The sequence below is a fragment of the Lactuca sativa genome, chromosome 5, assembly GCF_002870075.4.
Source record: "Lactuca sativa cultivar Salinas chromosome 5, Lsat_Salinas_v11, whole genome shotgun sequence".
Taxonomy (NCBI): domain Eukaryota; kingdom Viridiplantae; phylum Streptophyta; class Magnoliopsida; order Asterales; family Asteraceae; genus Lactuca; species Lactuca sativa.
In genome coordinates, this window is record NC_056627.2 from 64,636,601 (window position 1) to 64,708,689 (window position 72,089).

At 38.7% G+C, this 72,089-nt stretch overlaps 1 protein-coding gene across 10 annotated transcripts; it reads right to left on the reverse strand.

Annotated features, from left to right (window-relative positions):
- Positions 1-13,174: 13,174 nt before the first annotated feature.
- Positions 13,175-32,833, reverse strand: LOC111881985 (cell division control protein 2 homolog D). 10 transcript variants are annotated; one of them, XR_008224263.1, is made up of 7 exons: positions 32,321-32,833; positions 29,727-31,940; positions 28,813-28,942; positions 28,588-28,730; positions 27,890-27,951; positions 27,706-27,817; positions 13,175-14,145 (listed from the first exon to the last, which is right to left on the reverse strand). XR_008224263.1 is itself a non-coding variant. In XM_042902433.2 (4 exons), exons 1-4 carry the CDS (start codon positions 32,327-32,329, stop codon positions 14,023-14,025), a joined length of 306 nt encoding a protein of 101 aa, XP_042758367.1. In that variant the 5' UTR covers positions 32,330-32,824; the 3' UTR covers positions 13,175-14,022. The 10 variants fall into 10 exon arrangements, 1 of the variants encoding a protein (XP_042758367.1); XR_008224262.1 differs by having other exon boundaries at positions 29,727-32,200; XR_006192225.2 differs by having other exon boundaries at positions 28,856-28,942; positions 29,727-32,831.
- Positions 32,834-72,089: the final 39,256 nt, after the last annotated feature.

A 72,089-nucleotide genomic window follows, 5' to 3' on the forward strand; every position in this document is an offset into this window, starting at 1 on the left:
TTTCGGGACGAAATTCCCTATAACGGGGGAATAATGTAACAACCTGTTATTTCAAGTCCATGTAAGTTAAACTTGTTCAAATAAAAGTTTAAGCTACAACCGTGTACTTATCTAAGTACCAACCAAGTCCTGAAATTATGACCAGAGTCTCCTAGAGGGAGAGCGTGACACTAATGTATAGATCTATACGGGACTGACAATCCCGCACCTTAACCGTTCGCTACAGTTAGGCGGACAGGCCTGGGGTGACAAATGTCGTACTGACTACGATGCCCGAAGAACGTCATGTTCATGCCATCTTAGGTCATCAAGCATGGTTATGATAACTCATTATTTGGTATTGAATAAAACGATTAGTGTATGAATAAGTAAACAACTTCACATAGGTTTATTAAATAATAAAACTATAATACAGTATTTTACAAGTACAACTGGTGAATCCAGGCACTTACAATTACACAGTTTTTATACAAGTACAAATGCAGAATACTATTCCAGTATAAAGAAAACATACTTTTCATGGTTTTATGTGAATTACAACTACATTATACTAATTAAGAGTATAATAACATTTACACGTTTTGGTCTTAGGGTATTAAGACTACAACACATTACAACAACAAATATAGGATATTCTAGGAAAACATACTTACATTTTCAAGGAACAAATAACAAATTTCAGTTACAAACATGCTTATCAACTCACCAACTTAATTGTTGACACTCTTTTCAAAACTACTTGTATTCTAAGGAAATCAGTAAACATGTATCCATAGGTTTTGAGAAGACGGAGCTTCATAGACTCATGTCTTCCAAGCAACAGTAACAGCTGTCGTGGTTGCTGCTATGACGCAAATTAATGCTAGTGGTACTAGTGGATCCAGTAGTGGTGCTCACATCTCTAATCACGGGGAAAGTCTTGGACACCCAATGGAGTGTTCTTATAAAGACTTCACGAACGCCAAACCCAAATTCTTTGATGGAACTGGAGGTGTCGTTACTCTAACACACTGGTTTGAGATAACCGAATCGGTGTTTGGAATCTGTGCGTGCCCTGAAGCTAGAAAAATGAATTTTGTAACATGAAATTTCTTGGATAGAGCCCTCTCTTGGTGGAACAACTATGTCTAGTCGTTATCTCTCCCAGTAGCCAATGCTATGAGCTGGGAAGACTTAAAAGTTCTGATGCTGGCAGAATATTGTCCCAAAGGTGAGACACTAAAGTTAGAGCAGGAAATATATAGTCTCATGATGAAGGACTCTGATATTGCTGCTTATACTGCCAGATTCAGTGACTTGGTTCTTTTGTGTCCCGGGATGGTCACCCCGGAGAGTATGACAGTAGAAAGATACATATGGGGGGTTAACTCCCCCGACTCAAGGAAACGTTATAGCTGCCAATCCCCTTACTTTCAATAGTGCCAAGCGTCTGGCACATACACTCGTAGATCATGGAGTTCGTTAAGGCTCCATGCCAGCCATTTCTGAAAAACCCAAATAAGGAGGCAGCAAAAAGAAGGTCTAGAACAAACGAAAATGGGCAATCATCGCAAGAGACTTCTAAAAAGCAAGAAACTGTGGCAGTACACACTACTATTGTTCCCATTGTTGTTCCTGCTTTTATTCCTACCACTGTCTCTATTACTCCAGTACCCCCAAGTCGATATGATGGAACTTTTCCAAAGTGTAATAAGTGCAACTTCCATCACATGGGAGTTTGCACGGAAATGCACTACAGAAACTGAAACAGGAAGGGCCTTGAAGAGTTGGTCTATGATGTTTTTCAGTTGAATTTGATGCATATGTGAATTGTCCAAAAGAAGAGGGAACATATTCGTCAATCTGTTTTTCAGACTCGACAAGTTCCTCATGGGACTCGAAGAGTTGGTCTAACTCAACGAGTTCACTGCCCATAACTCGACGAGTTGACTCGTCAGATCTCTGATTTTTCGATTTTCATATCTTGATTTGATTAGGATAACTGCCTTAATTCGTTTTTATTGCTTAAAATGGAATTTTCTAGAAAAGGTGATGGTATATCCTTATCAAGATAAATGATTTGGTCAAATTTTTAGATAAAGACAAAATTAATTTATTAACTTAATCATTTAAAATTTGATCTTGTATTTTTGAATACTTTTAAAAATACACCATATGGTTTTACAATTTAAAATTTAATTAAATAGTTTAATTTTGAAATTTTAAATTTAAGAACCTCGGTATTTTAAAAGGTTTAAAGTACATCCTTATGGATGTTATTAATAATTTACTTAAGTGTTTAATTAAAAGACAATTAATAAATCCATAAAGGGTTTAATTTTAATCAAATTAAAAGTTTAATATATATATATATATATATATATATATATATATATATATATATATACAGAGAGAGAGAGAGAGCTAGGTTCAAATGTGGATTGACATCTATTGTGCGGACGTGTGGACAGTGTTATTCTGTGAGAATGAAAAATAAAATATGTTGTTTGATAATATCAATACGTTCAATCTTACATAACTATTGTCATTATCACATATTCTCACTAATTAAATCATCTATGAGGTTATTATAGACTTTTTATTATTATTCTCATTCTGTCAGAATGTTGTCAGAATGTTTATTGAGTCATATTCTGTAAGAATGAAAATGAGTGAAAAACGATGTGAGAGAACAAAAATGAATAAAAATTAGTGAGAATGCATGAAAATGACGATATTTATGTGAGATTGAACGTATTCGCATTACTAAACAACTTATTCTATTAGTAATTCTCATAGAATAGCATTGTCCACACGTCCGCACAATAGTTGTCCATCCACATTATAACCTAGCCCTATATATACATACATACATACATACATACATACATACACACACACACATATAATATATATATATATATATAATATGTAAGAAAAGTCAGTCTTGTCGTTAGTAGGCCTCGTTCACAAAGCTGGTCTATAAGGGGTATTTAAGGAAGCGGCCTGTAAAATGACCGCCATTAGGTATCCATTCTTACCCACCGCACCCTTGACTAGTGGAGGATCATTAGCCGAACGGGTAGGTTAGGACACTAAACTCTCATTAAAAGTATAATGACATAAAGTAAATAAATGTTTTCTAAAATCCCATTCTTAGTTACTTTAGGAAAAAAAAAGTGAATTTGATGCTAACCCATTAAATTGCACATTGCATCTTATTGGTCGTTAGTGGAGCGTGTGTGGTTAACTGGCACACTAATATAGGACCAATATTTTTGGCAATAGGTGTCTCGTAATTTATCATTGATCAATGGAGCGTGTGTGGTTAATCGACACATTGATTAGGTGATAAATGACATTGAGAATACCAATCTAATTTGTATGGTTATTCACATCTCGTTTGTGATCCTCGACATCCCAGTCACAAAGTGAGAGCATAATCGAGATTAAACATGCCATTGAATAGTTCAATGAATATCAAAAGATCTAGAAGTTTCATTTTATTGAAACTGGTAATTGGTTGCCTACCTAAAATAGATATGAATTTGATTACGACATCACTCTTCAGAATTCGAATCGAAAATATGGGTCCTAGCCTTAATTTAAATTTTGGGTTAATAATTAAGGATTAAATAAATCAAATAACTTGAATTCTTTTCTCCCTTTATAGATGTCAAGTTCAGACAACTATGGTCTTCTTGGAAATGGTTTTCCTTCTCTATCTGAAGACGATTTTCCACAAGTTGATCAGGGTGAAAGAATGTTCCCTTCTTCAAATGGTGGAACTGGAAATCATGCTTCTCTAACTCTTCCTCCACCACCTCCAGTGATTCTCCCCAACCCATGTTTCCATCAAATTGAAAAGTTCAAGGTCACTCAAGCCTTGTTGGCATGCAAACACCTAGATGGAAATTCTCTGTGTGTGCATATTCTAAACATGAAGTCGTATATTGACAGATTGGGAATGTTGGGTGTCGTTTTCCCAAAGGAGCTGGCTATTGACTTGGTTCTTCACTTGCTTCTTGAGTCATATAGTCTGTTTGTTAAAAACTACTATATGACTGACAACGACGTGACCCTCATTGATCTGACATATTTGCTAATTGCTGGTGAAGCAGAAATGCTAAACTGCACTGGTCAAGCAAATGTGTTTGAAGGATCAATCTCCCAAATTTCCATGGATCTTAGCAATGGCAACATTGGCAGTCCAGAAAAGGTTTCTCTTCCCAATGGAAAGGGATCGACCAAGGTCAAACTGTTTGACCATATGGTAAAAAGAAAAGCCAGTTCTGAGATAGTTCCATGTGCTATTCCTGAAGAGTCCATATGTTTCTATTACCAATTGAAGGGGCATTGGATGCGAAGCTACCCTGACTACCTGAAGGATCGCAGAGATACTAAATTCAAGTTGTATAACTCTACTTTAGGTGCATCCATTATTTAACTCTATTAAGTTCCTACTCATAGATTCTTATTACATGATGTGATAGTTACATTTTGATGTTTTGCAGGATCTAAGAGAAAGAAGAAAGCTTAAGAAGAAGAGAAAGCTAATTCTGATCGTAAGAGATGGGTTTCGGTCACATGGTTTGAGGATCAGATTTTTGAGCTGCTGATTAGGAGTTATGATAGATTAATAGATTGCTTAGGAAATATGTCTAGAAACATAGTTTTCATATGTTTGCATTGTAAGGATAAATTTTTCCGTATTTTATCAATAAAGTAAATTTTTTTTATCTTATTTACTTTATATATCCTCGCAATGGCATTTTTGAAAATTGGTGGTTATATTTCTATTATTAAGCAATAATAAATATGGATCTGATTCTTTGTTATTTGTGGTAATGTCATAATTAGCCAAGTCAAAATGAATTCTTATCGCCCAAGTTTCAGTTAGATAGAAACTTGGAGTCATACAATTTGAATTGTGTGGTGTATGAGAACCTTGATCGTTGGAAGATTAAGACTAATTTGTTGATTAAATGTTTGTGTGAGTCAAAGTGAAGGACTAAAGGATCTAGTACACATTGACGTGGAATATTCAGATCCACAACAAATGATGATAAATCTATTCGTCATGATTTACTGATGGTTCAGTAAATATGGTTATACTTATAAGATTAAGTGTAATTCTGATTCGTTGAAAAGTTTCAAAGAATGGCAGAACGAATAGGAAGAATCTATTAGGCAGAAGGATAAAGGTTTCTCCAATCTGAAAGGAAAGGAGAGTACTTTAGTATCATATTTTATGATCATCTTAATGATTATGGAACTGTGTCACAATTTATCCTCTAAGGACATCTTAGTGAAATTGTCTCAACTAAGAAGATGAATCAGATATTGTTGAAATAGTTTAATCAAGAGATGAATCATACTTCGTTTCCAAATCAAGTTTTAGAGTCACACTCTAGTAACTACAAATCATACCTTGAAGCTCATCTCAAACTAAGTAGGTTTATACCACCTCATGAAATGTGGAGTAAAAATGTTTTCTTGCTCTAGCACATTTGAAATTAGTAAGTTGTGATGTTGTGGTTAAAAGACAGATAAACTAAGACCAATTCCATGAGATATTTTATTGTCGAGAGTTCACACTAACTTTTGAATATTCGTTTTTTGCTTGTCAAGGAATGTTCCTTAAAAGAAAAACTTATATGTCAAGGAGTCAGTGGGAGTCTTAATGATCTTGAATAGTTTAAGGAATCAATCAAGAATAAACCTTCTAGTTACCACTAGGACACGACCTGAGGTTCACAACCAATCGTGTTGACACATTCTTGTTTCTGTGCACCTTCCAGTTAAGTTGACCATGCATGTGAGTTCTATGTTTCTCATTTGACTGCGAAAGGCAGAGCACATTAGCTAATGATAGTACATTGGTCAATGGATGTGAACTGCTTAAACATCATGGAAGACATCGTAAGCCTTTGCGCTACCAGAAGGCAAGAAACTAAGAATAAGCAAAGTTCAGTCCATGAAAGAAAAACTAAATTTGATTTTGTTTTTGTCATCAACCTTATCTTATGATTGTAGGTTGGAAATGAAAATTTCGCATGGATAGGAACACATACACCATAAAATCTAAGTGGAAAATGGTTTTACTCTAATTCAAGAAAATGATTATGAGGAAACAATTTTGATGGTAGATTTTAAATCTGAATTGATATCATTATGGTTAGTAGATGTAATAATTGTGTTCTCAAATTCGTATATGATTACGACATCCCTTTTCATAGTTCGAATTGTGAGAAATGGGAAAGGACTGTTTGAACGTTCAAGACTTATTGTTGTAAGTTCTGAAAGGGTTTAAACACACACGTATGCTATCTAATGAATGTGTATGAGCTTGAGAAGTATAGATGAAGACTTATCAAAGCATCACGTATTAGAAATCTAAAATTTAATAAGAAAGTCAAGAGCATTGATTTTCTGGAAGTCCGGTTGATTTCTGGATACATTTCAAAGCTAGTGGGAGCATAATTGTTATGCTAGCTAGAGTATAATTGTTATGATAGTGGTAGCATTATTGTTATGCTAAGTATGGCAAGTTGGCAATGCTATTTATAGGAAACAAAGTTTTAATTTGCAAATTGCTATATTTGAGAATTGATTTTCTATAAAAAGGATTTTGTAGAAAAGGTACTTATACTTCATTAAAAATCTAAAAGTTTAGATTTAATGGAACTTAGTCAAGAACATAGATGAATATTGTGTTGAAATGATTCAACATACGAAATTCTATATATGGAAATATTATAACAAAAGACTGATAAAGTATCATGTCTTTATGTAAGACATTATGTATCGAATCCCATATGCTTTGGATATAGGACTGATCACATATGCTATAGTATTCACTTGTTCTGATTTTTCCAAATTCCTAGGGCATTAAGAAGGGAAAAGGACTGGAGATGGATATGACTAGAGTTGTTGAACAACTGTAAAAGGACAATTTGAAGTTCGCTGAAGATTGGTTGCTTATGAATGGTTAGAAGTATAGCATTTGGATGGACCACACTAACATCTTTCAGATTGGGATAGTTCTTGATCAAAATTGATTGTCATATGGAAATATGGAAATGTTTCCATAATGGGAGTTGGTGATTGGAATATGAATGTGAGTTAGAAACCTTAATGCACAGAAGGTGTTCAAGGAGTTACCTTGAATTTGATACTTCATTACGATGAACTTGTTTTAAGTAACAAAGTTTCATTAGAGCATTTTGGGACATCGTGGCAAAGTGTTTGTGACTTCTAGGCCACATCATCACAAAAGGATGATTGCATGAAAGGTTAGATTCTGACACATTTAGTTGTGACAAGAATTTTGGAAATTCTTACACTAGTAATAAGGATTTGGAATTGTGATATGAGTATCATTGGAATTATGTCCAATTGATCTATTCACAAAGGAAGGACCATAGAAAGACATAGTATGCATGTGTATAACATGGCATGACTGATGTTTAATTCAAGTGTTTGGTTGATTAATCGAAACATTATACAATTAATAAAGTCTGATTGATATGGTGATTAAAAAATAAGTGTTTTATTTATATTCAATAGTTGTGAGACCATATTTAATTAGGTTATTATAGTGTTTCACTTCGCATGTTTTACTTCCTGAATAATTGGATTATTCAAAACATCCACAGTCGGTCATACTTTGGAAGTATGTAGTGAATTAAGACTGTCGTGAATTAGATTGTAGATTGTCTAAGGGTTTAGACATAACAATGGTTTGCTGCAACATTCATGAGTACTTTTGAAATGAGGATTTGAGTATTGGATTAACCCACGCTCAGAGAATTACTTCATGGGTTTTATCACGAGTAATTTTGAGACGGTAATATCTTATATTCTTGAAACGGAGACATATGAGTTGTTGTTTACGAGTCAGTTGTGCATTGATAATATGTAAACGCATCAGTAACTTGATGTTCTAAAATGTATTGTTGTGTATGATTTGATGAGTGAATTGTACAAGCATATGACTCGAAGTTTATCCATTCCTTTTGCCCTAACGGGGAAAAGCGTTATATGTGGGCCCCTCGACGATTTGATGGTAATATCTAAAGTGCTTAGCCAAGTCTGGACCAATTTGATGTGTTCAATTAGTAGTCTGATATTAGTCATCATAAATTAGAAATCGGGAAACAAACTTTGGACAGAGAGATTGATTATAATCCACGTCTCATGTCCATACGATATCTTGTAGAATGGAGGAATATTTGATCTCTTATCTTAAGGACACTCAACTAACTAGAGTTCAACAACGACTTTTGAAAGCTACGATTGTTTGTCAAATTTTGAGGTCATACTTGCAATCATAGTTATTAGACTTACCCAAGTGGGAGACTATTGGATTAGGTGTCTAATCCCATAACCATAATTGGTATGTACTTGATTTGATAGTAGCATGGTCATTTTGGGTTGCCTTCACTCTAGCAACTTAACAGGATGACTTTTGGAGAGAGAAGTTGAATTTATTATTTGGAATAATAAATTGATTTATTAATGTATTATGAAAATAATATATTAATTGAAAATCATGTTATTTAATTAGTATTTAATCAGAAATTAATTTGGAATTAATTTTGGGATTAAAGGAATTGGTTAAAGGGACATGGGTTGTTTTGCAAATCACTGATAGTTGTGAAATAGGGCTATTGGACTCCTTAGATGGGAGTGAATGAAAACTATAGGGAGGCCCTATAGGTTTCGTCGAATGCCTCTAAATGAGGAGTCAATGGGCTGCTTAAGCCTTAAGCAGGAAATTCGGGTTTCATCCAGAAAACCCTAGCATCCCACAACTATATAAAGACCCCACCACCTTTGGATTTTCGGCCAATGCTTCAATCTTGAGAACCCTAGCCGAAATTCTAAAGTATTCCCTCCTCTCTCCTCTCATCCTTTCGCTAGTGGTGGATGTAAGCCATTAGAGGTGTCATATTTGAGGCACTAAGCTTTCAAGAGTCAAGGATCTACAAGGTGTTCTTTTTATTGCTACATAACAAGTAAGGTAAACACCAAAACCCTTTTATTGTGTAATTTTCAAAAATTATATGCTAGATCTAGGTTTTGCTTTGGTATTCAATTTGGATGTTCAACTAGTGAAAAACTTAGTGTAACAACGTAAATTTTCAAAATTATTTTTTTCATTTTTAAAACATTCATTCATTCATAAAATAATGTTAAACACATTGTATCAAATGTTATTGTCACAAAACGTCTCCCCAGAATCTCTACAAAAACTCCAATGTGTGTGTACGAATCATGTTGGCGCCTTCTCGCGCTCATCATTAGTAACTGAAACACATAACACAACAATTGTAAGCATAAATGCTTAGTGAGTTCCCCCAAAATACCACATACAGCACATACGCCACTCGAGGCTATAATACGACCCTCCGGTCAATGTGTCTCAGCGGGACCCTCCAGTCCCGTAGCTCGTTGGACCCTCTAGTCTGGTCATAGCTCGTTGGACCCTCCGGTCTATATCATCATACAACATACAAATTTCACATAGCACATAATCTCACATATAACACATAAGACCCTCTGGTCATCGTATAGTACCACTCTAGGTAACGTATAGTGAGAAGACTTACCTCGATGTCTCGGTAAATATCTGACTCGGAAGAAGTGTGATCTAGCTTCCGCCTAATCACATAAAGTAATACTCTCATAAATACAACTGTACTCAACCCTAAAAGTCAACAAGGTCAACGGTCAAACTTTGACCCGACTTGTCGAGTGCACAAGGACGACTCGGCGAGTCTACACGTGTCCACTGACTCTCTTAGATCCTCTCCTGACACGTCGAGTACTCCCCTTGACTTGACGAGTTCCACCTGGCATGAATCGCGGGGCCAACCCGACTCAACTCGCCGAGTTCTAACTTGAACTCAGACCCCCGACTCTTCCTGACTCACCGAGTCATTCGCCCAACTCAACAAGTCCACTCACTGAGTGATTAACGGGTAACCTTCATACTACTCGCCGATTCTGTTCTTCGGACTCGTTCATGCCATGCACAAACTCAAAACAACTTCTGAGGCCAGATCTGTTCCATACAATCATAGATCTAGCCTCCCCAAGCATGATAATCACGTAAAGTTCGGACCTTGACACACATATAACATCTAAATGGTCCAAAATGATGATTTAGCCCTAAAAATAACATTCCAAGCTCATGGCTCCCAAAATGACTCATAAAGCTCCAAGGGTTAAGGTCTCTGGACCTCTTTGGGTCCAGATCCAGAACACAAACTCGAGAAGGGACCAAATATTCCACTTAATCATCCTCTAAAAGGGTTAGAAAACGCTAACAATAAGAATCAACACCAAAACTGAAGAAGGTCCGAGAATAATACCTCAATACAATCTCTAAGAGCTCAAAAACCACCAAGATTGCACCTCCTTCAGCCTCCTCTTTCCTTGAACACTTCCTTCTTGCAAAAACACCCACAAAAGTTCAAGATTGGCCTCTCCTTCCTCACAAACACTCTAGATCTCTTTAGGGTTTCTCTCTGGGGTTGGTGGCCGCAAATGACGGCCATAAGGCCCTTTAAATAGGTCTCAAACCCCAGAAATTAGGGTTTCATTAAACAGCGTGGACTCGCCGAGTCCACTCATGAACTCGCCGAGTCCAGCTGTGAACTCGCGTACAAATCCGAGACCATACTCGGCAAGTCTAGACGCCAACTCGCCGAGTCTCCCCCCAACACCCAAAAATAAAGAACAAAACATCATACCTGGGAATCCGGATGTTACACTTAGATCCAAATCAATTAGGGTTTCATGAACAAATAGGTTGTAGTTATGCTCATATCCCATCAAACAACAAGTAATGGGTGTAGAACTTTACATACTGGATTACCCCTGAGCCCAAAACATAAGTCTGGCTTGCCCCACGGGCCTACAGATCATGTTTGGCTTGCTCCCCAGCCTGATCAATCAATAGAATGAATACCGCTAAGCCCTTAGTACGAGTCTGGCATGCCCTGCCCGACCCTCAGTTCATATCTGGAATGTTCATGAGTCCTCAGTATGAGTCTGGCATGCCCTCCCTGGCCCTCAGCTCATATCTGGCATACTCCAGGGTTTGTTGGCTACAACACAAAGCAGTACTACTACTACCTCAACCCATCCACACAATATATCGACATATAATAGATAATATCATATATAGATAAACATGCAGTATCACAGGTAGCCTTATAGATCTACCAGACTAGCATATCAATTCTAGCAAGCATAACTATTCCATACTCAACATCTCAACAAATATCTGGTTATCAAACCAATAGGCTGCCTTGGTGCCTTCGACTCAAAAGTACAATGAAGAAAAACTCACCTCATAAGTAGCTAAACTGATAAGATGTAACTCCATATCTCAGCTCCTGACTCAAATGCCTACAACCACCATGTGACCAATTCCACTAAAACTCTGAAATACCCAAATGCCCTCAAAGGTCAGGTTGGTCAACCATGGTCAAAGTCAAAGTCAAAGGTCAAGGTCAACCGTCCATGTTGACCCAACTCGTCGAGTGCACCCACAAATTCGTCAAGTTTCTACAGTACTCAGAAAGTCGGGGAAAACCCAAGCCAACTCGCCGAGTTAGCTGGAAAACTCACCGAGTTTTCCCCAACTTAACACATTCAGATGATTCTTTGATTCCAGGGACTCTAAGGCTCCGATTTGAACTCCAAATGTGTCAAAAAGGATAAAGTTTCCAATTTTATCCTTTGGGGCTACTCCAAATGCTCAAAAACCCTTCCACAAGGCTTGAGAACTCATAGGCTTAACCATTAAGAACAAAATCCTTAAGATCTGGAACCCAACTTTTCCAGAAGAAATTCTAGCCTCAAAAGCATCCCAAAGGTTGGTGCTTTATAGACATGCATGTCCAATGCATGTCTTGAACCCAAAATGGGTCAAAAAGGGAAAATATTACCTAAACTCCATGCATGGCATCAAAGCTTGGCTAAAGACCATATCTAAACCACTATAAGGTCACCTTGACCTGGAGATTCATAAAGTTGCAAACTTTATGAAGTCCATCCATGCAACATCCAAGAATAAGGAGAAAAGGGGTCAAATCTCAAGATCTAGCTACATAGATAGATAAAAATCGGATCTTGAGTACTTACAACGGTCCAAAAGAGTGCCAAATTAAAGATGAGAGCTTAACTTGCTAGATCCTTGCTTCCTTCTTCCAACTTCTTCTCCTTTTGCCTCAAAAGAACCACACTAAAACACAAAATGAGAGGGAAGGGTGATTAGGGTTCACTAGGGCTAAAAAAGGGGTTTGGAGGCTGATAAAGGATCAACCCTAGGGACTTAAGGAGATTAAATAGGGTGCAAAACTCTAAAATTTAGGGTTTCTCACCTAGTCGCCAACTCGTCGAGTTGGTCCAAAAAGATATGCCGCCCATAGTCCTTTCAACATGTGGAGTTGAGGCCATCAACTAGCCGAGTTCCAAGGGAAACTTGTCTTTCAAAGAATAAATCTCATACCTGGAAATCGGGATGTTACAAAACATGATTATTTGATATTGTTCGTTAATCAATTGCATAGTTAAAAAAAAAGATCATTGGTTACAAAAATGGGTATCGAGTCGATTGAATAATATTATGTCGTTGTTTGATTAATGAAGTTAACAGTATCAAACAATTTGAATCGAAATTGACATCACAAGAATTTTTTTCCTAGACTTATTTTACGTTAATATTTATATTAAATAATATAATTTATCATTTTTGTCTATTTATTAACGTGTTTTTACATTTTGAATATATATATATATATATATATATATATATATATATATATATATATATATATATATATATATTATCGAAAGCTTTAAGAAATGACGTTGATGGCTTCAAGTTTTTAAAGATTAAATTTGTTTTAATTCTAATTAAATTGGTTTAATATTAACTAGATGAGGAACCCCGCTTCGCGAGGTATGGATTTGTTAATGTTTTTGGTACGCTTTCACATTTTTTGAATAAGAATCGTAGGGAATGAAGGGTGATTGAAATTTTTGGACCTAAGATGTGTCGTAGTGATGTATTGGACTAAATGTTGTTTATAATAGAATTATTAATTTGGAATAATGATCAAATACATATGACAATGATCGGTCATTTGTTAGAAAGAAAAAAGGGCATAACATATGATAAGTAACACACTAAGACAACTTACTTCTTAGTATTGTTATTACTTCTTAGAACAAATTATTAAAAATGTAGTTTTCAAGTGTAAGAATATACATTTTTCTAGGAAATGTTGCTTCAATCATCAAACATTTTCCCATTGCATAATTACCTCCCACGTGTGAAAATGCATCCAATGTATTGATCTCTATCTTGAAGAATGTCACCTATTCAACAACTGAAACTGATAACCAAAATCTTTACATTTTGTCTATTAACAATTCCAACAAAACAAACCTGTTCTTAGAATGTAGACGACCAGTCTGAAAGAAAAAAAAAACTTGAAATGAACAACTTATTAGAACCACTAATCCTGAAACACTACAAAATTGCAGAATATGAGTAAATTATTACCTCTACGGATCTTTTTGTATTGAATCTTACAATCCCAAATGCGGCAGTTTTAGGTCATGAATTGGTCCAATAGTTATTCTTACTTCTTGAATCGCTGTTACAAAAGACAAAGTGGACAATTTCGTTGTCTTCAAGTTTTCTCCCTTTTGTAGTTAAGAGACCATTTGGGTTGACAACACATAATTTACGAAGCATTTCACTGCTCTGACTATGTACATTTAGAAATTAAGATCCTATAATACACTAATATGAAAGAATATTGCTATTAATTACCCTTAGAACTGAGACTTGATCTACAGTAACACACTCATTAGTCTAGAAGCAACATTAACACCTTCCTTACCTTTTGGTTGGTTCTAGTTGTCGCTGTAATTAAACATAATAGTAATAATGATAAGTAATTCTAAATTTTAAATCATTAAAATAAAATCAAAGAAATGGAAATTTTATAGTTTAAATCAATAAGACAAACATAAAATATCAGCAAGTACAATTAATCCTAATCCTTTTGCAACTGAGGTATCTTCCTTTTCTTGAACAAAATAACCATGACTTTGTTCTCCCAACCACACATGCATATCCTGATAAAAAATCAAAAAAACTAATTAATATGAAAATAAACTGGCCTTTTTTGCATTTATCCTAATCAACTAAATGAAAGAAGCAGCAATGTACTTTCATTTTACAGTTTACATGAAAGCAAGTTGCTATATTAGATATTAAATTAATTTAAAAAAAGAACAAAAAAAAATATAAATGATAGTAAGATACTTTATTAAAAAAAGACCATCTTATCATAATCTATATGTGTTATGGAAACCTGTAAGTTAAATCCAAGGAATACTAAAACTGGATTTAATTAATTCAGAAAGAATGAGTACCGAATATGCAACCAACAAACCGCATTTCGATAGCTATCGAATAATGAGTAGCACCCAAAGGGACTTTAGGATCTGTATACCAAAGGTTCTGTTGGGTCGTATTTTGTGTTGCGTCTATTGGGCTCGTTAGCTAGTCCAACATAGATCTCCGGTATGGGCCTGTCCATCCGTGAGTTTTGTAGGGTTTAGTATATATAGATGCATGCATGCATTCTAGAACGAGAGGACGATTAGTAACGATTAGAGTATTATTGTTCAAGCATATTTATCGTTCTTGTTTTTGTAACCCTAGAATCCTCTACAGTGGAAGTTCTTAGTCGAGCTCTGCTGAGGATCGAGTAATCTAATCATTCGACACATCTTGATTCATACTTGTGTTTTGTTCATTGTTTTTACGTTCATCGCATACCTGTTACAAAGATCTAATCGATCAAAGAGTTAATTAATAACTCATCAATTGGTATCAGAGCAGGAGGCTGTGTAATTCATACACATCTTTTTTGTGAAAGAGTTTGCTATTAGGGTTATTCCGCATTAACTAATATTTATTGAGCTGTCACTCCATTATTGACGTAACTCAGCATTTATTTGTTTGCCCTAATATTAAATATTACAAGTCTGATCTTTCAAACAGGTTAAAAACGATCAAGCATGGACGAGTCACAATCTAATCCCATCAACATCTCTAACAGCATTGGATCGACGACGAAGATTCCTATTCTTTACACCCAGGATTACAAAGTCTGGGCACATCACTTTGAAGATTATGTCATCGGATCGGAAGACAATGGATACCTTATTTGGGAAGCAATCGTTTTTGGACCATTTTCTCACTCTGGAACGTCAAAAATCATTAAAACTCAGAAGGAGTACAATGATCTGTTAAAGGACATAAAGGATATTGCTCAAGACGAAAAGGAAAAGTTTCAATGCAACATTAAAGCATTGAGACTGACTCGATTCGCTCTGCAATCAGATACATTCAGGCTAGTGAGTTCATGCAGCACTGCTAAAGAAATATGGGATAGGCTACGAGAGCTATATTCTATAGATGAAGATTTGGAGCATTCTATTCAGACCTTGCTTTTGTCTGAGTTTGGTGAATTTAAGCAGAATTCAGATGAAACTGTTACTCAGACGTTCGATCGCTTCAATCATCTTCTTAGCAAGATGATCAAACACGATATAGAAAGGAAGTTGATTGAGCAAAAAGTAACCTTTTTGAATGGCCTTAGATCCGAGTGGAGAGCGGTTGTGTCCACTGTTAAAGCTCATGAGCAATTTAAATCCTATTCGTTGGCAAAGCTGGTGGGGATTTTGAAATCCCAAGAAAATATTGTTTTACAAGAGAAAAATGTTGTCTCCAGTTTAGGGTGCTTGGCACTCTTGTCCAAAAGCAAAAGTATGGTAGAAGATGAAGATCTCAATTTAGAAGACTATGATCTTACTTCTGAAGACTATGCAATGATGGTATCGAATCCAAAGAGGTTCATTAAGAAAAGGTTCCCTACCAATAAGAACCGAAATTGGCAGGGAAGCTACAGTTCTGAAAAGGTCAGGGAGGAACCGAAGACAGACGAACCAAAGAAAGAGGCAAAAGTTGAAGGAGATTCAGGTGTGAACTGCTACTACTGTGGAGGAAAGAACCACTATGCAAAAGACTGCGTTCTAAAGAAAATGGCAGAGAAGGATGAGGAAAAAGATGAAGAGGCCTTGTTGATGAAAAAGCTGGAAGAGATCAAGAGAAAGAAAGCTACTGCTAACCCTTCAATGAATGCTTTAATTGTGCAGGGTTCGGCAGCAGATGATGAGTTCGGTGGCGTGCAGGTCTGGTCAACCGACTCAGAGGATGATGAGGTCAGGAAGCCATCTCATGGAAAGACATACGTTGCAAGAGGTGAAGAAAGTGGCGGGAAGTGCTTGATGGTGACAGATGTATCTCAAATGAGGGGATACAATACGGATGGTGGGAATGAGGACACCAAGGAGCGAGAGGACCTATGCTTCACAGCAAAACCTCTCAGCGTGCAGTTCAATAAGCTTGATGAATTAATCAAGAAGGTACAATCCGTTTTTGTTTCATTTAAAGTCCCACAAAATTCGTATGAAAAAGAATTAAAAAGCTTAAATTCAAGAATCTCAAATCTAGATAGCAGTTTAACTCAAACACGGGTCACCAATTCTAACCTAACTGACCAAATAAGCAGGGTTTCTTCCAAGAGTGAGGAACGGAGGATGTGGATAGAGCTGAAGGAGTCGGAGCTGATTAAAACCAAAGATGAAAACATTTATTTTCAAAGAGACAATTTAAAACTTTTGAAACAAAGAAATGTCTTTTGTTTAATTGCTAAACGTCTTTATGCTAACATCACTCAACTTCACTTTGAACTGTGAAATAGGGCAGAAAATTCATCGCATGATTTTACCCTTCCTTGAATTTAAGGAAGATGAAATCGACGCTAAAGCATATAATTGTGAAATTGTAGTTTCGTCTGATGATGTGAATCCGACGTATATGTATGGTCTGGACAAAATGAATCTTTTATAAAGTCCAAGGACCATAAGGACATGTTGAAAAACCTTTTGGATGAAAACGATAAACTGAAACTAAAGACCAAAACCATACAAAAGTTTGACTCATTGAATGCCAACTTAAGCTCAGAAAATAAAATTGATGTTGAAAATGCATCTGAGCTCAATGAGGATGATGATATGAGTGAAATTTATGTAGAGGATGAAGTCGACTGTTATGAGTTTGTCAAGAGCGAACCCGAAAACCACAAAAATCTTATTTCTGAAAATTCTGTGGAGTTTGCTCATTTGTCCCAAAATAACTCCCCGATTCTAGAAGAAAAGGCAGTTGTGTACCAAAAGGTGAGAACAATACCAAATCAGGTGTATAAGGTCATAGGAGTAACCGAACATCAGACAGCCGAACTCACCGGCATTGTAAACGAAGATAATGCAGATGGCTGTGATGAATTTTTCTGGTCTGCTCCTATAGATAATGCTGACGAAACTGTTGGTCTATCAGAGCGAACGTCCTGGAAAACCAAAGGCAGATATGTGCCAGAGCCACTAAACAAGCCTGGCAATTTCGATGTGCCAAGTACCAGTGGTACAAAAGAAGTTCCTATAGAAGAAGTCACTCCTTCAAGCGAAACACCATCAGTTCAAAGTGAACCGGCTGACAGGAAGCAAAAGCAAAAAGCCAACATCCACAGACAGCCGAAGCAAGTGAAGGATCAAAAGAAGCAAAGGAATCTGAGATACAAAAAGAATCTCTCAGAGCGGAAACAGATCTGGCGATCTCAAAACGCCCATTTTTTTATCATGACAGAAATTTAGAGAAAAGAGAAGACAGACCGCAAGAAATAAATAACAACCGAAGGGAAAGGTTCGGTTCAGAGAACACCAGCTACCGAAAGCATAGGTTCGGTTCCGAGAGCAAAAGCTGCCGAGGTTCAAGGTTCGGTCCTACTAATGACCAAAAACAAAAGGGCCACCTAGAACGTCAAGTCAAGAAAACTTCTCAGTCTAAATTCTCTCATTCTAATTCTTCTCAACCCCATTCTAAATCTAATTCTGTTCAAACTCAAAATGAAAAATCTTCAATAGATTTGAAAGGAAAATCGAAGGTTTCCTCAGTCAAGAATGATCAAAAGCATTCCAAGGCCGAAACGCCTGAACCTGAATCCAAACCGACTGTAACAAAACCCCAACAAAATTAAAGTTTTCACCATTAAGAAGAAAGATGAAACAACTTTAATAAAAAGAACATATCTAGTTGACATTTCCCTTACTATTCATGTTCCTGTGAAAGGCTCACGTGGACCCAAGAAACTTTGGGTTCCTAAATCTGCTTGATTTTTGCAGGTAATTAGTGACGAGAAGTTCAACGAAGAATGGTATATTAATAGTGGTTGCTCACGTCACATGACCGGAAGGAAGGAAGAGCTGAGGGAATTTCGATCTCTTCCAAACGGCGGGAATGTCAAGTTCGGGAACAACTCATACGGCACAATAAAAGGTTATGGGATGATAACAAATGGAGACTTCACGATTAGAAAAGTTGCATATGTTGAAGGACTACAGCATAACCTCATCAGTGTATCACAGCTTGTTGGAGGTACCGGTCTTAAAGTTTCATTTGATGATGAGGGTTCGGAAATAATAGAGAAGAAAACAAAAAGAGTGATTCTCAAATCAGAGCGCAAAGGTGAAATGCTTCTTCTCAATCTCAAACCTATCAAAGGAAATCCAGCTATCTGTCTATTATCCAAAGTACATTCTGACGAAAGCTGGTTGTGGCACCGATGGCTCTCCCATCTCAATTTCAAGGATATCAACAAACTTGTCACGGGAGGTCATGTTCGGGGTCTTCCATTGCTCAAGTTCGATCGAGAACATTTGTGTGCTGCATGTGAAATGGGGAAGCAGATTCGTCAAAGTCACCCATCCATAATCAACACTAAAGTCGTTGAACCACTTGAGTTAATTCACATTGACTTATGTGGACCATCTTCTATCGAAAGCATTGGCGGTAGCAAGTATATTCTTGTTATTGTTGATGAATTTTCACGCTTTACATGGGTGTTCTTTCTGAAGCACAAATTTGAGGCAACTCTCAAGCTAAAGATGTTTATCAAGCAGGTTGAAGTGCAGCTGAGGAAAGTCGTTCGCAACATCAAAAGTGACAATGGGCTGGAGTTCAAGAATAAAGAATTTGAAGACTTTTTAGCAGAAAAAGGAACCAGTCACAACTTCTCAGCTCCCTACACCCCTCAACAAAACGAAATTGTCGAAAGACGAAACCGATCTTTGTGTGAGGCGGCCCGAACCATGCTAAGTTTCGCTTCTTTACCTCTATATTTCTGGGCTGATGCTATTGTTGCAGCATGTTTTACGCAGAACAGTTCCTATCTCAATAAGTGTTTCACTCTTACTCCTTATGAGATCATCAACAACAGAAAGCCAAACGTCAAATTCTTCCACGTATTCGGCTCTCGATGCTTTATCTTCAATTCTAAAGATCATCGTAACAAGTTCGACGTTAAAGCCGATGAAGGAATTTTTCTGGGATACTCTCTTACTTCGAAAGCGTACAGGGTTTTAAACAAGCGATCGAGGAAGATTGAAGAAACATATTATGTGACTTTCGATGACAGCTATGTCAAGAAGCTGAAGGCCACGGAAGAATCAGTTGGAGAAATCTTTTCTCAAACAGGCCAAGTCACAGCCTCGATTGCGAATTTGTTTGAGCAATTTGTGGAGTTATTCGATGAACCGGAGAAGGCTACTCTCTCAGAAGCCAATGCAGCAGACAACAAAGTTGACCATCTGAAGCACATCGTCGATGACGCTGCCAAACGACTGGGTGAAGGAGAATCAGTTCTAAATGAATCTTCTCAGCACGGTGCTTCAGTTGAGGGGGAGAATCCATCTTTATCAAAGCTGCCAAGTTCATAGGTTGAGGGGGGAGAACTCTTCTCTAGCTGCACCCGAAAGTACTGTAGCTCCCGAAAGCTCTACTGCACCCGAAGGTACTGTTGCTACCGAAAGCCCAAATGCTCCCGAAACTCCTGTAGCACCAGAAAGTCAAGATACCCCTGAGAGCTCATCAGTCGAGGGGGAGAATGCCGATATGTTTTATGATGATGACAATCAATCTGAATTAGAAGAGATGGTAAATGCTGAATTGGATCCATCCTATGATCGGAAAGGTCCTCTTGTCAAATGGACCCTCCTCTTGTCAAATGGACCAGAGATCATCCTGTTTCACAGGTAGTGGGAAATGTCTCTGAAAAGGTCCTGACCCGATCTCAACTGAAGGCAAAGCAAGCATCTCTGTTCTCAAAAGTAGCGTTATGCATGTTTAACTCTTTCATCTCAAAAGTAGAACCGAATAAAGTAAATACTGCTCTTGATCACTCTGATTAGGTTCAAGCTATGCAAGACGAACTTAATGAGTTCGAAAGAAATAAAGTTTGGCGCCTCATTCCAACTCCTAAAGATGCCTCGGTCGTTGGTCTCAAATGGGTCTTCAGGAATAAAATGGACAAGGAAGGCAATGTAATAAGAAACAAAGCTCGTCTGGTTGTGAAAGGATACTGCCAGGAGGAAGGAATCGATTATGAGGAAAATTTTGCTCCTGTAGCTAGGCTGGAATCTGTTCGAATATTTCTTGCCTATGCTGGACACAAGAACTTTGAGGTCTACCAAATGGACGTGAAGTGCGCATTTCTAAATGGAGAACTTGAAGAAACGGTGTATGTGGAGCAACCTCCGGGATTCGTGAATGAAAAGTACCCCAATCACTGCTATATTCTGGACAAAGCGGTATACGGACTAAAACAAGCACCTAGAGCCTGGTATGAAACGCTAACCAAGTTTTTAAAGATGTCCAAATTCAAACAAGGTTCAGTTGACCCAACCTTCTTTCGTAAGAAGGAAGGTAACCACCTTATGATTGTTCAAATTTATGTTGATGATATCATCTTCGGCTCAATGAATCCTAGCTTAACGGCTGAATTCAGAAAGCTGATGGAGACTAAATTTGAAATGAGCTCAATGGGTCCTATTAAATTTTTCCTTGGCTTAAATATTAGACAGGGACCGGAAGGCATCTTTATTAACCAGGAAGCTTACACCAAGACTCTCCTTGCTAAATTCGGCATGATGGGAGACTCAAAGGTTAAAGTTCCAATGGCGTTCGACACCAAGCTCACTTCATCCTTGGACAAGCCAGCAGTCGATATTATGCTATATCGCCAGATGATTGGTTCTCTAATGTACCTTACTGCTAGCAGGCCTGATATAATGTTTCATGTTTTCTACTGTGCTAGATTTCAGGCGAATCCTCGTGAACCTCATATGCTTGCAGTGTAGAACATTCTCTGGTATCTGAAATGAACTACCTCTCTCGGCTTATGGTATCCATCAAACTCAGGTTTCTTCGTTCAAGCCTACTCAGATGCAGACCTTGGAGGTTGTGGACTAGACAGGAAAAGCACCACTTGAGGCTGCCAATTCCTTGACGGGAAGTTGGTTAGTTGGAAATCAAAGAAACATACTTGTGTATCTCTGTATACAGCTGAAGCAGAATACATCGCAGCTGCCTCCTGTACATCTCAAGTGATTTGGATCCAAAGCCAACTCCGGGACTATGGACTCAATATGAAAAAGATCCCACTATATTGCGACTCTGAAAGTGCAATTAGGATTTGTCATAACCCAGTGCAACACTCCAAGACTAAGCACATAGCACTGAGGTATCACTTCATTAAGGATCATGTGGAAGATGGGAACGTCGAAATTCATTTTGTTTGAACCACTGATCAACTGGCTGACATCTTCACCAAACCTCTTCCTGAAGCTTCTTTCAACAAAATTCTACAAGGTCTTGGAATGATGGAATCGGAGTCAGTACCAAAAATTACCTCTCAAGATCAAACGTAAGAAGCGAAATAGACCGAACGTTCGGGTTCGGGTCTTGATCTGGTGTGCCGAAATAGACCGAACGCTCGGGTTCGGTTGTATCATTTGATTTTCGCCTATCACTCAAACGTAGTTTCTATGGTTGTAAATCTTTTGTATCATTTTTCTTAATTCATTTATCTTATTGTCAAAGTTCTTCTCTTTTTCAATCTTATTTTTTTTGGCAACCGAAATAGACCGAACGCTCGGGTTCGGTTACAAAATTTTTCTCACCCAAAATAAACCGAACGCTCGGGTTCGGTTCCAAAGTTTTCTCAACCGAAATAAACCGAACGCTCGGGTTCGGTTCCAACATTTTTTTTGTATAAATTTTTTTTATGTCTTATTTATTTCGATCAAAAATTCCAAATTTTTTTTTTTCGTAAATTCAAAAACTCCAAAAATATTTTTTTATTTTGGCTTTTATATTTTTTATTATTTTATTTTATTTATTTCATTGTGGTTAACTTATTTCACTAGCTAAGTGTCCCTAGAAGCATGTTGTTGTATGTGACCAAAGCCTCATCTGATTCTAAATAAAAGCCTTACTGACTTGGTACAAACAAACCATGTCTTCCCAATTAGGCTCTCATATTTATTCTAATCATGAGCTACCTAACTCTCTTCTCACATGAGATAAGAGTTTTCTGCTTAGTCCTATTTTTCATAGCAGAGGTACTTTGGGTTTCTTTACACCATCTACATCATTTTTCTCCATCTCACTCATTTCACAAACGTAACCCTTGAGACTCTCAGACATTACCACTGAGGTTTATGGTTGCACAACTTCTGTGTTCATGATCTTAGCTTCATGTCACTACGTGCTAAGTGAAACCCACAATTCAATACCTACTATGCATTGACGGTGAACAATTAACTTGCTCTAGCTTTCACTAATGAATTGACGAACTTATCCATGGGAGTACAACATGAAATCTCTACTTTTCTTTTGAGTGATTCCTATGAAATTGTTAAATCCAATAACATTTCTTCCCTTGGGATCCAGTTTTAATTTTTTTTGAGATTTCACATACATTATTTTACCTTGCCACTAAAATTATCTCCAACCTACTTGTTCAAACAGACTACACTGGTCTCATAAGTACTTCGTTCGATTTCTATCTTATATCAAGATCAGGTATTATGAATCGAAGCGAAAGCCACCTCATAAGCCTAATTAAAAGAAGCCTTTCAACACTTCTTAATAAGTGTTTGATCGTTATTCAACGGGAAACCACACAAACACTTTAAAGTCTCTCTTGACTTTGAAGGAAGAGATTCGTGTCTGGGATCCACTGTTTCGTGTCTTTATTGACATCACATAATCCCTCAAAAGTGTTGCTTTATTTCTTTTTCTTTTACACACTCAGCATGAAAATCTTTTTGATTTTCCAAAATTCTGGTTTCATTAATTCTAAGGAATTTTAATTGGGTTGGCTGTTATCCAAAGTTGTGGTTAATATTGATCCATGTGGCGATTTTATTTTAAAGATGCCGTTTCACTCTAAAGGGATAAGATGACGAAATGTTGACTCAGGCGGGAGTCCAATCGATTTGATTTCAAACGGCGCAACAGGGAAAAGCGTGCGAATAGGAACCGTTTCATCTCCAAACGGCGCCTGATGGGAAGGCGTGTAATTAGGGACTGACACTCTCTCTCCTGCGTGATCATCGTCAAACCCAACTGTCACGCGTCAGTCACCTCCGAAAAACCCTTCGTTTTTCAATTGAAGATTTGGGAAAGATCTTTCTCTCTCCTTTACCCACAGTATAAAAGGTAATGTGATCCACCGTTTATCTCTTTACTGCACCTAAATTCTCAGAAAGCAAAAAATTCCTCTAAAACTCTACTGTTCATCATCTCTCCCACTTTCATCTCAACAATGGCGGATTCTTCATCTGTTCACGCGACCTCTCACATCTTGCCTATTCGTCCCCAACAGAGTTTGATCATTGATCTCACTCCTCAGGCTTACGACGCTTTCATGTTTCCCATCATCGAATGCCTGAAGTTCTCGCCAATCGCTACTGCTCTTACCAGGGCTGAAGTTGTTCCAATAGAGTTCCTGTCACAAATCTTTGCCACGACTCGCTACGACAAGGTCATCGACAGGATTTTCTTCGATGTCATTGAGCACAAGGCGTCGATTTCCAAACAGAGGTTTTGTACACTGTTAGGGTTTGCCCCTGATTCTTCGAGGGTTAATCCGGAAACCATTCCAATGGGTCATATGTTTAACATGTTCTACAACATGGGGTACACTGAGGTGCTCACTACTGTCACGAAATTCAAGAAGTCGTGCCTGCCCCCTCAGTGGAATGGAATGTTCACTGTTCTTTTCAAGGGCTTATCTGAACGAAGTGCTGGATCCGATGGGGCAAGTCGTTTATTTCTCTCCATCATGTACGGGATCTACAATGGCATCAACATGGACTACGGGTCGGTCCTATGGCAACAACTCATTCAGAGTCTCTCTTCGACTTCTCGACACTCAGAGATTTCTTATGCTCGATTTTGGACTATTGTCACGAAATGGGTGATGGACAAGTATCACGTTCCCATTGTCGCTGGTGCTCCAATGTCTTCGATTGGTACTTTCCATACCACGAAGATCATTGTGTCGAATGCTTCGAAATTTCCCTTCAACGGGTCTATCCTGGAAACGATGTATGGTGACGTTCCTGCTGACAGCCGGATCATTCAAATGTATAAGGAATTCAGATGTTCTGGTCCGAGGGATCTTACTCCAGAGATGCTGAAATCAATTCATGATGCTGACAAGCCTGCTCCTAGAGGCAAGAAAGTTGATATGGGAAAACAGGTGGCAAAGGGAGCAAAAGGCCCATCTCCCAAGAAAAGGAAACCCACTAAGGCTGCTCAGTCTCCACCGCAGAAGAGGAGAAAAACCCAACCGCGACAAAAGTTGATTATCGCTTCATCCTCAAGCGAATCTGAGGACGAGGGTTCTGATTCGGATGGATCTCAACGTGGCAACACCCCACCACGTTCGCCTACCCCAGAGATACATATTTCTACTTCTCCTATCTCTTCTCCACCCGTTACAATTCCTATTTCTATTCCCCCCATAACCTCCACCACTCAAATACCACCTACTTCCATCCCAATACCACCACCAATCTTTACCGAAGCAACAACCACTACCACTGCAGATGTTAGAACCAACATATCTGATACGGGGGTTCATACTGACGCACCAAAAACCACCTCAGCACCTGAACCCACACCAACAACCGAACACACCACCCAAACCGAAACTACTACTACTACCGAGCCTACAGTTTCACCACCACCATCTTCTCCTGCTCATGCTTCAGAGGAAGAAGAACCACTCCTTGGCAGGGAGAATATGACTTTTGATTCGGTCTACTATAGTCCGTTTCAAGTTCAAAGTGACGACGATGACGATGCTCCTATCACAAAGAGACATCTCAAGGAGCTACATGACAAAATTGATTCGCTCATCGCCTCGTCTTCCTCATCTATGTCCTCCATATCTGAAGCTGCAATTCAGAAAATTGTTGAGGCTTTTTCCAAAGCTCATCAAGTTTCCCTTGATTCCGCCACGGCCGCCATAGATGCCTCAACCAAAGCTTGTGAGGCAGCGACCGAAAAAGTCGATAAACTATTCACTGATGCTTCTTTCTTGTTGAAATCTTTACAGGAAAGTGCTGAAGCCACCAAGACTATGCTGGAACCCATTATCAACCAGTTGGCTACATCAGTCGCTTCTGAGCTGAAGTCATTCGCTTCGCTTCGTCAAACCATCTCTGACGACAACTCAGCTTTCAGAATCACCATTGAGGAGCGTCTCTCCAAGCTTCAAGAAGACTTAGCTGCCGAGAACTCTCTCATGGATGCTCTCACAAGGAAGACTACCGCTCTGAAGGTCAAGAGTACTCAACTCTCCAACTGTTAACAGGAGATTGACTCTCTTCGATCTGAAAGAGAGGTGGTTAAATCGTGTGTTTCGGATGTCCACTCTGCTATCTCCAACATCCTTGAAGCACATGACCCAATCATCAATTATTTAGTACGTCGTACCCTTGCAGAGAAGCTCGCTCCCACCCTTTCTCTACTCAGCAAAATTGAGGGGCTCCTTGATTTTGTGTCCACTCCGAAACAAGGGGGAGAAAAAGAACAAGTGTCTCAACCACCTCCTACTTCAGCAACTCACACAACCGAACCTCCTCCAGTAGGCGAAGCCTCCGGTTCTGGTGTGAAAGACAAAGGCAAAAATATTGCTGAGGAGAGTGATGATGATGATAAAGAGACAATTGCCGACCTCCTGAAGCGTCAAGGTTGAGATAAAGAGGCTGACATCAGTAGCCGTGTGGCTAGAGAGGCTAAAGAAGCCGAAAGAAGACAGAAAGAAGCCCACGACCTTCTTGAGAGCAAGAAAACTCTTTTTCCTCCGTGGACACTTGAGAGGCTGATTAAAGAAGCCATTGACACACCAAGTATCTTGTGGCTAGAACCTGTGATCTCTTTAGATCGTTCTAACACTGTCGACTCACAGTTCGACATGCCACTGACCCGAAAGGCGTTTGTTTTTCATGCCTTTGACAACATTGCAGAGTCCCCTCATCCTCATCCACATGTTGATCGGGACTTAATCGAATTTTATCTGAAGGCCGCTCAACCCCAATACCAGACTTGGAGCGCTCAGAAAATTATCAATGGTCGGGTCCTGAAGCCGTACAGGGAAGGCAACTTCACCAACGTTCAGTTCAAGGTACTAAGGGGATCTGCCAAAGCCGAACATGCCATCTCACTTGCAGATCTTCCCAACCTTAATCCCCATGATTGGATTATCTTGCACAACATCCTTCTTACAAACAAAGCTGAATATGGTCCGATCATCGACCATTTTAAGAGGATGCTTGTATGCTATATCATGGAAGTTGCTTTGATGGATCAGGAGATTGCGAGCGTATTTAAGAAGAAGCCTACCATATCTCCTGTTGGCTCTGCCAGTGATCTCAACATGATGCAGATGGGGAAGATTGACCCAAAGAGAAACTCCGTCATGTTTACCAGGAACGAAGGACAGAAATGCCTTTTCGCCTTGGCAGACAAACATCTCTACACCACTGCATGTTTGGAACACGTTTTAGGGATCATCCATCGATGCAAGCAGAACACAACGGATGATATCAAGTACTTTGATGATATGATTCAATGGTACATTCGGTTCAGACAGACTATCCTTGCTCTTATCACACGTCTGTTTGATACCGTAAAGAAGGCTCCCGCTGCTTGCCCAAGCAAGAAGAAGAAGTAGTCTCGCTCCAATTTGACGCAAAGGGGGAGATTGTTGGGTCGTATTTTGTGTTGCGTCTATTGGGCTCGTTAGCTAGTCCAATATATATCTCCGGTATGGGCCTGTCCATCCGTGAGTTTTGTAGGTTTTAGTATATATAGATGCTTGCATGCATTCTAGAACGAGAGGACGATTAGTAACGATTAGAGTATTATTGTTCAAGCATATTTATCGTTCTTGTTTTTGTAACCCTAGAATCCTCTACAGTGGAAGTTCTTAGTCGACCTCTGCTGAGGATCGAGTAATCTAATCATTCGACACATCTTGATTCATACTTGTGTTTTGTTCATTGTTTTTACGTTCATCGCATACCTATTACAAAGATCTAATCGATCAAAGAGTTAATTAATAACTCATCAGGTTCAATATCTGAAATGATAGAAATTATTAGCAAACATGAAATTAAATTTTTAAAGAAATTTTACCATTTTGTCATATATACCTCGTGAGTATACTTCTTAATTGGTAGAGTAAACGCTCTGGCAAGTCCAAGGTCTGCTACTTTATGTATCAATGTCTTTTTGTCCATCAAAATATTGTTGGGCTTAAGATCCCTGAAACAAATGAGAAAAGAAATCAAAAATATTCTTTTTGAGTTTTCAAGAATAGAAGAAGATTTAATCTACCTGTGTAATACACCATGAGCATGGCAAAAAGCAACGCTCTTACAAAGCTGGTACATCATATACTGCATTAAACAGCACAAAACGTTACAAAAAATAATATACTTCCATTTATCTACCGATAATAGCAACAGACTTGCTCCTTTTATAGCAACATACTTGCTCATTTTACAAAAAAAAGTAATATATATATATATATATATATATATATATATATATATATATATATATATATATATACTCTTTCATACCAAAACAACAATATACTTTCACTATCTACTAACAATAGCATTGCACTTACTCTATTTACCAAAAATAAAAGTAAACTTATATTTATCAACCAATCATAACAACCATCCGACTCCAGATGGAGTTTATCAGTTAAAATCATTCTATAAAACTTGATATTGTAAAATCACATGCGATGACAGTAATGTCATCATGTTTGATGTTTTCAATCAAGATGTATTTTTCATAATCACATACGGAATCTGACTTCTAATTAATATTTGAAACATATGAACATTAAGCCCACGGTTGGCTGTTGGATGCTTCATGGCTGCTTCATAATGGGAGTGTCCATCATATTTTTATGAGTGAGTCTAAATGTATGATGTTTTCACAAAGATTTTCACAAAAATAAATGTAATAAAAACCATGACCACCAAAAAAACAAAATAAAAGAGTATTTGCAAATCTACCTTTCCAAGTTTGTGAATAATGTTTTCAGATATGAGAATGATGGTTGTACAAACCCCAATAACAACCCATGTCAGGGGGTGGAAGCTAGAAAGAATATCTTCCTTCAAGATCTTAAATCCAATTTAAATGTTGAAATTTGTTCCTATATGTGCATAAAAAAGGTACTGAGTCAACAAATCAGTTGCTTATAAAAATTGAGGATAAAACGTTAATGAATCAATGACCTATCAAGAAAATCAGAAATTACAACTAATGACGGGTGTCTACTTGAGACTTTGCAATATGGTCGACACAATCAACTCCATTTAATTTCTGAATGGTTTTTGCTTCAAATACAAATCTTCATCCACCAACCTGCAAATTCAATCAGAAATCCAATTCTATGGTCAAAATTACTCTACACCACAAAGAAAGTCAATGACTTTAGTCAAAATATGAGGGCCAAAACTATATTGAACATGAACTTGGTTAAAATAAATTAACAAAAGTTTTGCAATATATGATTTTCTTTTTTTTTTTTAATTTCATGCAACTAAAGATTAATCCTAGATAATAAAAATTGCAAAGGAAAACTGTTTGGTGGGTTGCAAATATATGGATTACATTGTTATAATTTGGTGGATAGTCCAAAGTATAATGTTGTAATGGAAAGAATGAAAGTTGGATTCCAATTCATTAAAGTTCCTTAACTTTTACAATATGTTTTTTTATATCCAAAAAGTGGCATACATGATGGGTATCTATCTTTAATCACGAATCCAAGTCATGTAAATGAAAAGTTATCGTTAACAGATATAAAACTTATCATTCAAAATCTTAAAGATTAATCCGAAACGTAAATTACATTAAATAATCTCAGTCATCCATCAACAATTAGCATAACCTGGTTGAAACATTTCATCGAGCAGTTGGGTTGCAGAGTGAAATAGCAGGTAACTCTTAAACAGTTATAGAAATTATGTTGGGCTACTTTTGCAGAAATTTTGAACAAAGCATATAGTGTAATTCAGAATTGTTAATCACAATAATTAGACAACCATAACCTCACCAATTATCATAGTAACAACCGCAATCCATACTTAAACCACCTTTGGAGTACAACCCAGAAAATAAAAACTTTGTGAAGTATAGAGCATACCAGGAGTAGAAGCGTAAGTTTGCATCCAATCCCTTCACCATAGCGTTAAAGGGTTCCACTAGAAACCCTAAACACCAACAAATTCCAAAATAATGGAGTAGAAGAGGAATGAGGTGATGACAGTTGAGGCGGAGGTCGAAGAATCCCAACAAAATCGAGAGCACGAAACCATAGACGATCATAAGAAATAAAGGTGAAGAAAGATTGAAGAAGAATCGAGATATACGAAGCAATGATTGGCGGCGGATAATAAGGGAGGTAAGTGTAAAATTTCAAAAGCGTATCGAGGTCAGTGGTGTTTGTTGTAGAAAGAAGTCTTGGTTAGAAGAAGCATTAGAGGTGGGAAGATGTTCCGTTGGTTTTAGTGGTAGAGGAAGACGGGGAACAGTTGAGAATGTTGAGAGGTGGAAGCGATTGGGGGAAACTGATACCCACCGAAACGAAAAGGATTCTCTAAAGATGATGTAGATCGGTCTTTTGTTTCCTACTAAACCATAATCAAATATAAAAACCCCCGCAGGTTCGATTTATGACCTTTGTGGGCGGTGAAAAGAACTTGGTGAAATAATCAAGGATCTGGAAGGATGAGTCAAAGACGATAGAAGAAACTAGAGAATGACTGCAATTCTAAGACACTACCATCGGCAGTAGGCGGAGTGTGTGAAGCAGTCTGGATCGGTGATGAAGAAGAAGGGAGAAACGGTGGAGACGAAGAGGGTTGGGGAGACGGTGAAATTTGGAGTAGAGATAACGAAGACGATGGAAGGATCGGGAAGTAAAAACCCTAACCACTGTGGTCACCCGAGGAACAGTACCCTGGTCAGGTAGTTTAGTAATGTCATATGCTATTTTGGATATTAGATAAGTTTAATATTAAAATGGTTCGATTGTAATTAAAATAGTAGTTTGGATATAAAGGTGAATTTTATAGTTGTAGACGAACATATATGTTGTTTTAAAATTCATAAGCATATAAAAATAATATTTAAAGTTTGTAAGGATACAAATGAAATTTTGTTTTTTGTTTTTGTTTTCTACAAGGAAAATGGTTGCAAACTTAAAAATAAAATAGGTTAGTCCATGTCTCCTACAAGAAGAAGAGCCATATATCTTTTTTAGGTTTGCGATAAGGGGCATATCTAATGTAGAAGAAGGGTATGTATGCACTTAATTTTCTTACCTATACAATTTTCTTTGAAAAGTTATATATATATATATATATATATATATATATATATATATATATATATATATATATATATATATATATATATATATATATTGTTTCATGCCTTAAATATATATACCGACAAACCCTAATTTTATTTTCCAGATTCCCCATTGTCTACGGTTTTTTAAATAACAAACAGTCTGTAAGAGAAAACATCTACATGTTCTGTATACTATCTACAGTTTTTTAAATAATCTACATGTTCTCTGTACCGTCTATAGTTTTTTAAATAACAAACAGTCTGCAAAAGAAAACGTCTACACGTTGTGTTGTATGGGTTTCACAAAAAAAATCATGAAAATATTCTTAAAAAAATAAAAACAAACATCTAAATGACACTAGTGTGATTTAAACCTTCCCTGTTAATTGTACCATTTCCAATCATTAACCTTTAGAACATATGAAATATGAAACTAAATAACTTTAGATTTAAGTAAATATTAAACTTGGTTTTTAAACTAATGTTCTAAATTTAATCATTTTTAACTGCTTTGATCACGAGATTATATTCATCATCTTTTAAGGATATGGTGTGAGTGCGATAAACTCATACTGCCATGTAGACTGCTAACACCGTGTCGGGTCTACATTTTCCAATGCGGTAGTGCGGAGCTCGACTAGAAGCTACCGTACCTCTCTCTCTCTCACCGTTTCTGGTATGTGTCAAACATGGTAAATTGATGTGGAGATGGATAGTCTTTGCCATGATAAAACCATGAAATTACAGCCTTTAGGTCTAATACACAATTTTAAAAAATATGTATATATATATATATTCTTTTTTTGGACCCGGGGAGGGGAGGGGGGTGGTTGGTTCGGGTTAAAAAAACCGCTTGCAAAAATGTACTATGAAATGGCGCCGATTACGTTCATGCAAGTTATTTCCCAAAATCCCTTGAAAATAAGTTAAATAACATAAAAGATTTTCAAGAAATAATAATATTTCCCTTCGATTTTCTTACACGGTGGATGATAATTATGTTCTGAAAAACAAAAGAATCCAATTAAAAACAAATATATATAGTTAACAAATCTTAAAAAGATAAAACCAAAAAAATAACAAAACTGTCAACATGGTCCTGTAGACAACAGATAAAGTTTATACACCTTTAATGTCGATTGATAGCATATATCATATATATTCGGTAGAATCCAAACAAAAGATTTAATATTACTTAAACTCAAATGATCAGGTAACCTGATCAGACCTTTGGGTTAACAGTAACAGCCACCACTACATACCCTAAACAAACAAGTTCATTAATTAATTAGCTTTAAATATGGATCAAACACTAAACCCTAGCTGCTGATGAGAGAGAAGAAGAAAGAGAGAGAAAGAAAGAAAGGGAGATGGCTTGTAAACCTGGGTCATGGTTTCCCAGTTGTCAGTTGTTCTGCATGCAGTACAATGGCCACACACACATACAGCAGTAACACAGTAGCAGCTAGCAGGATTTAATAACCAAGTACCAATGCACAGACATGGAGGAAGGTGAAATGTGCAGACTCATAGAGAGAGAGAGGGTGTGTGTTTTATGGGGGTGTGATTAGTGTGTGAGAGAGAGGGAGAGGGAGAGAGAGAGAGTAAAAAAGAGGGCATCGATTACATCACACACACGCAAAAGAAAAAAGAAAGAAAGAAAGAAAGTAAGAAAGAAAGAAGGTAAAAGACATATTAGGTTTGGGGGGAAAGCATGGGAAGGTGGCAGAGATTTTGCAGAAGCCACACTACACACCACAGTTTTTGTGTGATTGAGAAAGAGAAAGAGAAAGAAAGTAAATAGTGGTCTCTTCTGCAAAATTTCAGACACCAGTGGACCAATCCTTCATTAACTTCTTTCTCAATTATCAATCATGCATCTTGGTTTTGGCTCCCCATTAATGCATGCTCATGCTCATACTCATACTCATACATCTAACTCATTTTATTAATATTTTATAACATATATATATATATATCATTTACTATATATATTTTAAGAGTTGATACATATATATACATTAATCCACATGGTCTAGACCTTTACATACATACGTACATATATGGTCTACTTGAGTCATACTCTTGTCATAGATATACACATTAGCTACTCATTTATTTTCACCTTTTGCAACCTAATCAATATACACACATGGTTTACATAATTTGTATGCACATACTGCAGTCTTCTTCTCTACCTCATCTAAATGGGATTTTCGGAGTCTTCAATTCCAAATGGGATCTTCGGGACTTCTTGTTGTATACAATCTTCGGTATTTGTTATCTAATCTGATTTAGGGGTGTCGATCGGATAAAATTTTCAGGTTTCGCGTAAAACGGGTATTTCCTTAAAAAAATAATACCCGATACCCGACCTATATTGTAATTCGGGCTTTTGGGTTTCGGGTATTCGGGTTTTAGGCCGGTTCGGATAATTATCGGATATACCTGAAAATGTTTCTTTTTTCTTTTTTCTTTTTTATTTTATTTTTGCATTTAGGTTGGTTTAATAAAAAATTGGGTAGCAAAATATTCCATTTCAAGTTAAAGAAGACAAAAGTATGTGAGTATTTTGAGGAGCATACACATATCATTCTAGTCTATTGAATCTCGAGAAAATTAACCCCATTTTTAACACATATATTTTGAATCCAACTAATTTTGGATTATATTGTAATCTCAACTACAACAATTTATCATGTTTATTATTAGATTAAATAACTCTTATTGGGTTATATTGAATTCAAAACCAGAATCTGCTGCACCACTTCATTGTTACTGTTGTATAATGTATGTTCATGATACATGGCTAGTGAGAATATGCATCATGAGAATTTTCAGCCTATAACGAAGATGGAGGCTAAGAATTGCGTCTTTGAGGATCGAAATTCGGATTAAGAAATATGGAGCGTGCCTGTGTTTGTTTGTGTCGATCAAGAAGAAGTGAAGGGTTTTAATTTTTTTTCAAGCATGCTTCTGCCTCATGTTACCAATAGTCCAATACCCTATATAATACATAGGATATGGGATATATTAATATTTAAATATACTATGTATTATTTTAAAAAACGAATTCGGGTATTCGGGTATACCCGAAAATTAATGTTCATACCTAAAACCCGACTTATACTATTATCTGGTTAACCTATTACCCGAATGTTCATACCCGTTATCTGTTCTATCCGACCCATTTTATCCAAATTTGAAACGGGTCGGGTGCGTAGAACGAGTTTCGGTTGTTTTCGACACGCCTAGTTTGATCTATATATGTAGATGTGTACTTAATCACTTGATTCAAATACGATTGACACAAAATTTCAAATGTAATACCATGTCATATAAGATGTCATTAATGGATCAAATCTTTTTTATAATCATAATCTATTACGTTTAAAATGAACATATTCGTTTAGACCCCATCGATGTAAGAAACTGGACTAGGAACATATATACCTCTTATTATAAAAACATGATGAATAAGGAAAATTAACGATATTCATTAGCATCGATCTGGCCCATATCATTAGCATCTGACCCATATTTGTCGATTTAAAAGATGATAAAGGATACAATGATTTTATATATATGTATGTTATATATGCATTTAATTAGAAGATAATAATTAACGTTATCCGATGAATATATGTGTATGATAGATACATACACATTAGTCATATCTCGCCAGCTACTCACTGCACAACACACATATTGGCCTACACTAACCCATTTTCGCCACCTAATTGATATACGTACATTGTCTTCTAAAGTTCAATACACACATGGTCTACAACAATGGCATTTTGTCATCTAACCAGTAACATATATGATTTATGCATGTCTTCATAGATATATGTATACTGTTATGATCTTTTTACACATGGTCCAACAACAACGATCTTACCTTAGCTGACGCATATATATTAACCATTTATGATTTTCACTCAATATAAATATACATATAAATAAATAAATATGGGTGAGAAGTGAGAACCATTAATCTTGGATGCCTTCACCTTCACCAATTATCAGTTGACATTTAGCATGGAAAAATTTAACAAAAAGAAATAAAAAATTCTAAGTGTGATATTAAGTAACATCAGACATGAAATTTATCTTTATAGTTTTTATAAATTGGTGATAAATTACAATGATTGAATTTTATTTTATGTTAGATTTGATATATATAATGGAAGATCATAAAAGTTGATGATGGGTCACCTCAAACTGTAAAAAAGAATCAAAACAAGGGGTGGTGTGAGAACTTTAAGCCTTAAAAATAAAAAGTAAAAAATAAAATAAAAAATAATTAGAAGTGTCAAAAGTAAAAAGAAAATAAGTGAGGGGGGAAAAGAGGCAATAATGAAGGAAGGGAAATGAAGGAAGGAAAGAAGCGAAGGAAGGTTTTTGTGGGATGGGACCAAGTTTGCAGGGCGTGGGTGAGAACCCTCAACGTGACTTTGTCGGTTTTTTTTGTCCATTTTCCTTTTTTTTTTTCACCATTTCTCTTTAAATTTTATTCTTTAAATAAAAATTAAAAACCATCCGTCGGCTAAATCTAACTCACTTCTCATCATATTATCTTTATCTATATATTTATTAAACTTACAATATATATTTAACCTAACGATATATATTTTATTAATATAAAACTATGATACAAGGTAACCATCTTAAACTAGAAATGGTCTCTAAGGAAGCACTACAAGAAAGACGATGCCACTAAAAGGTAGGATTGTCGCTGCTAAAGCGGTAACTTGTCGTTGCTGTTACTTCGCTGTAAATGTTTCATATGTCGCCGTCAATGCTCTCGGTCATTGTTAATACTTACAGTCGCTGCAAATGCTGTGTCGCCACTAATACTTACAAGTCGCCCTAAATCTGTTGCCGCTAGGAGTGTTGATCGGGTATTTTTTCGGGTTTCAGGTAATTCGGGTTTTTCATGTTAAAAAAAAGACTTGTTACCCGACCCAAATTAAATTCGGGTAATTCGGGTTTGGGTAATTCGAGTATCGGGTCGGGTTAAGGTAATTCGGGTATTATCTAAAATATATAATTTTTTTTGAATTTCACCTGAAAATAAATTTAATGAAATAAATACGTCGTGCTTTATTAGTCTTGTTTATATAAACAAACGAGACATAAACGAAGTTACTCAAGCTTTGAACATTGAGATTTTTTAGTCAATAATACCTGAGATATCAAGTAATTTTTTAACAACTTAATCTAATCTAATAAGATGTTAAAAAAAACAAATACTTAAAGATCTTAATTTAAAAGTTTAAAATGTTTAAGATAATTGTAGCCATAAGTTTTGTCATGTTCTGAAGTTTCGTCCAAATAATAAGTTTGTTAGTTGCAATAAAAACTATAATCTAGAAAATAATTAAGTTTTAAAGAACATGATGATATATAAACAATTATTTTTAATATTGCTAGTGTCATATTGTCATAATAAAAGAGATTCATTTTTTACAATAATAATAGTTAGTTTAAGCGTCATCAAATACCTGCTATAGAGTACAAGCTCTACGAAAAAAAAAATTAAAATAATTTGGGTAATTCGGGTATACCCGAAACCCAACAAACGTACCCTTTACCCAACCTGAAAAAAAATCGGGTTACCCGATTACCCAAAATTTTTTACCCGATACCCGAAAAAATCTAGCGGGTAATTCGGGTATCGGGTATTTTTGACAGTACTAGTTGCCGCCAAAATATTTCCCTTTTTTATCTAACATTAAAATTAAAAAAAAAAAACAATATAACATCTATAAAAACTGCTACAAAACTTAATGTTGCAGAAAAATAGTTTGAAATATTAACCCCACTTAGTACTATAATCTAATCCAAAATATTAATCAATAGATATCCAGTCCAAAATATTCATTCAAACAGAGTATAATATATCCAAAATGCTAACCCAAACAAAACATTTCAAAATCCTAAAAAAGTAGCTAATCGTCATCATCACTCCCATTGTTTCCTTCGTTTTCATTTCGTGCGGCAATGAACGAAATCAGTCTTCCAGTGCCGCACAACAGAGCATGTCTTTTAGCATTGTTTGCAGCATTTCCAACTACAAAGAAAACCAATTATATTACCAACATATCATAATAGCATTTTACTTTCCAAAAGTTACCAAAATATAAAATACCAACATATCAAACTATAACCAACATATCATTATAGCATTCTACTTTTCAAATACACTTAAACATACATCATACACAATATTGCATATACGTAATAGCATTGTATTTTTTTTTTAAAATTTTCCATCATAGCATTGTACTTTCCAAAAAATTACCAAACTACAAAATACCAACATATCAAACTATAACCAAACTACATGATACACAATATTGCATACACATTATAACATTATACTTTCTTTTTTCTTTTTTCCATTATAGCAGTGTACTTTACAAAAATTACCAAAATACAAAACACCAACATATCAAACCATAACCAACATATCATTATAGCATTCTACTTTCCATTATAGCATTGTACTATATACTAAACAAACAATTACCAACATATCATTATAGCATCCTAAATTTTTCGTTTTTCCATTATAGCATTGTATTTTCCAAAAATGACCAAAATACAAAATACCAACATATCATTATAGCATTCTACTTTCCATTATAACGTTCTACAATATACTAAACAAACAATTACCAATATATAAACTTATAGTATCCTACTTTTTTTTTCGTTTTTCCATTATAGCATTATACTTTTCAACTTAAACTAACAATTACTTGTGATTATGGTGGTGGATGTGTCATTGGTTGTTCCTGATCGTACATAGACACAACCTTAAAAGTTTTACGCCCAATGCATCTGATATGTCCGTGTCGAGAAACCAATATTCTTTAAAAATAATTTTTTGTATCATTTGGTGTTAGTCTGTCATACCCCAAAACCATGAACGGCGGAAACGTTCTGGGGCGGAGGACGTCATGTACAGTATCACAACAATGCAAAGTAGTAAACAAGCACAACATCATCCATTGCATTAATAATATAATTTCATACAAGTGTGTTTTGTCAAGTTATATAGACACCAAAAATATACATCAAAATAAAAGAGGAGTCTTGAACGAGCTTCGTCTTCTCAAAAACCTGGCACCGGTATCTGTCTACTGGTGACCTGAGAATACAAGTTATTTTGAAAGTGAGTATCAGCTTTAAATCTGGTGAGATCATAAGTATATTAGTGTCTGTGTTTGTATGAAAGCATTTGTAAGATGTTTGTAAGATGTAATGTATAAGTTTTGTAAAGTTTGTATTTGTTTGAACACTCCTAGAAAACCCTATGTTTCCTACTAAAAGTAGCCTCCTACCAAGGCATCTAGTATCTGTGTGTATGTCTCTTGTAAGAGTATGTATTTTCCCAAATCCGACTATCATTAACCAAAAATATAGTTTTTACATTACCGTGCATCATGTGAATGTTCACGAAGTGAATGTAATGGGAAAATATTATAGTACTGTAGTGTTGTATTAAGTAACTACTGTTGTACTAACTACCTTAAACCAATTGTTATTTAAAGTACCATGTGATCGGCATGTCCCCTGCTACCGACTCAATAGTAAAATGACGATGTAAGACGCTGTAAGAAATGACATCTGGCACCCATAGACTTGCAAGTCCCACTGTAGCGAGCAACAAGGTGTAGGATAGTCAATCCAATATAGATCTATATGCAAACTCATATGCTCCCCAATTAAGGAGATTCTGGATACACAAACGGTCATGGCAGGTAGTGCCATGCCCCGTTTAATGGCTCACATAACTTTATTAATGTTTATGTAATGTATGTGCTAGTTGTATTGTGTGTTCTTTCTCTGTCTAGCCTGTATGTTAGTTTCTCATCATAGTATCTATCGTGTGTTTCTCGTTATAGTATCTCTTATTAGTTTCTCATCATAGTATCTATTGTGTGTTTCTCGTTATAGTATCTCTTTGTATGTTTCATTGTTCTAGTAATAGTATTAGTATATCTCTAAACTATACCTATTATAGTTTACTAGTAATGTTGTTTGTGTATATGAGCTTGTTTGTATACCCTTGCTACCCAAAGGTGTTGTACTGAATGAAGTAACCTTTTATATCTATATACATATACATAGTATATAACTAGGATTCAAACAACCCTCGGACAGATAACCCTAATACCCTAAGTCCACAACCAAACAAGGAACAGGAAGTAAGGTGAGCTATCAGTCCTAAGTACTTTCAATCCTACTTATATAACTATATCTATATAGATACACTTTTAACAGAATATAAGTTTAAAAGAGTTTAAGAAACAGCAATTGGCATGTGAAAGAGTTGATAAAAGCATTTGATATGTAAAAGAGTTTGTAAAACAGTTTGAAGTAAAACAGTTTGATAACACAGTTTGAAAAGTAAGAAGACCACTTGTTTGGTAGTTATTAATCACATGTGATTGATATAATAACTATAATTGTTCAACTTGTATCCCCCCATAAGAGCATTTAAAAACATTTAAAAGGTTAATTAAGGGGTATGAACTCACCTGTAGTGAGTGGTTTGGATGAACGGATTGTATAGGATGCTAAGTATCAAGTGAAGACTTGAGCACACACGCGGATCCTATTTAACATATAATGATACATATATGAATATAATTAGTGTTTATAACAACTAATTATTGAATTGAAACCACCTTAGGGGCTAGTAAACACTTATTTTGAAGTGTTACAACCATATATGATTGTATATACGGGGTATATGGCTATACAAGGGAGTGTATGGTCAAAATACACACTATTTGTGTGTGTGCGGCCAGGGGGTGTGTGCGGCCACACATTCCCTATGGAATGTGTCAAAACGTATTTTAAGGCTTTAGGACTCATCTAGGAAGGTTTCTTACTTCATGCTTTAGCCTTATATTAAGTTTATTACCATTTTTGGACCTAAAAGGGGTGTGTACGGCCATCATTATGTGTGCGGCCGCACACCCTTTATGAACATGATAAAATCATGTTTTTCTAGCATATCATCAAGTGTTCTTAGCATATAACAAGTTATGATAAGTGTATACACGTTATAGATGCTTGAAAGGGTGATTAAGGTCCAAAACTAGTGTGTGTTCTTCGTGTTCTTGGTGTTCTTGGCTAAAAATGGATGTTTTGATGGATCAAGGCAAGGGGAAAGGCTAGTTAAGGTCACATATTAACTAAACAAAGGATGAATCACTCACTTGATTGAAGATTGGAGTGAAAATTTGGATGATACTTGAGAGAAAACGTGTTCTAGCTTTGAAGAAGTGAAAAAGTGATAAAAAATGACAAGTGTAGTATATATATGGGAGAGTGTGCGGCTAGGGATGGGTGTGCGGCCGCACACACCTTGTTTGGTGTGTTTGGCCCGATTTTGTGATGCTACACACTTACTAACCCATTCTACAACTCATATCTTGATTATACTAAGTCTCAAGCACTCCTATAGACCCAAAACTTCATTATAAAATAGCAAAATGAGGCTATCTTTGATAAAAATGAAGAATGTATAGGTTAGAAATTTCGGGTTGTCACATCATCCCCCCGTTAGAAGGAATTTCGTCCCGAAATTACAGTTTAAGCAAATAAGTAGTTACAAATAACTAAGTAAAAAGACGAGGATATTTCATTTTCATCTGATTCTCTTGCTGCCAAGTGAATTTAGGTCCTCGCTTGGCGTTTCAGCGAACCTTCACTATCGGGATACGACTTTGTTTCATTTGCTTGACCTATCAGTCTATGATCTCTACAGGTTCTTCCACGAAGTTGAGGCTCTCGTTGATCTCGATCTCGTCGAGTGGGATTACAAGAGTCTCGTCGGACAGACACTTTTTCAAGTTCGAGACATGGAAAGTAGAATGTACGTTACTGAGTTCGTGTGGTAAGTTAAGTTTGTAAGCTACAGGGCCGATTCTCGCGAGAATATCGAAAGGCCCAATGTACCTTGGATTTAGCTTTCCACGCTTTCCAAAGCGTATTAAGCGTTTCCAGGATGAGACCTTCAATAGAACGCGGTCACCCACCTGGAATTCCAACGGTTTCCTTCGCTTATCAGCGTAGCTTTTCTGTCGGTCTCTAGAGGCTTTCAATCGTTCATGAATCTGAACGATCTTCTCTGTCGTTTCCCGTATGATCTCCGGACCTGTGAGAGTGTTGTCAAGAACTCGTCCTTTAGCTAACTGGGTATCACCCACCTCAGCCCAGCACAGAGGGGATTTGCACTTTCGGCCATAGAGGGCCTCGAATGGAGCTGCCTTTATGCTCGTGTGATAATTGTTGTTGTAGGAAAATCCGACAAGGGGTAAATGAGTATCCCATGCTTTCCCAAAGTCGATCACACAAGCTCGCAACATATCTTCCAAGGTTTGGATAGTTCTTTCACTCTGTCCGTCGGTTTGTGGATGGTAGGCTGTACTAATGTCTAGCCTAGTTCCTAGGAAATTTTGTAGCGACTGCCAGAACCTCGAAGTGAATCTACTACCTCTGTCCGAGATAATGGATAAGGGAACACCGTGGAATCGTATAATCTCTCTAATTTAAGTTTCTCCATCTTGTCTATTTCTTTGATCGGTAGGAAGTGTGCAGACTTGGTCAATCTATCGACGATGACCCATATGATATCAAGTCCACCCGTTGTCTTGGGAAACTTGGTTATAAAGTCCATAGTGATCCGTTCGCACTTCCATTCCGGTACTTCCGGTTGTTGTAGTAAACTGGAGGGTTTCTGGTATTCGACCTTGACCTCTGCATAAGTAAGGCATTTACTCACGAAGGTAGCAATCTCTGCTTTCATGTTAGGCCACCAGTATAGCTTTTTAAGATACAGGTACATCTTATCTGAACCAGGGTGGACGGAATAACGAGTGTTGTGTGTCTCGTTCATGACGAAGTCTCTGAAACCACCGAGTTTCGGGGTCCAGATCCGATCCATGAAATAATAAGCTCTGCCACCCTTAACCTCTAAGTTCTTATCCATCCCTCTCAGGGATTCACCCGCCACATTTTCAGGTTTCAAAGCGTCGAGCTGAGCTGCCTTAATTTGTGTGGAAAAGTGTGAATGGATAGTCATAGTCAATGATTTGACTCGACGACCATAATATTCTTTCCAACTTAGGGCGTCAGCTACTACATTGGCTTTACCCGGATGATAACGAATTTTGCATTCGTAATCACTGAGTAGCTCGACCCACCGTCGTTGTCTCATGTTGAGCTCCTTCTGGTCGAATATGTATTGCAGGCTTTTATGGTCTGTAAAGATAGTGCTTTTCGTACGGTACAAGTAGTGTCTTCAAATCTTTAGAGCGAACACAACTGCGCCCAGTTTAAGATCGTGTGTCGTGTAGTTGACCTCATGTGTCTTCAGCTGTCTCGAGGCATAGGCGATGACCTTACCTCACTGCATCAGAACACATCTGAGCCCTTGATTTGACACATCACAATAGACAACGAAGTCTTCTGTCCCTTCGGGGAGGGATAGTATTGGTACGGTACAAAATGCTCGTTTGAGCGTTTGGAACGCTCTCTCATGCTTCTCTTCCTATTTAAAGGCAACACCCTTCTGGGTCAGTGTTGTAAGAGGCTTAGCAATGCGGGAGAAGTTCTGAATGAACCTGCGATAGTAGCCAGCGAGGCCTGGAAATTGACGAATTTCTGTAGGCGTCTTCGGTGCTGACCAGTTCTCAATGGATTTGATTTTGGAAGGGTCCACATGCATTCCCTCTTTGCTAACCACGTGCCCTAAGAATTCGACTCTTCGGATCCAAAATTCGCATTTCGAGAAGTTTGCATAGAGCTTCTCCGAACGTAATGTTTCTAGGACTTGTCGAAGTTGTTGATTATGCTCTTCCTTACTACGATAATAGATAAGTATATCATCGATGAAGACGATGACGAACTGATCCAAGTAAGGACGACACACCCTATTCATTAAGTCCATGAATACAGCGGGCGCGTTTGTTAATCCGAACGACATCACTACGAATTCATAGTGCCCATAACGAGTTTGGAAGGCTGTCTTCGGAACATCCTCCCATAGCACTCGTAGTTGGTGATATCCGGATCTTAAGTTGATTTTTGAAAAGAAGTTTGCCCCTTGAAGTTGGTCAAATAAATCGTCGATACGAGGTAACGGATAATGATTTTTGACGGTCAGCTTGTTGAGCTCCCTGTAGTTGATGCACATACGAAACGATCCGTCTTTCTTCTTGACGAACAAGACTGGAGCTCCCCAGGGTGAGAAGCTTGGTATTATAAATCCCTTGCTGAGCAGTTCGTTAAGTTGACAAGACAGTTCTTGCATCTCTGCAGGTGCTAGACGATAGGGCGATTTGGCTACGTGGGTAGCCCCTGGAACTAAGTCGATTCTGAACTCAACTTGAAGTTGCGGAGGTAATCCTGGGAGTTCTTCTGGAAAGATGTAGGGAAAGTCGCGTACTACTGGAATGTTTTGAATGTCCTTCGCTTCTTGGCTCACATCGACCACATGAGCAAGGAATGCTCAACATTCCTTTCGTAAGAATTTCTGAGCTTGAATGCTCGAGATGATACGAAGGTTCGTGCCGGGTTTGTCGCCATAAACTACTAGGGTTTTGCCAGACGGAAGATTAAGGTGAACAGCCTTTTCGTAACACATGATATTGGCACGATGTAAACTAAACCAATCCATGCCGATAATGAAGTCGAAACTTTTAATTGAGACCAGCATGAGATCGATCGAAAATGAATGGCTATCTAAAGTTAGGGTACACTCTATGAATATACTGCTAGTGCTCTCTGTCTTGCCATTAGCCATTTCTATTGTGAACGGTTCTTTAAGTGCTCGTGATTTTTGCTTAAGTAAATGAGCAAATTTTTGGTTCACGAAACTCCTCTCCGCTCCACTATCAAATAGAATGCATGCATAAGAGTTATCGAGGAGAAACGTACCAGTACCACTGTGGGGTCAACAACCGCTTCCTCGTGGCCTATGGCCAGAACTCTTGCCACTCCACCGGAAATCCCTACCTTCGGGCAGTTTCTCTTGTAGTGGCCCACCTCACCACATCCGTAGCAAGCCTGGCCCACAACAGCTTCGGGGACTTGGGTGATTGGCCTAGCCGGAGCTTTGCAGAAACGGGCAGTGTGCCCCTTCCTATTACAGTTCAAACACTACATTTCCCGGAAGGCACCGACGTGATGGAAGTTGCATTTGTTGCACTTGGGCAAACTTCCAGCGTACTACTTTACCGGAGCAGTTGCGGCAGGTGCTAACGCAACATGAACTGCTACAACTTGCTGCTTTTTGGCAGCCTTCGTCTTCTTTTTGTCCTCCCAGAACTTCCGCTTGGAATCGACGGTTTTGGTGGGTTCTGAGACGGCCAGGGTTGTTGCGGCTGGGGTACGAACCCCATGGTCTATGAGCCGCTGTGCCTGTAGGGTCCATTAGGTGTTGCGTCTTGGGCTCGGTTCATAGTCCAAAGTTTATATCCGGATTGGGCCTGTCCATCCGTGATTTTATTATTAGGGTTTAGTATTTATAGATGCTTGCATGCATCTTTGTATGTAAGTTTTCAGAGTCGATTATTCACAGAACATATCTTTTATCGATTGTAACCCTAGAAAGCCTCTACAGCGGAAGTTCTTTATCGGGCTCTGCTGAGGCGTGAATCTATTGAATCATTCTGCATATTTTGATTTATTCTCTTGTTTGATATTTCTGTTTGAATTATTGTGATCAACCTGTTTAAGATCTAATCGATCAAAGAGTTTTTCAACTCATCAATTGGTATCAGAGCAGGAGACTATGTAATTCATACACATCTCTTCTGTGAAAGAAGTGATTATGGTTTATTCCGCATTCATTGATATTTATTGAGCCGTCACTCCATAATTGACGTATCTCATTAATTATTCATCTTTCCCTAATATTACGTATTACAAAGTCTGATCTTATAACAGGTTAAACGATCAAGCATGGACGATTCTCAATCCAATCCCATCAACATCTCTAAAAGCATCGGATCAACCACCAAGATTCCAATCCTATACATTCAAGACTATGAAGTATGGACGCACCACTTTGAAGATTATGTTATTGGATCTGAAGATAATGGGTATCTGATATGGAAAGCTTTCACATCTGGCCCTTTCGCTCATTCAATCACTTCTAGAATCATTAAAAGTCAAAAGGAGTATAATGATCTATTAAAAAATGTGAAAGACGTCGCTCAGGACGAAAAGGAGAAGTTCCAATGCAACATTAAGGCATTGAGATTAATTCGATTCGCTCTTCAATCCGACACATTTCGATTAGTAAGTTCTTGTGGTACAGCAAAGGAAATCTGGGATCGGCTGCGAGAGCTGTACTCCACAGATGAAGATCTGGAGCACTCAATTCAGACCCTACTTCTCTCTAAATTTGGAGAATTCAAGCAGATACCAGAGGAGGTTGATACACAAACATTTGATCGATTCAATCATCTTCTCAGCAAGATGATCAAACATGACATTGAAAGAAAGCTCATCGAACAGAAGGTCACTTTCTTAAATGGCCTAAGAGCCGAATGGAGGGCAGTTGTGTCGACGGTTAAAGCGCATGAGCAGTTCAAATCGTATTCCTTGGCAAAACTGGTGGGGATTCTGAAATCCCAGGAAAAGATTGTGCTACAAGAGAAGAGCGTGGTTTCAAACTTGGGGTCTTTGGCTCTTCTGTCTAAAGGTAAGAATGCAGCAGCAGAAGAAGAAGATTTGAATCTAGGAGACTATGATTTAACATCTGAAGACTATGAAATGATGGTGTCAAATCCCAGAAGGTTCATCAAGAAGAAGTTCCCTACCAACAAGAACTGAAACTGGCAGGGAAGCTACAACTCTGAAAAGGTGAAAGAGGAGCCGAAGGTTGAAGAATCAAAGAAAGAAGCGAAGGGTGAAGCTGACTCTGGTGTTAGTTGTTTTTACTGTGGTGGGAAAAATCACTACGCAAAAGATTGCGTGTTGAAAAAGATGGCAGAGAAAGATGAGGAGAAGGATGAAGAAGCGAGTCTCTTGAAAAGACTGGAGGAGATTAAAAGGAAGAAGGCTAATACTAATCCCTCTATGAATGCTCTTGTTGTGCAGGATTCGGTAGATGATGATGAGTTCGGTGGCGTACAGGTATGGTCAACCGAATCAGAAGATGATGAGGTGAGAAAGCCTTCTCATGGAAAGGCTTATGTGGCGAAGAGTATTGATGCTGGTGGAAGATGTCTGATGATGACAGATGTATCCCAGATGAGAGGATACAACACTGATGGACGAAACGAAGTGGATAAGGAGCGAGAGGACGTGTGCTTTACAGCGAAGCCTCTTAGTGTGCAGATCAGTGAACTAGATGAAATGATCAAGAAGGTACAATCCATTTTTGTTTCATTTAAAATTCCACAAACATCATATGAAAAGGAATTAAATAACCTGAATTCAAGAATTTCAATTCTAGATAGTTGTTTAACTCAAACACGTGTCACGAATTCTAATCTAACTGACCAAATAAGCAGGGTATCATCCAAGAGTGAGGAGCGAAGGATATGGATAGAGCAGAAGGAGTTGGAGCTGGTTAAGTCTAGGGATGAGAATATCTATTTGCAAAGAGACAATCTTAAGTTGTTGAAACAGAGAAATGTTTTTTGTTTGACTGCAAAAAGACTTTATACTAACATGTGACATCCCCAAAATGTCGGTCAGAAAAGACCGATTTCGTTTATGCTTTTTAAAATAATTTCAGAGTAAATCCTTTTGATTTAAAAGTGTTGCGGAATTTGTTCCCAAAACAAAACATGATAAAATAATATTTATCAAAGCATTTCATCAAGAGATGCATTTTCATTATATAATCAAAACTCGGGATGTCATGTTCCGATACAGACCATAAAGCATAAACGATAACATTACAAGTCATTCAACAGATATATACATATACAGACTTGTAAACAAAACAACTTGATGATTCAACCATCTTATGCGCTCGCGCCACTACCTGTAATACAAATAAAACTGAGTGGGTCAGGCTTGGGAGCCTGGTGAGCATATAGGGTTTTCAACCCACAATAAATAAATTATATTTAATTTCACCAACCAATCACTATCCCGATTACCCATTCCCGTTATCCTCACTTTACGTCCCTAAAACAACATCTATCTCAAGGGACCTAATCTAGGATTTTCATCGGGACGGACATCACTGCTAAGGGGTTTCCTCAACAATAGATATCCTAAAGGCAACCATGAGGGGGATAAAGTACACCGGTGAACACATCGTTCACAACACCTACAGGTTATGAACCTGCTAGCTTTCCACTAGACTGTCTAGAAAGAGTCCGTGGTTGTTATCCATACTCCGCTGAATAACTAGATCAACAACAACAACATCGAGGCCTCTCATCTGTTTATTACACACCAACTATCTACCCATGTTCTACCCAACATATTAGTAGATAAAATATATATTTTCATACATAGTTTAAAACCTGTATAACATTTTCATTCAATATATATGCCACATAACAGATGAGGCATACCCACATAACACGTATTTCACAGAAAGCAATTTAGATCTATGAGATGGAAGAGGGTGAACATACATTCACACACATAACAACAAATTCTACACATAACACGTATTTCGTATAAAATACTTCATAATCATGCGTTAGAAGAAAGTAACTATGCACTCACACATATAAACAACAATATACTTAATACACTCGAACCATACTTGTATTATTATCGTGTTTATGAAAGGTAGTATACACTCACTTGATCAGAAGATGATCGGACAGCACTACGACTTGCAGAAGTAGTAATCCTCAGCAGATCTGGAAGATCTCTACAAAAATCGAACTTCTCGCAGGCAGAGCTTCGGCTCGGGAACCGCACTTCTCGGGATCTTCGGGATCTCGGGACTTGCCGCGGGGCTCAAGAATAATACCGGGGCTTCGGGGTATTTCTGGCACGCAAAGCGATGCAAAACGGGAGAGAGAAGGGAGAAAATGAACAAAAGAACCGGCTGCCCTTGCATCCTATTTATAGGAGGCTGGAGCCTCGGAGTACGCGGGGCGTACAGGCGTACGCGTCCGAATTCGTCACTGCTTACGTATCCGAAGTCCTCGAGTGCTAGTGTCGACATCCTCGGTGTACGCGGGGCGTACACGAGTACGTGGGGCGTACTTCGGATCGGATCGCTGACTCCCCTTTGGATAATGCCGGATTTTCCAATTAAAAATAAATACAAATTATTTAATAAACTTTGAAAATTCATATCTTTTTCATACGAACTCCGTTTTCGACGTTCTATATATATTCGGAAACCTCGTTTCAACTACTACAACATTAACCAAAGATATCAAGTTTATTTTACATTTTAATTTTGACGCTTATTTTTATTCTTAATTAATCAAACCACATAATTAAGCAATTAAGCACAAAACACATAATACTCAAATAATACACTTATATTATTTCAAAACGGGTTACAAAGGTTAAACTAGACTATTACATTGCTAAAATTGGCAAGCCCGGAAACACAGGCGTTACAATTCTCTCCACCTTAGAATGATTCCGTCCCCGGAATCACACATCAACAAACAAATGCGGATAGGGACCCATCATGTCACTCTCCGTCTCCCAGGTGAGATTCGGCCCATTCGTGTGTTTCCATCGGACAAGCACTAACTCGACCATCTTGCGTCGCAACTTCTTAGTCTTTCGGTCAACAATTGCCTCTGGTTCTTCAATCAACCTTTTGTTCTCATCAATTCTCAATTCAGAAATTAGAATTATGTCGGGAACTTCTCCCGTGAACTTCCTCAAATAACACACATGAAAAGTGTTATGAATTCCATTCAGTTCTTCTGGTAGTTCGAGCTTGTAAGCTTGGTTCCTAATCCTCTGAAGAACTTTAAACGGTCCGATAAACCTTGGACTCAACTTTCCTCTTTTACCAAATCTTATAAGTCCCTTCCACGGCGAGACTTTAAGCAAAACCGAATCCCCAACCTCAAAAGTCATCGGTCTTCGCTTCTTGTCAGCATAGCTCTTTTGACGATCCTGAGCTGCTAACATTCTTTCCCTAATTATTTTCAGCTTTTCAGCAGTTTGATGAACCAACTCCGGTCCCATAAACTGCTTTTCCCCAGCCTCAAGCCAACAAGACGGCGTACGACACTTCTGTCCATACAAAGCTTGGTAAGGTGCCATCTTAATGCTCGAGCGGAAACTATTATTATAGGAAAATTCTACCAATGGTAAATGTTCATCCCAATTACCTAGGAATTCCAGAGTGCATGCTCTCAACATATCTTCAAGCATTTGTATCGTTCTTTCACTCTGACCATCAGTCTGCGGATGGTAAGCGGTACTTAAACACAACTTGGTACCCAATTCCTCTTGTAGACTTTTCCAAAACCTCGAGGTGAAACGGCTATCACGATCCGACACAATCGTTAACGGAACACCGTGAAGCCTCACAATTTCCTTCACGTAAGAATTCGCAAGCTTCTCCATAGACCATTTCTCCTTGGCCGCAAGTGTCTTCAAGAAGAAGCGCACCATCTCTTTAGTTGGTTCTGCAACTGATTTGAATATGATTCAGATGGGGAGAATCGATCCAAAGCGGAACTCGGTCATGTTCACCAGGAATGAAGGCCAAAAATTCCTGTTCGCCTTGGCAGACAAGCATCTTCATACCACTTCGTGCTTGGAGCATGTTCTGGGGATCATTAATCGGTGCAAGAAGAATTCTGAAGATGACAAGAAGTATTTTGATGACATGATCTAGTGGTACATTCATTTCAGACAGACCATTTTTGCCATCATTCCTCGTCTGTTCGATACCACGAAGAAAGTTCCTGCGGCAGGACCCATCAAGCCTAAGTAGAGTCTTGCTCCAATTGACGCAAAGGGGGAGATTGTAGGGTCCACTAGGTGTTGCGTCTTGGGCTCGGTTCATAGTCCAAAGTTTATATCCGGATTGGGCCTGTCCATCCGTGATTATTAGGGTTTAGTATTTATAGATGCTTGCATGCATCTTTGTACGTAAGTTTTCAGAGTCGATTATTCACAGAACATATCTTTTATCGATTGTAACCCTAGAAAGCCTCTACAGCGGAAGTTCTTTATCGAGCTCTGCTGAGGCGTGAATCTATTGAATCATTCATCATATTTTGATTCATTCTCTTGTTTGATATTTCTGTTTGAATTATTGTGATCAACCTGTTTAAGATCTAATCGATAAAAGAGTTTTTCAACTCATCAGTGCCAATCATTTGGCGCTATCAAATGTAGTGGGGTGTGATGCCAAAACATTTCCCCGGTATGGTGGCATCAGCCCCCATATATATCTCTCGATTTTCTTCCCCTCAGTATGAACCATGTTGGGACAGAGGGCCACAAGTTCACAGAACCTGGTGGTGTAGGCGACTACGTTGGAGCCCTTCATGGTTAGGCTCCACAGTTCTTCCTCCAGCTTCTGGATCTCGCCCCTCGGGCAGTACTCCGCAATCATGAGGTCTTTCAAAGTTTCCTAGCCCATAGCATTAACCACTATGAGAGATAGTGACTTTAACATGGCTATTCCACCATGTTTGGGCTTTTGTTTCAAAGGTGCAAGCAACAAACTTGACCTTGCTCTCCTCTGGACAGGAGCAGATTTCGAAAACCGATTCAGTTTTCTCGAACCATTGCGAGAGGGCAATGACTCCGCCAGTCCCTTTGAAGGACAATGGCTTGCAGTTGGTGAATTCCTTGTAGGAGCACTCTTTCAAGCGCACATGGATTTCAACATGAGTAGATAGGACAGGGGTTCCTACTCCAGTGGAACCGGATGAATGATATTGAGCCATGGCTGCAGCTACAGCTGCAGCTACAACAACATTTAGAGCTGTCGTGTCGAACTGAGGAGTAGGTGGTGTTGGTGCGGGAGGATTGCGTCTTCGTGATTTACGTGGAGGCATCTTTGATCTATAATTTTATGAAGATGAAAACATAGATAAGAATTTAATTGAAGAATTGACGAGAATGACTCATGGAATAACTCTCCATAGTCTAATAGTACAATGAATAACACGACTAATTGTAAACGAAAGCATTTGGATATAATTTCCATGAGACTAGATATCTGTCAATAATACTGGAATTAAAGATGTAATGAGTTCGGGAAAAATGACCTAGAAGTAGGTCTTACATCAACCAAGATGAGAAAATTTTGACAGACTACTACCTAAACAAGACCTAACGGGTCTAAGATTTACAAAGATAGGAAATTAGACTATAGTTTTTACACAAACTAGGTTATATCCAAAAGAAAAGTTGATGAGAATCTATCAGCGACGAGAACTACCAGAGTGAGTTCTTAAATCCGATAGAAGACATTCTATGTCCCTCACGCGCCTATCAGATCTTGCTTGCTGAGCTCGAAGTTCCCTTACTTCAGCTTGGGTTTCAACAAGTTCTCTCTACAGAGCTGCATTATGGACCAGAGTCCTTTCATGAGCAGACTCTAGTTGGCGAATGCGAACTATGTTAACACCAGAGTTGGCGTCAATCTCAACGACTCAGCCGATAGCTGCTCGACCCTGCTCTGTGTTCCGATAAATCCTACGAACTATGATGGGTAGGACTCTGTCAGCGGAACCTACCTCAGTAAGGTTGTAGAATCTTCTGTCTCCGTTGTAGGGAATGGGTTGACCTTGTTCCTAACTCCATCTATTCAAGTTTGTGGCCCACAGGGGTGTGGGTCCTTGAAATGTTGGACGATGGTTTGGGTTTTGAACAAATGGGGGTTGGTTGTTGACTTCTGGCTCTAAGTCAGAACCAGCAGAAAAGCCTTCAGCTTCATGATCATCCAAAGGGATTGGGTGATCATCTTCTGGTTCTTCTTCCAGCCATCATGCATTGCTGTGGTTGGGGTAGTACGGGTCTCTGGGAAGATGGAATCCAACCATTATATCTATGCGAGAAAAGGGATAAGGAAATAATTAATAGACGAAATAAATAGATAATTATAAGATGATCTTTATCAGTTACTCCGCTACTTGTCTAGAGCATACCAGTTATATGTATTCCGGGACATGATAGACTTTCTAATAAGTGATCCTAACTCTAAGTCCACAAACCAAACAATGAACAGGAAGTAAAGCAAAGATCACAGATTCTAAGTCTATGACATCCTAGTTACATATAACCTTAGCGTATCCACTAAACGACTACTGACATACTAATAAAGACCTTTAGTTCTCAGATAAGTAATTATAGTAACACAAAATACTCATATAGTATTTTAAGTTTAATGTTTTGTTCTATTGTTCTTATTGTAGTAGTGTTGGTAAGTTTTTAGACTTTTTGCAACCTCACAACCACATTTAGGCGCATGCTAATCACTCCTCGGATAATGTAGTTGATCAGGCTACATCTTCCCAGGGTTGACCATATGTCACTAAGTCTACTTGTGCTGCCCAACAATCGTAATACTTTTGTTCTGTCCTAGTGACACTGATTTTAGTATGAATGCAGGTATGTATACTTGGTTAAATATTTTATTATCTAAAAGTATAAACTCTTTATCAGATTATTTTAATCGCGCTTGAGTTTATAGTTCGTATATATTTTATGGGTTGATACACTCGATTCACCATAAACAAGGCTCTGATACCAATCTGTCACACCCCAAAACTATGAACGGCGGAAACGTTCTGGGGCGGAGGATATCATGTACAGTATCACAACAATGCAAAGTAGTAAAAAAGCAACAACATCATCCATTGCATAAATAATATAATTTCAAACAAGTGTGTTCTGTCAAGTTATATAGACACCAAAAATATACCTCAAAATAAAAGAGGAGTCTTGAACGAGCTCCGTCTTCTCAAAAACCTGGCACCGGTATCTGTCTACTGGTGACCTGAGAATACAAGTTATTTTGAAAGCGAGTATCAGCTTTAAAGCTGGTGAGATCATAAGTATATTAGTGTCTGTGTTTGTATGAAAGCATTTGTAAGATGTTTGTAAGATGTAATATATAAGTTTTGTACAGTTTGTATTTGTTTGAACAATCCTAGAAAACCCTATGTTTCCTACTAAAAGTAGCCTCCTACCAAGGCATCTAGTATCTGTGTGTATGTCTCTTGTAAGAGTATGTATTTTCCCAAATCCGACTATCATTAACCAAAAATATAGTTTTTACATTACCGTGCATCGTGTGAATGTTCACGAAGTGAATGTAATGGGAAAAATATTATAGTACTGTAGTGTTGTCTTAAGTAATTACTGTCGTACTAACTACTTTAAACCAATTGTTATTTAAAGTACCATGTGATCGGCCTGTACCCTGCTACCGACTCAATAGTAAAATGACGAGTAAGACGCCGTAAGAAATGACATTTGGCACCCGTAGACTTGCAAGTCCCACTGTAGCGAGCAACTAGGTGTAGGATAGTCAATCCAGTATAGATCTATACGCAAACTCATACGCTCCCCAATTAAGGAGATTCTGGATACAAAAACGGTCATGGCGGGTAGTGCCATGCCCCGTTTAGTGGCTCAAATAACTTTATTAATGTTTATGTAATGTATGTGCTAGCTGTATTGTGTGTTCTTTCTCTTTCTAGCCTGTATGTTAGTTTCTCATCATAGTATCTATCGTGTGTTTCTTGTTATAGTATCTCTTGTTAGTTTCTCATCATAGTATCTATTGTGTGTTTCTCGTTATAATATCTCTTGTTATTTTCTCATCATAGTATCTATTGTTTGTTATTGACTCATGTATGAACTAACTCTTTGTATGTTTGATTGTTCTAGTAATAGTATTAGTATATGTAACAGCCCGGATTCCCAGGTATTATTCATTTATTTATTTTTGGTAATTTGTGAGGAGACTCGGCGAGTTGGAGCCTAGACTCGCCGAGTATGATCGCGGATTTGGACGCAGGTTCGCGTCCGGACTCAGCGAGTCCAAGAGTGGACTCGGCAAGTCCATGCTGTTTAATGAAACCCTAATTTCCCGGCCCTGAGCCCTATTTAAAGGACCTTATAACCCTTCATTGCAGCTACCTTCGACCTTGAGAGCACCAGAGCATCTGAGAGTCCTTGTGAGTGAGAAAAGAGGCCATTATTCACCATCCTTGTGTGTGTTAGCAAGAAGGGAAGAGGAAGGCCAAGCTAGAAGAGTTGGGGAGCTTGGATCTACTTCCATTTCGGCAGAGGAAGCTTTTTGAGGTAATAATCAGAGCTTATTCTCGTGTTTTTATTGATATGGTCAAATCTAGGGTTTCTTCATGCATTATTTACTTTGTAATTGGAGTGTGAGAGGTCCCATGGGGAATTGGTACCTAGATCTGGACCTTAGTAGGTCCAGAGAGTCCCAAAATCTCTGCTTTATGCCTTTCCTTTTGAGTTAGGGACTTAGGTTACCATTTTAGATGTCATTTCACCAAAAGAAGACTTGTAGGCGTAACATGGTAGCCAAGATTGTAACTTTATGTGATAAATGTGCTTGGAAGGACTGGATCTATGAGTTACTGGAACGGATCTGACCTCAGGAGTGAGTTTGAGTTCATGCATGGCTTAGACTCGCCGAGTCCGAAGAACAGACTCGGCGAGTAGCATGAAGATTGTCCTTAACCACTCAGCGAGTGGTCTTGCCGAGTTAAAGGGTTGACTCAGTGAGTTAGAGAGGGTTGTCTAGTGGACTGAGTCAAGCTGGAACTCGCCGAATTGTTCTTGAGACTCGGCGAGTTGAGTCGTGGTGGCCCCGCGATTCATGCCAGGTGGAACTCGTCGAGTCAGGGAAGTACTCGACGTGTCAAGAGAGGATCCTAGGAAGTCAGTGAACACGTATAGACTCGCCGAGTCGCTCTAGTGCACTCGCCGATTCCGGTCAAAGTTGACTGTTGATCGTTGACCAGTGTTGACTTGATAGGGGTAGTCAACCTTAGTTGTGAAAAGTGTTAATTAGAGGTATATGGTGTTATAGGAGGATTATAGCTTGGAGGATCGAGCGCGAGTGATTTCCGGGATTTGCGAGTTATCGAGATACACGAGGTGAGTCTTCTCACTGTACTTTACGTTGAGTAGGTAATCAGAGTATGTGATAGAGTATTTGTATGCTATATGTATGTTATGTGTTGCACTGCATTATTTCTTTGTGATTTATGTTGTGCATGTTTATAGAGTTGGAACCGGAAGGTTCCCAGAGTTAGAACCAGAGGGTTCACAGAGTAGGGTCCACGGACCCACAGAGTTATAGCCTCGAGTGGCTAACATGTGTTATGTGTGGTATTTTGGGGAACTCACTAAGCTTTGTACTTACAGTGTTGGTGTTATTTGTTTCAGGTACTAGTGATGACCGTGGGAAGGCGCCAGCTTGATCAGTACACACACATGGGATTTTTATGATATGTGATCTTAGGATTCATTGTATGACATTGATTGGAGTTTCAAACACTGATGTTTTATGAAAAATTAAATAAATATGTTTTTTATATTATGCGAAAAATTATTTTGAAATTCACGGCAGAGATACCAGAGCAGTGATGAGGAGATCCGCCGGATCATCCATGAGGAGGTGGCTGCGGCCATCAGGGCAGAGATACCAGAGATGTTCGGATCTATTAAGACCATGTTGATTGAGACCTTCGACAACCGTTATGCCGCTCTTTCTGAGGCTGCTGTTGTAGCGGCTACCGCAGCTATTGCTGCCGCGAGGCCGCAGGGTGGTGATGCGTTACTGTTTCGAGAGTTCAGCAACACAAACCACCAGAGTTTGATGGGACCCAGGACCCGGTGGCGGCTATGAGATGGATTTCTGACATAGAGGGGTGTTTCTTCACTTGTTCAACTCCTGAGCATTTGAATGTTCGGTTCGCACTGAACCAGCTTCGCTTGGGAGCGAAGGACTGGTGGAAGTTTGTGACGGCGCACTTTACGCCTGCTGAGCTTGCGGCAGTGACCTGGGAGAGGTTCACTGGCATGTTCCGAGATGAGTACGTTCCCCAGGTGGAGAGGGAGCGTTTGGCCCAGGAATTTCTGACCCTCAAGCAGGGTACTGAGTCTGTTACGGTGATTACCAGGATGTTCCATGAGAGGGCGATGTTCTGCCCTGAGCACGTGTCCACGGAGCAGACACGTATGAGCCGATATTTGAGTATCTTGAGGCGAGACATTCGGGAGTTCGCGGTGAACTCCTCGTACCGGACATTTTCCGAGCTTTAGGAAAATGCCCGGAAGAGGGAGATTGAGCTAGAGACTCAGGCTAGGGAGGAGGTGGAGTCTCAGGGGAGGGATCGGCGACCGACACAGTCTCAGCCGGCAGCCAAGCGGGCCAAGCCCGCTGATCCCAAACCAGGGAGCCAGAAGGGCCGAACTTGTGGGAAGTGTGGCAAGGGTCATGATGGAGTCTGTAGAGCGGGATCTTGCTACAAGTGTGGCAAGGAGGGGCACATGGCCAAGGACTGCCCCAAGGGGTTTGCGGTGTGTTTTCACTGCAACCAGACCGGACACCGGAAGGCAGAGTGTCTGCAATTGCGAGGATCATCTCATGGAGCACCTCAGGGATCTGCCCCTGCCGCCATCAGAGCTACCGAGAGTCGGCCAGTGAAGGACAAGGCGCCGAGAGCACGAGGTAGAGCTTTTCAGTTGACCGCAGAGGAGGTCCGCGCAGCACCCGATGTCGTGGCTGGTATGTATTCTTTCGTGTATTTATTTTGATGTTGTGATGTTATGCTTATATTATGTTATGCGTAGGTACTTTTCTTGTGAATTCTGTACCTTCCTTGGTGTTATTTGACTCGGGTGCGAGTCGGTCTTTTGTATCTTTGGCTTTTAGTCAGCATATCAGTGTTAGTAGTGAGGTGTTGAGTCGGCCTCTGAGAGTTTCCATAGCTGACGAGAGGGTGATATATGCCACGGAGGTTCTCCGAGGGTGCGTAGTCGAGATTTTCGGTGTTGAGTTCCCGATTGTTCTAGTTCCTATTGCAATGGGTGATGTCTGTGTCATTGTGGGCATGGACTGGTTGAGCAGATTCGGTGCGGTTATCGACTGCAAGCGACAACTGGTGACCATACGAGACCCTAGTGCGGTAGTTCTTACGGTGTATGGCAAGGGTACACGTTCTGGATCAGCGTTTTTTTCGGCCGCTAGGGCAAGGCAGTGTCTACAGCAGGGCTGTAAGGGTTTTGTGGCGTATGTGATGGATACGCGGGCGGATTCTGAGAGACCGAGGTCTGTTGAGGAGGTTCCGGTAATGCGTGAGTTCCCTGATGTATTTCCTGAGGAGTTGCCGGGTGTGCCTCCTGTGAGGCAAGTGGAGTTCAATATCGATTTGGTTCCGGGGGCCGCGCCTATCGTGAAGGTGCCTTATCGCCTTGCACCTCCAGAGATACAAGAGTTATCCTCGCAGCTTCAGGAGCTGCTGGGGAAAGGGTTTATTCGGCCGAGCAACTCGCCGTGGGGAGCGCCTATCCTGTTCATCAAGAAGAAGGATGGTTCACACCGGATGTGTATTGATTACCGGGAGTTGAACAAGCTGACGGTCAAGAACCATTACCCGTTGCCGAGGATCGACGATTTGTTCGATCAGTTGCAGGGAGCATCTTGGTTCTCCAAGATCGATTTGAGGTCTGGATATCATCAGGTGAGGGTGTGGGTTGAGGACGTCCAGAAGACAGCGTTCAGTACGCGTTATGGGCATTACGAGTTTATGGTGATGCCTTTTGGGCTCACTAATGCCCTAGCAGTGTTCATGGATCTCATGAACCGAGTGTGTAGGCCGATGCTGGATCGGTCGGTGATTGTATTTATTGACGACATTTTGGTATATTCGAGATCTAGAGAGCAACATGAAGAGCATTTGAGAGAGGTTCTCGTAGTTCTGAGATCGGAGAGGCTTTATGCCAAATTCTCCAAGTGTGATTTCTGGTTGCGGGAGGTCCAGTTTTTAGGACATCTCGTTAACCAGAAAGGGATATTGGTCGACCCGGCCAAAGTTGAGGCGGTGATGAGTTGGGAGGTGCCGAGGTCACCCTCCGAGATCAGGAGTTTCCTAGGGTTGGAAGGGTATTATCGGAGATTTATCAAGGATTTCTCTAAAATCGCAGTGCCACTCACCAGGTTGACCCGGAAGGGTATTGCTTTTTCATGGGGCCCCGAGCAGCAGGCCTCCTTTGAGACACTTCGCCAAAGGTTATGCGAAGCCCCGGTGTTAGCCCTCCCGGAAGGGATGAAGGACTTTGTGGTATACTGTGACGCATCGATTTTGGGGTTGGGGAGGTGCTGATGCAAAGAGGGCATGTTATAACATATGCATCGAGGCAGCTGAAGCCTCATGAGATGAGATATCCCACCCATGATCTAGAGTTAGGGGCAATGGTGTTCGCCCTCAAGATTTGGCGTCACTACCTGTATGGGGTTCGGTGTATGATATACACGGACCATAAGAGTTTGAAATATTTGATGGATCAGCCCAACCTAAATATGCGACAGAGAAGGTGGTTGGATGTGGTCAAGGATTATGATTGTGAGATCTTGTACCACCCGGGCAAGGCTAATGTTGTAGCTGATGCACTGAGCCGCAGGGCGGAGAGAACCCCGCTGCGGGATGTATGTTTGAGATTGACCGTGGTAGCTCTAGTGTTGGACGCCATTCGTGGGGCACAGGCCGAGGCTGTGCAACCTGAGATGCAGAAGAAAGAGCGGGTTGTTGGTTTGGTTTCAGAGTTCGTTACCGATGGTCGGGGGCTTATGACATTTCAGGGGCGTATCTGGGTGCCGTACGTGGGAGGAACACGTACAATTTTGATGGAAGAGGCTCATCGGTCGAAATTTTCGATCCATCCTGGGGCCACTAAGATGTATTTGGACCCGAGGAAGGAGTATTAGTGGCCCTGTATGAAGAGGGATGTTGCGTGGTTTGTTGAGAGGTGCTTGACCTGTCGTAGGGTTAAGGCCGAGCACCAGAGGCCGCATGGTATGTTGCAACCGTTGGAGGCTCCCGAATGGAAGTGGGAACAGATCACCATGGATTTTATCACCAAATTTCCAAGGACTGGTAGGGGAGTTGATGCAATTTGGGTGATTGTGGACAGGTTGACGAAGAGCGCTCACTTTCTTGCTATTAGCGAGAGTTCTTCAGCAGAGAAATTGGCAGAGGTGTCCGTGAGGGAAGTGGTATCTCGGCATGGGGTGCCAATCTCGATTGTTTTAGACCGAGATGTGTGTTTCACTTCTAGGTTCTGGAAGAAGTTTCATGAGGAGTTGGGTACTAGGTTGCATTTTAGTACCGCATATCATCCCCAGACAGACGGTCAGAGTGAGCAGACGATTCAGACACTCGAGGACATGCTCCGGGCATGTTTGTTGGATTTCGGGGGTAGTTGGGATGCGTACTTGCCCTTGGCAGAGTTTTCCTACAACAACAGCCATCATTCGAGCATTGGTATGCCGCCCTTTAAGCTGTTGTATGGGAGGAGGTGTCGGACCCCCATTTGTTGGGGAGAGGTTGGACAGGTTGTGATGGGCAGTACAGAGATCGTGCTTCAGACGACAGAGCAGATCTAGCAGGTCAGACAGAGGTTGTTGACCGCTCAGAGTCGTCAGAAGAGCTATGCAGACAGACGCCGGTCCGAGCTTGAGTTTCAGGTCGGCGACCTTGTACTCTTGAAGGTCTCTCCTTGGAAAGGAGTGATTCGATTCAGGAAGAGGGGCAAGTTGGGGCCCCGATATATTGGTCCTTTCCGAGTGATCGCAAGGGTAGGCTGGGTAGCCTATCGTTTGGATTTTCCAGCAGAGTTGGGGCAGATTCACGACACTTTTCACGTGTCGCAGCTGAGGAAGTGTATAGCCGATGAGTCGGCAGTGGTTCCATTAGAGGATATTCAGGTGGATGCGAGCCTAATTTATGTTGAGAGACCAGTGGCAATCAGAGATCGGAAAATCAAGGTTCTGAGGAACAAGGAGGTACCCCCGGTTTTGGTTCAGTGGCAACATCGGAAAGGGTCCGAGATGACTTGGGAACCGGAGCGTGAGATGCGTGAGCAGCATCCAGAGTTATTTGCAGAGCGAGACTTCGAGGGCGAAGTCTAGTTCTAGTGGGGGAGAATTGTAACAGCCCGGATTCCCAGGTATTATTCATTTATTTATTTTTGGTAATTTGTGAGGATGTGTGGTATTTTGGGGAACTCACTAAGCTTTGTGCTTACAGTGTTGGTGTTATTTGTTTCAGGTACTAGTGATGACCGTGGGAAGGCGCCGGCTTGATCAGTACACACACATGGGATTTTTATGATTTGTGATCTTGGGATTCATTGTATGACATTGATTGGAGTTTCAAACACTGATGTTTTATGAAAAATTAAATGAATATGTTTTTATATTATGCGAAAAATTATTTTGAAATTCACGGCGTTACAGTATATCTCTAAATTATACCTATTATAGTTTACTAGTAATGTTGTTTGTGTATATGAGCTTGTTTGTATACCCTTGCTACCCAAAGGTATTGTACTGAATGAAGTAACCTTTAATATCTATATGCATATACATAATATATAACTAGGATTCAAACGACCCACGGACAAATAACCCTGATACCCTAAGTTCACAACCAAACAAGGAACAGGAAGTAAGGTGAGTTATCAGCCCTAAGTCCTTTCAATCCTACTTATATAACCATATCTATATAGATACACTTTTAATAGAATATAAGTTTAAAAGAGTTTATGAAATAGTAATTGGCATGTGAAAGAGTTGATAAAAGCATTTGATATGTAAAAGAGTTTGAAGTAAAACACTTTGATAACACAGTTTGAAAAGTAAGAAGACCACTTGTTTGGTAGTTATTAATCACATGTGATTGATATAATAACTATAATTGTTCAACTTTTATTCCCCCCCCATAAGAGCATTTAAAAACATTTAAAAGGTTAATTAAGGGGTATGAACTCACCTGTAGTGAGTGGTTTGGATGAACAGATTGTATAGGATGCTAAGTGTCAAGTGAAGACTTGAGCGCACACGTGGATCCTATTTAACATATAATGATACATATATGATTATAGTTAGTGTTTATAACAACTAATTATTGAATTGAAACCAACTTAGGGGATAGTAAACACTTATTTTGAAGTGTTACAACCATATATGATTGTATATACGGGGTATATGGCTATACAAGGGAGTGTATGGTCAAAATACACACTATTTGTGTGTGTGCGACCAGGCTGTGCAGCCACGAGGTGTGTGCGGCCGCACACTCCCTATGGAATGTGTCAAAACGTATTTGAAGGCTTTAGGACTCATCTAGGAAGCTTTATTACTTCATGCTTTAGCCTTATATGAAGTTTATTACCATTTTTGGACCTAAAAGGGGTGTGTACGGCCAACATGATGTGTGCGACCGCACACCCTTTATGAACATGATAAAATCATGTTTTTCTAGCTTATCATGAAGTGTTCTTAGCATATAACAAGTTATGATAAGTGTATACACGTTATAGAGGCTTGAAAGGGTGATTAAGGTCCAAAACTAGTGTGTGTTCTTAGTGTTCTTCGTGTTCTTGGTGTTCTTGACTAAAAATGGATGTTCTGATGGATCAAGGCAAGGGGAAAGGCTAGTTAAGGTCACATATTAACTAAACAAAGGAGGAATCACTCACTTGATTGAAGATTGGAGTGAAAATTTGGATGATACTTGAGAGAAAACGTGTTCTAGCTTTGAAGAAGTGAAAAAGTGATAAAAAATGACAAGTGTAGTATATATATGGGAGAGTGTGCGGCTGGGGATGGGTGTGCGGCCACACACACCTTGTTTGGTGTGTTTGGCCCAATTTTGTGACGCTACACACTTACTAACCCATTCTACAACTCATATCTTGATTATACTAAGTCTCAAGCACTCCTATAGACCCAAAACTTCATTATAAAATAGAAAAACGAGGCTAACTTTGATAAAAATGAAGAATGTATTGTTGGATAAGGTGTCTAAGTCCATAACTATTTCTGGTATGTACTTGACCCAACCCGGCATGGTCCATTTGGGTTGCATGGCACCATGCAATTGGATAGACTAAATGAGAGAAATATTACACTTATGGTTTATTAATATATTATACGTTCTAATATATTAATAATGTTATTTAATTAGTTTGATCAAGAATTAATCTAGAATTAATTAAGTGATCAAATTGTAACTAATTAAATATATGGGTTGATTAAGTGAATCATCCATAACGTATATAGTGGGCTAAGAGGCTCCATGGATAATCAAGTTGGGTTAAACCCATTGGATGCTCCACGGAGGCTCCATGGGAGTTACAAACCCATGGGTCATGGAAATGAAGAGTCATGACACATTAGGGTTTACATGGTGTAACCCTAGATGTGTCAACACTATATAAAGCTCATGTTTCTCCAAAATCGGTTACACATGCATGCTTGAAGGCTAGAGCCGATTTTTAGAGTGTTATACTTTCTCTCCATGTTTACTCCATAGCATTTGGTGTTGTGTGAAGCATTTGAGGCATCACACTTGGGGTGCTAGGCTCACAAGGTTTCAAGGATCAAAATCAACAACAAGGTATGTAGTTCTATCTTTCATTCAAGTTAAAATTGTTCCCCATGTATGCTAGATAGGATCATAACCTTGGAAATAAACTTTGCATGATAATTAGACAAACATAGATCCAAGGTTATTAGGGTTGCATGCACACTTAGGAAGTGTTAGATTGCTCAAAACTCATCAGTGGTATCAGAGCCTAGGCTTGTTTGTTTGTTATTTATGCAAAATTGTTGGAAAAAGTCAATATTGTGCAATTTGCCTGCTGAACTCGCCGAGTCGATGGGGGGACTCGTCGAGTTCATGTGTAAATTCATCCTACTCGCCGAGTAGGTTCATGCACTCGACGAGTAGGAGCCTCAGAATGCAGATTTTTGACTTTTGTTGCTGGAAATAGACTAGAAACATTACCCTAAACTGTTTTGGTGTTTTAAAACTTGTTTTAGTTGGTGTAATGTTTATGCTAATCCATTTACAATGACAATTATCAAAATTACAAGTTTTTAAGTGTAATTTATGATTCTTGAAATTGTTCATATTCATGTTCTTGAACTTATGAAGATTAGATGATCATAGGAATTCTTTGTAACCTACTTGGTAGTTTAATTCTTGATCATATTGTGTTTTAATGGAGTCCATAACTTGTCCTCAAGTTATGGAAAACCAAAAGTCACACTTTTATTAAAGCCATTAAAAGAACACAAGAGTTATAAAAAATGAAATGTCTTTAATTTTAATACTCAATTAAATTCATAAGTTATGAGAAATGAAAAGTTTTGAAAGTTTACAAAACTTGCCCTCAAGTTTTGGAACAAGTAAAGTCATGATTAAAACTTTAGTTCCAACCCTTAGATTTTGAAAAGTTAAAAATTCAACCCTTATACTTATAATATTATAAGTTAATAATATATATATATATATATATATATATATATATATATATATATATATATATATATATATATATATATATATATATATATATGTATAAGATCAAAGTCGTCGTACCGCTAGTACGCCTCATTCATGAAGCCGGTCTATAAGGGGGGTATAAGGTTGTTGCCTATAAAATGGAAACTTAATGGGTGTCCATTCTCACCCACCTCTTCCTTGACTGGTGGAGGGTCGTTAGGCGAACAGGTAGGACAATGACTTAAAAAATTCTCATTAAAAGTATAATGATTATTATAAAGTAACTAAATTTTTTTCTTAAATTCCCAATCTTAGTTACTTTAGGAAAATGTGAATAAGGTGCTAATCCATGAAATTACACTTTGCACCTTGTTTAAGTCGTTGGTGGAGCGCGTGTGGTTTATTGGCACACTAACTTAGACTTAACAAGGTAGGAAAAGGGTGACTTAAGGTTTTTCATGAGGTCGGAAGGAGCGCGTGTGGTTTACCGGCACAACGATTAAGTGAAAAACATTAAGGGTACCAAGTAATTTGCATGGTTACTTCACACCTTGTTTTGTGATCCTCGGTATCCCAGTCACAAAACATGAAGGGTACACTCGAGATTGAAACATGTCATTGAAAAGTTCAATGAATCTCAAAGAATCTAGGAATTTCTAAAAACGAAATAAAACCTAATAATTTATATTTCGTTTTCGTGGTGGAAATTGGTGAACCGTCATTCACCTACCTTTCAAATATGTTATAACTTGGATTACGACATCCCTCTTCTAGGTTATAATATATTATGATTGGATCCTAGCCTTAATATTACATTTGGGTGTTTTATTAAGGACTATCGCTATATCTAAACTAAACTTATTTTCTTCTTTTCAGATGTCTTCCAACAATGCTACTCCTGGCTCAAACCCTACTGGCTCCTTCTCTCTCATGAACCTTTGTGGGAGAGTCATCTTTGATGGATCCAACTTTACTAACTAGATCAGAAACATCAGGATGGTCACTCGTTACGAGAACAAGGAATATGTTCTTGACAAGGAGCTCAAGGTGCCTGAGCCAACTGCTACTCCTGAGGAGCTTGCTGGATATGAGGTTCATGAAAGAGATGCTACAAAAGTGTCATGCATCATGATGGCCACCATGTTAGAGGAACTCCAAAAGTCCTTTGAGGACTACTATCCTTTTGAGATGCACCAGGATTTGATGGACCCCTACCATCAGAGTGCTCGTCAAGAGCGATATGAAATCATCTCCTTTATGATCACAACCCGAATGAAAGATGGTGAACCCATCACCAACCATATGCAAAAAATGCAAAGGTATGTGTACCGATTGATGAAGTTGAATGTGAACTTTCCTGAGGAGTTAGCAATAGATATTATTTTGCACTCCTTACCTTCGTGTTATGATCAATTCCGCATGACATACGATATGAACAAGGAGGAAGTTACACTTAGAAAACTTCAGGGACTCCTTAAGACTGCAGAATCAGGTGTTAAAGGTAAGTCGGTTGTTACCACTTCTACTCCTACTCCAAACTCCGCAACTATCCTGACAATTAGGAAAGGGAAAGGGAAGAAGAGGAAGACCCCCTCGAAGGGTACCAAGGGGAAGACCCTTGATGGCTCCTCTTCTAGCAGAACCAAGAAAGGTTTCGTTACACCTTCTTTTGATCCCAAAGAGGCTGAATGCTTCTATTTCCATGAAAAGTCGCACTGGAAGCGAAACTGCCCAAAGTACCAACAATATTTGAAGGATGGGAAAATGAAACCCAACCATGCAGGTATTTACAATGTATCATCTAATAATTCACTTTATTCTAACTCTTGGGTCCTTGATACCTGTTTCGATATTCATATTTGTTCTGAATTGCAGGGAAGAAGTGAGAATCTGGAGCATGGAAAGATAAACTTGATCATGGGGAATAGGAAAGTTACACCTGTCACCAAGATTGGAGTTTATACTTTGTTGCTTAGTAGTGGATTTACTTTAGATTTGAATAAATGTTGTTATTCGCCAGAAATGGCAAGAAATGTTATTTCCTTTCATGATTTGTATAAACAAGGTTTTACCTTTTCTTTTGATAATGAAATTGGTGGAATAAATGCTTTCTGTAATAATGTGTTTTATTTTAAAGCATTACCTTGTGATGGCGTGTATGAAGTTGTGTCTATTGTAGATAATTTAGGAAATAATGTATTGTGTATTGATTCTACTAATGATAATAACTTGGATAAAGCATCATTATGGCATTGTCGTCTTGGACATATAAGCAAGAAACTCATAGGCCAACTCCAAAAGGATGGAGTTTTGGAATCATTTGACCTAAAGTCAGATGATAGTTGTGAATCATGCTTACTTGAAAAAAATGACAAAGTCACCCTTCACTAGTTCTTGTGAGAGGGGTGAAGGTTTGTTGGATCTTGTACACACGGATGTGTGTGGACCCTTCAAACATGCCACAAGGGATGCTAATCATTATTATGTGACTTTTACAGATCATTATAGTAGATATGGATATGTCTACTTAATCAAGCATAAGTCAGAGACTTTTGAAAGGTTTAAAGAGTTTAAACAGGAAGTCGAGAATCAATTGGGCAGGAACATTTAGATGCTTCGATCCGATCATGGTGGTAAGTATCTTAGTACCGAGTTCCTCGACTATCTGAGGGAATGTGGGGTTGTCTCACAATTGACACCTCCCAGGACACCACAGTTGAATGGTGTAGCTGAGAGGCGTAATCGAACCTTGCTGGACATGGTTCGTTCCATGATCAGTAGAGCTTCGCTACCAATCTCATTCTGGGGGTATGCCTTAGAGACTGCCACCCATATCCTTAATCTGGTCCCTACAAAGAAGGTTGCGAAAACACCTCACGAGATGTGGACTGGAAAAGTTCCTAGTCTAGCCCACATCAAGGTTTGGGGTTGCGAGGCTTTCGTGAGACGCGAGACTCAAGACAAGCTCGAACCTCAAGTGAGAGGTGTATTTTCATCGGCTACCCACATAAATCCTTTGGTTACCTCTTCTACAGACCTAGTTAGAATGTGGTCTTTGTAGCAAGGAGGGTTGTCTTTCGAGATGAGAGTTCATAAGCAAAGGAAACATTGGGATGCAAATTGACCTTGAAGAACTTCAAGAGTAAAGTGGTGAAGGAACCTCAAACCCTAGAAGTCAACCTGAGGAGGAACCTCCTGTTGATCCAAATATACCTCCAAATGTACCTTTGAGGCGTTCCATAAGGGTTAGGAATGCACCTGAGCATTACTATGGTTTCCATATTACTGCAGACGGTGAGACACTTATCAGTGATGAGATACTGGTAAGTCTAGATGAACCTAACAGTTATGCGGAAGCCATGGCAGGCCCCGAGTCTGCTAAATGGAAAGAGGCAATGGATAGCGATATACAATCCATGTATGAAAATCAAGTCTGGGACTTAGTTGACAATGTGCCAGGTCGTAAGACAGTTGGGTGCAAATGGATCTTCAAGAAGAATACCGACATGGATGGTAATGTACACACTTATAAGGAACGACTGGTTGCCAAGGGCTTTTCTCAAACTCTAGGAGTTGATTATGATGAGACCATTTCACCAATTGCCAAGATTAAGTCTATTAGGGTATTGTTAGCCATAGCTGCATTTAATGACTATGAAATATGGCAAATGGATGTCAAAACTGCTTTCCTTAATGGAAAGTTGGCTGAAGATGTTTACATGAATCAGCCAGAGAGTTTTGTCAGCACAGAGTACCCTAATAGAGTGTGTAAGCTTCAGAAATCCATTTATGGATTAAAGCAAGCACCTCGCAGATGGAATCTTTGCTTTGATGAGAAAGTCAAAGAGTTTGGATTTTTGAGAAGTGAATATAAATCTTGTGTATATGTCAAGGCTAGTGGGAGTATAGTTAGCTTTTTGGTACTGTATGTGGATGACATACTACTCATAGGAAATGACATCCCAACTCTGTAGGAAGTTAAGTCCTGGCTTGGGAAGTGTTTTGCTATGAAGGACCTAGGAGAAGCTGCCTATATTCTAAGGATAAGGATCTTGAGAGACCGGAGTAAAAGACTAATTGGACTTAGTCAGAGTACATACTTGGATAAGGTGCTGAAGAGATTCAGCATCCAAGATTCCAAGAAAGGAGAGTTACCCATCCAGAGTAACACTAGACTGAGTAAGACTCAGAGCCCGAGTACTGAAGTTGAGATAGCTGAAATGAGTCAGGTACCTTATGCTTCGGCAGTAGGCTCGATCATGTATGCTATGGCCTGTACTCGTCCTGATGTAGCCTTTGCGTTAAGCATGGTTAGCAGGTAGGGGTGAGCGCGATGCGGTTCGGTGCGGTTATTAGCCAAAACCTCACCACTAACCGCAAATGCGGTTAGTCTATTTTCAAAACCGTTTGGCGCGGTTAGGCGGTTATTTTTGCGGTGCGGTTTTATTTTTTTTGTGTTGCGGTTATTAACCACATGGATTTTGTGCGGTTATTTTGTGTGATTTTTAACCATAGTTTAGAGCTCAAACGGTTTTAAGAGTTCAAACATATTACTTTTAATGATAAAAAAAACCATAAGGTGTAAGACAATTAACTTAAATCACAAACAACTAATATCTTAAAACGTCAAATCAATAGTAATTAACAATAAATATCTTAAAATTGTTTAATTTCACTATTTTTCAAAGTTAAACATAACAAAAAATCAACCTTTTTGTCTTGTAGTATTTTATCTATCTTTCATCCGTGAAACTTGTTCTTACCCTTGGTGGGAGTGATGGCTTGAGAGTTGTAGGGTATAGTGATGCTAGCTTCTAGACTGATAGGGATAATTTCCGCTCTCAGTCGGGCTGGGTCTTTACCTTAAATGGGGGAGCAATCTCTTGGAAAAGTTCCAAGCAGGAGACAGTGGCTGATTCAACTTGCGAATCAGAGTATATAGCGGCAAGCGAGGCAGTAAAGGAGGCTATATGGCTAAAGAACTTCATTGGAGACCTTGGAGTTGTACCAGCTATAACGGAGCCCATAGAGATTTCCTATGACAGTAAAAGTGCAGTTGCCTTAGCAAAGGAACCAAGGGATCACGGTAGATCCAGACACATTGACAGAGAATACCATTTCATCAGACATCGAATAGAAGAAGAACTCCTCGTGGCAAAGAGGGTTTCATCGGATGAGAACCTGGCAGATCCCCTCATGAAGGGACTGGGTAGGGTTAAGCATCTCCAGTATGCTAGGAACATAGGTCTAAAGGATGATATTAGTTTTAGTAGCCAGATAATTCTAAAATATGTAAAGTGTAATTGACATTTGATGATGAATAAAAGGTGTGTTTATTTTTGAGTAAAGTGTTGCTATCTTTTGTCAATCGTTTACTATTATTTCTTTTGCATGTTTTGACTTCCCGAATATCTGTGTTGTGTTTTTACATATTATTCAAATTATCCACAGTCGGTCATATGTCGGGAGTAGATATGAATTAAGACTGTCATGAGTTGGTTGTAGAGGTCTAAGGTGTTAGACATGGCCTCAACACTCATGAGTGCTCATAAGTTCTAAGTATTGGATTCAACCCACGCTCGCTGGTATCACTTCATGGAATTTATCTCGAGTGATCGCGAGACGGTAATATCATATAAGTCTTCAAACCTAGAGATATGACTTGTTAACTATGAGTTAGTTATGCATTGATCGTGCGAAAACGCATTGGTAACTCGATGTTATAAAACGTGCGTTTGTGTGGGAGACTGTTGGATAAGGTGATATCTGGGCCCCTCGATTATATGTTCCTTCTTGGATTAGAAGCTGATATCTGGGCCCCTCGATGATTTTGTTTTGACCCATGTACCGGGCCCGTTTAGAACTAAGTTGATGTGTTCAATTAATTTCTATGTCAAACAAACCGGAAATTGAGATACAAACTGCTAGACAATAAGCAAGACCATGTTCCATGTGTTTGTCCGGCTGATATCTAGAACAGAGGATTATATGATCCCTTATCTAAAATGGCATACTATCATCTTCTCAGTTCCGAGAAACCTTGAAAAGAGCTACGATTGCCGATCGGTTCTTGAAGTTATACTTGCAGTTATATTTATTATACTTATCCAAGTGGGAGACTGTTAGATAAGGTGTCCAAGTCGATAACTATTTCTGATATGTACTTGACCCGACCCGACATGGTCCATTTGGGTTGCATGGCACCATGCAATTGGATAGACTAAATGAGAGAAACATTACACTTATGGTTTATTAATATATTATAAGTTCTAATATATTAATAATTTTATTTAATTAGTTTGATCAAGAATTAATCTAGAATTAATTAAGTGATCAAATTGTAACTAACTAAATATATGGGTTGATTATGTAAATCATCCATAACTTATATAGTGGGCTAAGAGGCTCCATGGATAATCAAGTTGGGTTAAACCCATTGGATGCTTCATGGAGGATCCATGGGAGTTACAAACCCATGGGTCATGGAAATGAAGAGTCATGACACATTAGGGTTTACATGGTGTAACCCTAGATGTGTCAACACTATATAAAGCTCATGTTTCTCCCAAAATCGGTTACACATGCATGCTTGAGGGCTAGAGCCGATTTTTAGAGTGTTATACTTTCTCTCCAAGTTTACTCCATAGCATTTGGTGTTTTGTGAAGCATTTGAGGCATCATACTTGGGGTGCTAGGCTCACAAGGTTTCAAGGATCAAAATCAACAACAAGGTATGTAGTTCTATCTTTCATTCAAGTTAAAATTGTTCCCCATGTACGCTAGATAGGATCATAACCTTGGAAATCAACTTTGCATGATAATTAGACAAACATAGATCCAAGGTTATTAGGGTTGCATGCACACTTAGGAAGTGTTAGAATGCTCATAACCCATCATGTATAGGTTAGAAATTTCGGGTTGTCACATAGATCGCTTACTTGAGAAGAAACTTGGGTGTATTGATTGATCTTTTGGAGTAAAACATTATGTATTTTCAAAAAATGATAAACATCATAAAAATTAGATTACTAAATACCCCTTGACGATATAAACACTTATATAGACATACAAATTAACCACTTATGTATTGTTGCTCGTCTGCAGGACTCCTAAACACCCCTTCGTGGTTTGTATTACCCTTACGAAATGATTTGATTCGAGTGATGTACTATTTAACATTATAAATTAGATTAATTATACTTTAAATAAACAGTTAAATATATCATAACTTACTTCTTTAAAACATGCATTGCTATACGAGCATGATCCCCTTTTATATACAACTTGTTGTTGTGCACGAACTTCTTCGTTTGACGCCAAATGCTTTAAAAGTTAGGGCGTTTGAAAATATTCGACTGCATGCGCCAAATTTTTACGTGACATACCCTTGGGGGGGGGGTTGTCTAATGCCACTGGGATATCTAAGTATGGGCTTTACTTTTCTGGCCTCTATAAATTTTTGCAAGAGTCGCATCAATGCTCTGTAACAACTGAGCATGCTCGGGATCCAAGTAAACCTTATCCAAATCAAACTTATTCTACAAATACCAAAAAGATAGTTAATTAAATACCAATCACAACTAAACTTAAAATATTATCCAAGTTACCTTTAGATGCATGACTGTGACATTCTTTAAAGTAGGGGAAACATTGTCCCAACCACATACGCTTAAAGGGATGTTCATCCACATATACCTCCCAATCTCATGGGTAAACCAATTACCACGCTTCCTGAAAAGGTAATATGTGAGCTCCCTATCAAAATCCAAATCCATGGGCTTTCCCTTGTTTGCCCGTATCAGCTTTGATAGCTGGATGTTTTTTGATAGACCTCTTTTTTTAGGAAGCTCAACTGAAAAATATAATTGTAACACAAAAAAAATTCAAACAAAATTTTCATTTAAAATCACATATTCTCATAACACATTTCAAAAAAATCTCATTTATTTAACTTACAACTCGCAACTCCATAATTGTTTGATTAAAATCCAGGATCCTCAAAACATAACTCTTTCACTGGTGTGTACAATCAAGTCGGTGTCTTCCCGCGATCTTAAGAAAAACCTGAAACACATAACACATAACACGGTAAGCACGAAGCTTAGTGAGTTCCCCAAAATACCACACACAACTCATTAGCCACTAGAGGCTATAACACAGTAAGACCCTGCAGTCAATGTATCTCAGTAGGACCTTCCGGTCCCATAAATCGGGTGGACCCTCCGGTTCTAACTCAGTAAGCACAGAATAATACAAAACATAAATCACATAGACATAATGCAGAATATCTCAGTACTCAATATAAACACATAAGACATATCCGTCACACAAGATACTACTCATGGTAAGTATAGTGAGAAAACTCACCTTGATAGCAAGCAATCATCCTCGCACTCGAATCTCGAACTAGCCAGCGCCTAACACATAGGGTAATTATCTCAATAAATACTTCATTATTGACTCTAAGTAAACCTAAGGTTATTCTTCCTCTTTCAAACTCTTGAAGCGGGTAAAAGACCATTTTACCCCTCCATGGTCTCCATTACTCATGTTTGACCAAACCCTAAAGTCAACAGAAGTCAACTCGGGTCAACAGTCCACGTTTGACCCGACTCGCCGAGTGCACCTATGCAACTCATCGAGTCCAC

Coding starts and splice junctions, on each gene's coding strand:
- LOC111881985 (XM_042902433.2), bottom strand. Junction 27,818..27,889: donor GCTCATGGTGTATTACACAG/GTAGATTAAATC, acceptor CATTTGTTTCAG/GGATCTTAAGCCCAACAATA. Junction 14,146..27,705: donor TTAAGAAGTATACTCACGAG/GTATATATGACA, acceptor ATTTTTTATCAG/GATATGCATGTGTGGTTGGG.